General features: G+C 40.9%; 5 protein-coding genes across 5 annotated transcripts; 4 read left to right on the top strand and 1 right to left on the bottom strand.

Annotated features, from left to right (window-relative positions):
- Window positions 1-17026: 17026 nt before the first annotated feature.
- Window positions 17027-17995, top strand: LOC130024444 (taste receptor type 2 member 42-like). The gene has a single exon (XM_056115199.1). The coding sequence runs from the start codon at window positions 17027-17029 to the stop codon at window positions 17993-17995; it is 969 nt and encodes a 322-aa protein (XP_055971174.1).
- A 6276-nt stretch (window positions 17996-24271) lies between these two features.
- LOC130024435 (taste receptor type 2 member 7-like) lies at window positions 24272-25201 on the top strand. Its single transcript, XM_056115188.1, has one exon. The coding sequence runs from the start codon at window positions 24272-24274 to the stop codon at window positions 25199-25201; it is 930 nt and encodes a 309-aa protein (XP_055971163.1).
- Window positions 25202-29603: 4402 nt separating this feature from the next.
- Window positions 29604-31655, bottom strand: SMIM10L1 (small integral membrane protein 10 like 1). Its single transcript, XM_056116809.1, has one exon. The coding sequence runs from the start codon at window positions 31538-31540 to the stop codon at window positions 31334-31336; it is 207 nt and encodes a 68-aa protein (XP_055972784.1). The 5' UTR covers window positions 31541-31655; the 3' UTR covers window positions 29604-31333.
- Window positions 31656-42624: 10969 nt separating this feature from the next.
- LOC130024428 (taste receptor type 2 member 46-like) lies at window positions 42625-43545 on the top strand. The gene has a single exon (XM_056115173.1). It carries the CDS (start codon window positions 42625-42627, stop codon window positions 43543-43545), a length of 921 nt encoding a protein of 306 aa, XP_055971148.1.
- A 25497-nt stretch (window positions 43546-69042) lies between these two features.
- Window positions 69043-69966, top strand: LOC130024420 (taste receptor type 2 member 42-like). The gene has a single exon (XM_056115163.1). It carries the CDS (start codon window positions 69043-69045, stop codon window positions 69964-69966), a length of 924 nt encoding a protein of 307 aa, XP_055971138.1.
- The last annotated feature ends 2123 nt before the right edge of the window (window positions 69967-72089 follow it).

Below are 72089 nucleotides of genomic sequence, written 5' to 3'. Positions count from 1 at the left end.
GAAAACACTGCGAACACCCTGCAAAACGAAAACGAAAACCAAAGACTCACTTCACCAAATGCTCAAACGGCTCAAAAGATCTCTATGCCTCCTGGAGGGAGACACACTAGTGCATCCTCCAGGTAGTGCTGCCTTAGGCCTGAGCAATGCTGGTTTAGGGCTGGTTAAAATGTTGCCTTATTTGAGTAAAGGGGTGGGGGGGGGCTTGAGGTGGGGGGGGGGTGGGCGGGAGGGGTCACCCAGATGCTGACAGTGTTTAGGAACCCGAACATTACAGTTATTCCAGGCTTTTGCTGTTCTGAGGATAAGGTTTGGTAGAATGGGGACCTACCCAGTTCACGCCAAACACTGGGAATCAGAATTTACTTTTACTGAATGTGTTTTACAGAGTTTAAAAATGTTATGTTTTTAAATTGAACCATAGATTCACAGTTACAAGTTGTTCATTATTGGGTTTCAATGTTCCAACACCCATCCCTTCACCAGTATATATTTCCTAACAACCCCCCACCCCCATGGTGCTCTCTCTCTCTCTCATTTTGGACATCATAGTTTGCAATACAGGTACTGAAAGGTTAGCATGTCTATCCCTTTACCTACTTTCAAAATTCCATTCCTGTCTAGAATGATAATTTCTAGCTATTATTGTCATATGGTCCTGTCCCTATCCTAACTGCCCTTCACTCCACACACACTTGTGGCCAGCTTCCAACTGTGGGCCACTCTTCCTAGTCCCTGTTTTTCCTGGCCTTGGATATTAGTCTCATACTGTGTATATATATATATATATATATATATATATATATATATATCACAAATGAGTACAATTCTATGTCTGTTTCTCTAATTCTGACTCATTTCACTCAGCATGATATTCTCCATCTACATCCATTAATAACCAAATTCCATGGCTTTATTTTTTCTAATAGCTGCATAGTAAGTATTCCATTGCATAGATGTACCATAGTTTCTTTATCCGTCGTCTGTTCTTGGGCATTCGTGTTGTTTCCAGATTCTGGCTATTGTGAATTGTGCTGGAATGGACATAGGAGTGCAGATGGCATTTCTGCTGTGTGTTTTTGGACCCCCAGGGTATATTCCTAGAAATGGTATTGCTAGGTCAAATGGGAGTTCAATTTCTAGTGTTTTGAAGATTGTCTATAGTATTTTCCCAAAAGGGTGGAACAGTCGGCATTCCAACCACCAATGGAGAACAGTCTCTTCTTGCCACATCCATGCCAGTTCTTGTTCTTTTGGTTGTGTGTGAGTCTCTTTAATTCCGATAAAGATAATATGACAGTTTTACACATTATGAGGCTGAAGAATGTTGCTTTCAATGCATTAACTTGGTCTCATAGCAAGAACAGTGTGGGGCTGGAAAGAGACCACAGAGGTTCAAGTGCTTGCCTTGCGTACTGTTAACCTGGGTTCATCCCAGTGGCCTTGGCCCCACCTTGACCCCAGAATACAGAGCCCTGAGTTACTCCTGAGCACTTCAAGGTGTGAAGCCCAGAACCAAGAATGGGGGAGGGATGAGTGCTGATGGAAAGTTTTTAATTCTTTTTTGTTTTTTGTTTCACACCAGCAATGTTCAGGGGTTACTCCTGGCTCTGCACTTAGGAATTACTCCTGGTGGTGCTAAGAGGACCATATGGGATGCTGGGGATTGAACCCAGGTCACAGCGTGCAAGGAAAATTCCCTACCTGCTGTACTATCACTCCATCCTGAAAAGTTTCAACTTTAAAGAACATTGCTTTTTTTTTGTTTTGTTTTTGTTTTGAGGCTGTACCTGACTGTGCTCAGGCTGAGCTCATGGTTCTGTGCTCAGGGATTACTTCTGGTAAGGTTTGGGGAACCATATAGGTTGCCAGGGATTAAACCCAGGTTAGCTATGTGCAAGGCAAGTGCCCTACCTATTGTACTATTGCTCCGGCCCCTAAAGAATATTGCTTTTACTTTTGTTCATTTTTATTGAAATATATGTGGTTAATGTGAAAATCAACTGCATAGAATGAATATTTGGATTCCAATCTGTTTAGCTGTGATTTTTTCAGGTTTGTTTGATAAATCTGCCTTCAGAGAATGGATAGAAATATTTCTGCCAAGCTAATTGAAATCATTAAAACAAAACAAAACACAAAACAGTGCTGGAGTTGGAGCGGCAGTACAGCAGGCAGGGCACTTGCCTTGCATGTGGCCAGCCTGGGTTTGATCCCCGGAACCACATACTCTGAGTATGGCTAAGAGTGATCCCTGAGCACAGAACCAGGGGTAAGATACAAGCACTGTTGTCTGTGGCACCAAAACAAGGAACAAAAACTGTTTGCAAGAAATCCATGAGGATGTAAGCCGGGGTTTTCTAGGTCCAGAGCTAAAGTATAGAACGTAATATGAAGGCTTCTGTTGATATAAGTTTGGTTTTTTTTTTCCTTTTTTCTCAAAGACATTCTCAATTTGAGTTTGTTGTTTATACTGCATTTCCTTCCTTCCTTCCTTCCTTCCTTCCTTCCTTCCTTCCTTCCTTCCTTCCTTCCTTCTTTCTTTCTCTTTTTGGTCACACCCAGTGATGCTCAGGGGTTACTCCTGACTCTGCACTCAGGAATTACTCCTGGACCGTATGGGATGCTGGAGATCAAACCAGGGTCCACTGCGTGAAAGGCAAATGTCCAACCCACTGTACTATTGCTCTGGCCCCAATACCGCGTTTTTCTTGTATCTTGTAATTGTTCTTTTAAAAACTTTGATTGTGTCCTTGCTTTTGTTAGAAATTTCTTCTGATTACCAAACTGATGTAATGGAAGAATACAGTCGAGAGGCCTGGAGACTGGGCTTCCGTCCTTCAGAGTCCCGCAGCTTCCTGGCAGTTCCTGGTTCCTGTTCTCCCTTCCTCTGGAGAAGAACCGGAAGCCCAGTTCAGTGACTGCACGAGCGCCCAGCCCAGTGGCTGTGGCTCCGGTCACCAGAGCATCTACCAGAAATCATCGACGCGACCTGGAGGTCTTAGAGGGAAAGGAAAGCCTGCCTTTGGCTTGCTCCTTTTTAGTGTCTGTGATATGTCTAGAGGAGTAGATGGTCTTGGGCAGTCTAGGTGGGAGGAACACTCTGGAGCTGGCAGAGAAAGTATCTGCTGAAAATCTTTTGATCGAGTGATTGCTGGGGATCAAAGAGATGGTATGGGTCAAAGTGCTTTCCTCAGCACCACATATGATGTCCTGAGCTCTGCAAGTGGAGAACAGAGCCAGAAGTAAACCATGGACACTGCCAGTGATAGCTCACCTTACCCCCAGGACTTAATTTCTGTGGTCCTGCTACTCAATTTTTTTTTTTTTGCCTATATTGTGATGGCCCTTCCTTTTTTTCCTTTCTTCCTTTACATTTTTCACTTCTGGTCTTCAAATACTGTGACTTGGATCATCTTAATCCGCTGAACTCAGTGATAGACCACGATCTCTCAGTGAGTCAAATCTCTCTCTCTCTCTATCTTCCCCAAATGGAAATTACATCACAGTGCCTCAAATGTTCACATTTTCTTCAACCACACTTTAAGAAAATCCATATTCATTCCTGTGTCCTGAGTGTATTATCTCCTTTTAGTAGAGAAGTAGGAGACTCTCTACTTCTATTATATAGATTTACTTGGACCGTGCCTGGGAGCCCTCTTAGTTCGTTTGATTTTTTTGTTTTGTTTGTTTGTTTGGATGCACATGGGGTTACTCCTGGCTTTGCATTCAGGAATTACTCCTGGTGAAGGAATTACTCCTAGCGGTACTTGGGGGATCATATGGGATGCTGGGAATTGAACTCGGGTTGGCTGAGCGCAAAATCCAGCTCCCAGACGAGACCAGTGCAGTCTCCTGCCCCTGCGCCTGGCTGTTCCTTGCCGGGGTCCCTTGGAGGGGAGCGGGTTGAGCTTTCCTCCCCGCCCCGACCAGGGCTCCGGCAGCGGAAGACCTCCAGGACTAGCCACCACCATGCCGAGACCACTCTCCGCACACATGAAGGTACTGGCAGAGGGACAAAGCCACCCGGGTTCCGGGGCCGAGATCTTCAAGCCTACTCGAATTGGAGTCGAGCATCCTCCACCCAGATCCTCCAAATTCCAGTAGGCGGGGGTCACACCCACCACCTGGCCCCCTGGCGCAGTGTAATCCCATCAGCGGCCAAGACTCAGAGACTATAAAATCCAGCTCCTGGAACCACGCAGCCGCATTTGCGGCCGCGCGACATCTTATCAGGACATCTTTTTATGACATCTTATTATCTCATTCCTACTTTGGACAAACTTGCAGGCTATCGAATGTAGCCTGCCCACAGGGCAGAGTCTGGCAAACTCCCCATGGCGTACCAAATATGCCAAATACCAGTAACAATGATGGGTCTCATTCTCCTAAAGAGCCTTGAATATAATCTCAGGTCAAGGATGAAAGAGACGTTACTGGGGCCTGCTCGAGGCAATCGACGAATAACAGGATGATGAGTGAATCAATGAATGGCTGAGCGCAAGGCAAATGCCCTACTTGCTGTGCTATTGCTCCAGCCCCACCCTCTTAGTTTTATCATCCTTTTCCTCTGATGAAATATTGCCCATGTTTTCTTTCTTTCTTTTTTTTTAAAAGCAGAGTTTGCTTTATTTATCAAAAACATGGGGAACTCATAAAAAGACTTTCTGAATCTTTTCACTAAAGGTAAAGGTAAAGGTCCTCCCGTTGTTCATCGAGTGGGCCCAGTAACGTCTCCATTGGAGACTTTGTTGTTACTGTGTCTGGCATATCGAATACATCACGGGGAGCTTGCCAGGCTCTGCCATGCAGGCGAGATACTCTCGGTAGCTTGCCGGGCTCTCCGAGAGGGGCAGAGGAGTTGAACTCGGGTCAGCCATGTTGGCTGTGTGCAAGGCAAACGCCCTACCGCTGTGCTATTACTAAACTTTTTTAAAAAATTTTTTTATTTATTTATTGAATCACCATGAGAACAGTCACAAAGCCTTTCAGTTCAAGTCTCGGTCGGTCATACAATGATCAAACACCCATCCCTTCACCGGTGCACATTTTCCACCACTAAGAACCCCAGTATACCCACACTCCCACCCACCTCCCGCCTGTGTGGCAGATTTCCACTTTACACTCTCTCTATGTTGATCACATTCATTACGACAGAAGACCCAACATTGTTATTTGGAATTTTTCCCAACATTCAGACTTGCCAGAAGGACATCATTAGATAATTTGTTTTCTATTGCTGATTATGAAGAGCATATGATGTTGTGTGGCCACAATAGCAACCACGCAAATTTGGATTTCTGATATTTTAGTAATAAACCTAGAAGGATTACTGCCAGAAGCCCCTGGATTCCGAGATTGGTATGTGTGCCTCTGGGTTCATGGTTGGTCAGAAGCCAGAGGAAGAGTTTGAGGGTGGTAACCCGGAGCATTGTCATGGCAGGGAGCAGGGCCGATTCTACCCCCCATCCCATGAAGCCCCATGTGCCTCATCAATGCAGTCTTATACCTGTATTGCCCATGTTTTAAAATTCAATTTAAATGCCGCATCCAAGGTTGCCTTAGACGTCTGTTAGCCAGAAATATCTTCAGAGTCAGATAGTAATTCAGTTGTTTTTGTTTTTGTGTTCCCAGTACAGTGGGGAGGGCATCTGCATTGCATGGGACTGATCTGAATTCAATTTCCGGCATCCCATATGGTCCCCTGAGCACTGCCAGAGTTAATTGCAGAAGCCAGAAGTAAGCCCCGAGCATTGCTGGATGTGGCCCCCAAACAAAACAAACAAGAAACAAACAAAAAGCATTAAAGTAGGAAGAAGGTTAGGGGTTCAAACAGAAAGTTTGCTCAAAAGGTTACGAATGATGTCAAGAAATTATGTGCTTGTCCCTCTTCTTCAGGCTTACGTCACTCAACCTGATGTCTTCCAGTTCCAACCAGGTTGCAGCAGATTGCATGATTTCATCATTCTTTGCAGCCGCATGATTTCATCATTTCATTTCAGCTTTATCCAGGTTGATTTAAGCTGGGGATACGGCTCAGATCACATGCGTAGACTGGACTGCCATCAGATTCCTGGCATCCCTGATAGCCCCTGTCTCCCCTGAGCACTGAGAGGAATAGCCCCTGTAAATGGATTTATATGAAAAATTTTGGGTTATGTACTTTCACAATTTAACCTGTATTGTCATAGGTAACAGAACAGGGTTTTTTTTTTTTTGCTCTTTTTGGGGTCACACCTGGCGATGCACAAGGATTACTCCTGGCTCTGCACTCAGGAGTTACTCCTGATGGTGCTCAAGGGACCATATGGGATGCTGGGAATCGAACCCGGGTCGGCTGCGTGCAGGGCAAACGCCCTACCCGCTGTGCTACCTCTCCAGCCCCAGAACAGGGTTATTTTATTTTATTTTATTTTTTTTTGTTTTTGTTTTTTTTTCCTTTTTTTTTTCCCCCTTTATTTTATTTTTTTTTAAAGTTGTAGATTTACAATTTTTTGTGCTTTGGTTTCAATTATACAATGATCAGATACCCATCCCTCCACCAGTGCCCATTTTCCACCACCATGGATAATATCCCTCCCACCCACATCCCCCCATCCCCCCTGTCTCTGTGGCAGGGCAATCCCCTGTGTTCTCTCTCTCCTTTTGGGTGTTGTGGTCTGCAAAAGAGGCATTGAGTGGCAAACATGTTCAGTCCATAGTCTACTTTCGACATGCATCTCCCCTCCTGGGAGGATCCTCCAAACATCCTTTATTTGGTGCTCCCTTCTCTATCTGAACAGCCCTTTCCTCTAGGATACCCGGCTGGCCTCTAAGTTATGGAGTAATCCTCCTGGTGCTGATCTCAGCTATTCTTGGGTATTAATCTCATACTTTGTTACTTTATATCCCCCAGATGAATGCAATCTTTCTATGTCTATCCCTCTCTTTCTGACTCATTTCGCTTAGCATGATACTTTCCATATTGTACCACTTGTATGTAAATTTCATGACTTCATCTTTTCTAAGAGCTACATAGTACTCCATTGTGTAGATGTACCAAAGTTTCTTTAACCAGTCATCTGTTCTTGGGCATTCAGGTTTCTTCCAGTTTCTGGCTATTGTAAAGAGTGCTGCAATGAACAAACAAGTGCAGATGTCACTTCGACTATACATTTTTGCCTCTCTGGGATATATTCCCAGGAGTGGTATTGCTGGGTCAAATGGGAGCTCAATTTCTAATTTTTTGAGAATCGTCCATACTGTTTTCCAGAAGGGCTGAACCAGTGGACATTCCCACCAACAGTGAAGGAGTGTCCCTTTCTCGCCACAACCACGCCAGCATCGGTTGCTTTTGTTCTTTTGAATGTGGGCCAGTCTCTGAGGTGTGAGATGGTATCTCATTGTGGTTTTGATCTGCATCTCCCTGATGATTAATGATGTAGAGCATTTTCTCATGTGCTTTTTTGCCATTCGGATTTCTTCTTTGAGAAAGTTTCTGTTCATTTCATTGCCCCATTTTTGGATGGGGTTGGATGTTTTCTTCTTGTGGAGTTTAACCAGTATTTTGTATATCCTGGATATCAACCCCTTGTCAGATGTGTATTCGGTGAATATCCTTTCCCATTCTGTAGACTGTCTTTGTATTTTGGTCACTGTTTCTTTGGAGGTGCAGAAGCTTCTTAGTTTAAGATAGTCCCATTTATCTATCTCTGTTTTCACTTGCTCGGCCAGTGGCGTGGCATCTTTGAAGATACCATTAGCTTCAATGTCATGGAGGGTTTTGCGAACAGGGTTATTTTAAAGAGTACTGAACATAGGCTGGAGCGATAGCACAGCGGTAGGGCGTTCGCCTTACAAGCGGCCAACATGGCCGACCGGAGTTCGATTCCTCCGCCCCTCTCGGAGAGCCCGGCAAGCTACCGAGAGTATTCGATATGCCAAACACAGTAAAAACAAAGTCTCCAATGGAGAGGTTACTGGGCCCGCTCGAGCAAATTGACGATCAACGGGAGGGCCTTTACCTTACCTTTACCTTACTGAACATAGTGTATATAAAATTAACCTAGCCTGGGCATGACTCAGTGGTAGAATGTTTGCCATGTAAGTGTGAGGCCAGTGAGGCCTTGAGTTTGCAATCAAATGCTCACCTCTGAGCTATACCCTGATATTGGGGAACAGTTGTGCACCGGGTCCAGGCAGATGTGGGGCAAAGGATGACGGGATCAGAGAAACACCCTCTGGGAGCAGCTGATGGCTGTTCACTTAATTGCCAACTACACACATATTTTATAGAGGGTCTCGGCTTACAGGACGGCCCAATCACATAAAGTTTAGCATTACTGGCCTATTACATTTCCTACTCTGCTTTGCCCCGGCCCAATGCCATTCAAGGCTAGATGCTGCGGTTAGGATGACTTGCTAAGCGTACATGATAATTTCTGTGTCTTTGACACATGTGACTAGGAGGGTGAGTGAAGCTCAAGGCCGGACACCCCATGCTGACACCCTGTTCTTGCCAACTTTTGCCTAGACACTCCCTTCTGTGGGGCTTTGCTTCGGGACCACTTTGCAAGGTCAGGTCATTTTTTTTTTTTTTATTAGTTAAACACCATGAGGTACAGTTGTAGACTTACAAGTTTTTGTGCTTGGGTTTCAGTTATACAATGATCAAATGCCCATCCCTCCACCAGTGCTCATTTCCCACCACCATGGATCCCACAGAGGCAGGGTGGGATGGGGGGGCCTGGGGGGTGGGAGGGAATACCCATCCCTCCACCAGTGCCCTATTCTCCACCCCCATCAATCCCAGTATCCCTCCCACCCCCCCATCCCCCATCCCACCCTGCCTCTGTGTCAGGGCACTCCCTTTTGTTCTATATCTCCTTTTGGGTGCTGTGGTTTGCAGAAGAGGCATTGGGTGGCAATCATGTTCGGTCTATAGTCTACTTTCAGCATGCATCTCCCATCCTGGGCGGATCTTCCCAGAACCCTTTATTTGGTGCTCCCTTCTCTATCTGAGCTGCCTTTACCCCTAGAGTGTGCGGCTGGCCTCCAAGCCATGGAGTGAGCAAGGTCAGATTTTATCTGCTCCAGTGACTGTTGCCATGCTCCACACCCTGAGGCCCCCTGTTTGATCTGAGCAGCACCTCGTGTGCTAACTGTGATCCCAAAGGCTCCACCCCTGGGGCTCCCCAGTGACACAGTCAAGCGTGCAGTCTCTGTAGGAGTACAATTAAAAGTGTGAGACACGCCGAGGGCACTGTAGCCCAGTGGACACTCTCCCCAGCCCTCATCATTGTAACAACATGGAGGGCAGGGTGTTGGCAGAGCACTCAGGGCTGGGTGCTTGCCCAGCAATCCCTGCTACCAGGTCAGCCCTGATGGCCCCTAGCCCTGCTGAGGGTGGGGCAGTGTACTTTCCCTTGGCTCAAATAAAGCAGCTCATGCATGGATAACCTTTAGGGTCAGGGAGATAGCCAGTGGGCTGTGTACTTGCTTCGCCTGCAGGTGCCCTGAGTTCAATTAGTATTGCAGGGTCTTCTAAATATGGAGCAAACTCCCAACAAATCCCCCCCACCTCCAGAGAAGAGGCAAGAAAACTCCACATAAAATACAAAGAAATTCACAGTGAAGCACATCATCTTCAAATACCAGCAAGTGAGGATGAAAAAAAAGTATTGAAAGAAGCAAGAGAAACAGTGTAGAGAATAAGGGGACTGGAGTGATGGCACAGTGGGTAGAACATTTGCCGTGCACACGATAGACTTGGGTTTGATTCTTAACATCCCATATGGTCCCTTGAGCACCGCAGGGAGTAATTCCTGAGTGCATGAGCCAGGAGTAACCCGTGTGCATTGCTGGGTATGACCCAAAAAGAAAAAAAAGTGTAGAGAACAAGAAAAAAGATACTTCTAATAAAAGTTGAAACCATGAATTTCAGAGAAAAGCAGGCCAAGCCTTTCCAAGGGCAGGGAGAAGTGGTGGCAGGTGCTGGGGCCCCTTTAGGGGTGTTGGAGGCACAGTGAGTTAGTCATGTCATGTGATTTAAGTTAACAGGATTTCAACCATGGTCCTTCAGCTATCATCAAAGCAACACAGTGTAGAAAAAGAACAGTCAACCCTAATTTCCATACTTGTTGAATTTATCTTTCAGGAGTCTTAGACAATGAAACTTTGGATAAAAGATTTTGAGAAGTTGTCACCAGCAGACCTACTAGAAAAGAGGCTAAAGGAAATTTCTTCATCTACCGGAAATGATCAAATGCAAAACTGGCGCTGGATGCCTTGTTCTTTGTCAAATAAAGGCTTCCAGTATCCCTCCCATCCCCCATTCCCCCCATCTCACCTTGCCTCTTTGGGATCCGTGGTGGTGGGAAATGGGCACTGGTGGAGGGATGGGTATTTGATCATTGTATAATTGAAACCCAAGCACAAAAATTTGTAAGTCTACAACTGTACCTCATGATGTCTCACTAATAAAAAAAAAATAAAGACTTCATCACACCCCTCTGTGAGGTGCTCGTTTCTTTCACTTTCTTAACAGTTTGCTCTAAACTCGAACAAACAAAATCAACATCGGAACATCAGGAAGGGAGGAAATAAAGTAAAATAAAATAAAACCCAATAAAACCAAAGGTAAGCCGCAAACTCCCCTCCTATCACCCCAAGGGAAAGCACTCAGCTGGAATCCTCCAGGCGGCCAGTCCCCACTGCTCTGCTGGAATTAGAAATGAAATACCATTTATTGATTTATTTTTGCATTATGGACAGAAGGGCTGGAGCGATAGCACAGCGGTAGGGCATTTGCCTTGCACGCGGCTGACACTGCCGACATGGGTTCGATTCCTCCACCCTCTCGGAGAGCCCGGCAAGCTACGGAGAGTATCTCGCCTGCACGGCAAAGCCTGACAAGCTCCCCGTGATGTATTTGATATTCCAAACACAGTAACAACAAGTCTCACAATGGAGACGTTACTGGCCCGCTCGAGCAAATCCATGAACAATGGGAGGACAGTGCTACAGTGCGGTGCTATGGACAGAAGATTAATGAAGCCTATCTTGAGTTCTTTAACACTATTCCCCTTCCCCTGCACCCCAGTTTCATTTCTTAAATCCTTCCAATAGTCTCTCATGAACGTTCACACTGAAATTGAAAAATTCACAAGGAAGGGACAGGAGAGAGAGAGTTCAGTAGGGTTATGGCACGAGCCGTCTGCAGGCTCCTCTGTTCAGTTCATCTTGGGCACCACAAAGCTCTTTCCCTAAGCTCTGAGTCTCTAGTGGGCTTCTTTATGTAAATTAACACATCAATATCACCAAAGTTTGTAGCCATTTCTACAAATTTGTTGTTTATTTCACCAGTATTATTTCATAGGCATGTTTTCTATGGGGAAGGTGGGGAGGGAATTTGTCCAGTATTGACTGGCTTAGGAAATTTCAGTGCAAGGAATAATAAAATAGAACACACTCAGGCTTATAAGTTGTGATTGTTAACCAAGATAGAGAAACAACCCAAGCGCTTTGTGGAAATAACAGGTGAAACAGATAAGTCATATCTACATAATATGTAGAAAAAGACTCAAATACAAAAAGATAAAATGATGTCGTTTCTGATACCATGGATGAAACTTGAATTATACTAAGTAAGTGGAGTCAGAACAAGAAAGACAAATATAACATGATTTCACTCACATGTCAACTACCAAAAACCAAAGCAAATCAGCAGACAAAAACAAGTAAAAACACACCCTTGGATTGGGTAGCGGAGTAGTGGTTACTGGGAGATAGAACAGGGAAAGCTGGGAAGAAAGAGTGAAGGTTATTGGTGCTTTGGTGGTAAGCACGGCATAGCAACATATATTTGAAGAAGTGTGAGTTCCTACTTCTCAAAATATGCAGTGCTGTGGAGAGGAGACCAACAGACAAGTTCTCATCATCACTCATGATAGGAAAATGTAATTCAAAACATTGAGATATCTCTTGCCAATGAGAATGACACATATCAAAAAGTCCGTGAACAGCCAGGTTGGTGGGGTTGTGGTGAAAAAGGAATCTTCATGCATTGTATCTGGTTCATCCTCCATGGAGACCACCCTAAAACACAAAAACATTAATTTGAAAGGATATATGCACATCTTTGTTTGTAATTGTACTTGCACACGCACGTGCGCACGCGTGCACACACAAATACTATGAAGCTCCATGCAATTTGCAATTTGCAATTTGCTGTGACAGGATGAAACTAGAGACTATAATACTGAGTGAAGTAAGTGGAAAGGAAAGGGATAGAAACAGAATAATCTTTCTCATGTGTGGGACTTAAAGATACACAGCAAGGTGTTGTGTCCCTCTGGTCCACCTTGCTGTCGAGTGCCAAGCTGGTCCTAGGCGTTGAGGGTTCTGCACACTAAATGTGCAGACTTTTTTTTCTTTTTGGGTCACGCCTGGTGATGCACAGGGGTTACTCCTGGCTCTGCACTTAGGAATTATCCCTGGCAGTACTCGGGGGACCACATGGGATGCTGTGGATCGAACCCAGGTCGGTCATGTGCAAGGGAAGTGCCCTACCTGCTGTGCTATTGCTCCAGCCACCAATGTGAAGACTTTTCGAACATCTTCCTCCTGCCTGCAAACCAGAGGTGATGCATGGCAGCATCAGAGGATGGTCCAAATCTACTCCATTTTTGAAGTTACTGTTGAAAGTCTTTTGCTGGCTTCCTGCTAGGTGGCAGTGTGTAATAGGGAATGAAGTACACTGTAGCTACTGTCAGGGCTCATTTTGTATCCCTCAGTTAAAATATGAGTACACTTTCAAGTTTTATCTTACAAATATTTTTGGAAAAAAATTTAAAATTCAGGTTAAATTTCTGAAGTGAAGAGTAAGTCCTGAGCACAGCCAGGTGTGGCCCTAAAACAAAATAAAAGACAAGATGACAAGATGGTTTTCTTTGGGATCTGAGTTCACCATCTTCTCAGGCTGCTAGCTCCTGAATAAATCTGCTTTTCTCACATTAACTCTTGTCTCTTGAATGCTGGCCCTCAGGCACTGAGCAACTAAAATCGGCGAGTAAGATGCTCGCCAAAAGACCTCAAGTTCAAACTGAAGAAGTAAAGGGCTGGAGATCTAGTATGCAGGAAGGGCGCTTGCTTTGCATGTGGCAGACCCCCATTCGATCCCCAGAATTCCATATGGTTCTCTATACACTGCCAGGAGTAACCCCTGAGCATTCCAAGTGTGGCCCCAAAAGAATAAAAACAACAATAAAAAATAATGGAATGAGTCAGAAAGAGAGGGATAGACACAGAAAGATTGCATTCATCTGGGGAACATAAAGTAACAAAATAGGAGACTAACACCCAAGAATAGCCGAGATAAGTACCAGGAGGTTCACTCCATGACTTGAGGCCAGCTGCACACGCTAGGGGAGGGAGCAGCTCAGATAGAGAAGGGAGCACCAAATAAAGGGTGTTGGGAGGATCCTCCCAGGATAGGTGTTGCATACTGAAAGTAGACTATAGACAGAACATGATTGCCACTCAGTTCCTCTTTTGCAAACCACAGCACCCAAAAGGAGACAGAGAACAAAAGGGAATGCCCTGCCACAGGAGTGGGGTGGGATGGGGGGAGCGGGGGTGGGAGGGATACTGGGATCCATGGTGGTGGAAAATGGGCACTGGTGGAGGGATGGGTACTCAATTTGTAAGACTACAACAGTACCTCATGGTGTTTCACTAATAAAAAATTTTAAAAAAATGGAAGAAATAAGCCTCAGTCTTGAAAAATCATATTTTGTATATTTAAAAAGGAAAATAATAGCTAGGAAGGCAAGCAGTTCAATAGTGCTCTCTACAGGAAAAGCAACAAAATAAATGAGAAGGAATTCATGGGCAGCAACATGGCTACATACATTTCAAAAGAAGCACGACTTGTGTAATACGGAGAAATGTGAGTTAAAACCACTTGGAGAATGGGGCTGGAGTGATAGCACAGTGGGTAGGGCGTTTGCCTTGCACGCGGTTGACCCGGGTTCAATTCTCAGCATCCCATATGGTCCCCTGAGCACTACCAGGACCCAAAAAGAAAAAAAATCAAACCAAAACAAAATAAAACCACCCAGAGAAGGCACTTCACTAGAGATTTCACTATCACTATCACTATCACTGTCATCCCATTGTTCATCGATTTGCTCGAGCAGGTGCCAGTAACATCTCCATTTGTCCCTGTCACGTGCTAGTGTAGCCCGGTGGCACACTGCGTACTCTTTCAGGGTTAGGGGAATGAGGACCATCATTGTTATTGTTTTTGGCATATCGAGTACAACAAGGGTAGCTTGCCAGGCGCTGCCGACTAGAGATTTAAAAAAATAAATTTAGCTTTCTGGAAAGAAAGATGGCAGCCGCTTGGGAGCTTTGTGGAAAGCCAGGTATGAGTTGGTCGTGATGAGGCGACTAAAACCTCATGGGAAGGGGGGCGTTCCCGTCTCGTCCTTCATGCCCTACCGAGGTCACCAGTTGCCCCCCACGAGCGGCTCTCCCGCACGGCCATGACTCCAGAGCACAGAAACCAATCTCTTAATTATCTGACTCTCAGCAGAAATACTTCCAGGGTTAATAAGTAAAATAGCAGAAATCCAAAACCGCGTGGCCGCTATCATGGCCTTGTGACATCGCTTAATTTCTGAACCCAGCTGTAGAAAACAAATCATTTCACAATGCCTTTTCAGCATGTCTGATTTGGGGGTGTAAACTCTAAATAATAATGGTGAATCTTTTATCAAAACAATGAATCTAGTCAAAGTAGATAGAGTGTTAACTAGAATTCATCTGCCTCACAGGCATTGGGATGGTTAGGGGGGTGGGTTTTTATTGGGGTCCTTCGTGGTGAAAAATAAGTATTGGTAAAGGGAAATGTGTTTGATATTTGCATGATCGAGACTTAAACCTGAAAGCTTTGTAACTTTTCCCACAGTGATTCAATAAATAAATTAAAAAAAATTTAAAAAGAAGTTTGACATTACAATAGGGGATATTGTAGAACAACTGAACGATGCTGGTATGGGTCTCCACCAATGAGAGTGCTTAGAACTTTTCCTGAGAGCCATCTCCTAAATTTGGAGCTGTGTTGCCTTTCCTAGTCATCACCTACTCCACCCCGTTAACTTAGATGTTAACCAAGATAACTAACACATATATATTCTTATCAATATCCAGTTACTGGAGTCAGTAGGAATGCCTAGCACGTGAGTGGGATGAATTACTAACGACATGTTCTTGCAATGAACTACAATATACAATATAAAAATACTGCAGAGTCCTAGAGACAGCTCATCAGCCTTGAGAGTTCTGGGTTTGATCCAATTGTTTCCTGAGCACCATGAGGAGCAACTTCCGAGCACAGAGCCAGGAGTTGCCACAAGCAATATGTTAGATCCCCAAAAAAGACACACACAAAAATCAAAGAAATACAAAGGAATATCTAACAACATAGGTAAATCTCACAAAAAATTATGGAGCAAATTATAGAAGAAATATGTAGCATTTATATGCATTTGTAATTAATATAATATTAAAATTATTTTGGGATGGAGATAGAGCTCAGTGAGCTTATGATATACATGCAATAAGTCTGGTTCAGTCCTTGGTACTGCACGGTCCCCAAGCACTGCTGGCAACCTCCTTGCATGCAGTTGACCCAGGTTTGATCCTTGGCATTCCATATGGTCCCCTGAGCACTTTTGAGTGGTAAAGGTGTGGGTGGGAAACAGAGTTGGGGAGACATTGGTGGAGGGAAGAGGACACTGGTGAAGGAATTTGTGTTGAAACCTTGTATTCCTGAAACCCAATCATGAGTAACTATCTAATGCACACTGACTAAGTAAAATCAAATAAAAATATAAAAAAAAATCATTGTTTTTAGAATGTAAAACAGAATATGTTAATGTTTCCTTATTGACTTAAAGTGATTTTCTACCTATTTTCTGTTTAATAAGTCTAAATGAATGGAATTGTGCTTGTGGCCAAAACAAATACAACACATTTAAAGATAACTGGGTAGTGTATTTAACTGGACACAAATTACTGTGAGGAAAATTTAGATGAATTTATCTGACAGTGTATCATCAAAAAACTTTCTGAGATGTATTTTAAGGTTTTGTGTCAAGTCAAATATGACTTTCCAGTTTCCTCATCAAATCCTAAATATCTTCAAAATTCAAGGCAAATGTCATTCCTATTTTTTCCCCTACACAATGCTTATAGTTATCTTCTTTTGGGTGGCCACCCCAGCTGTGCTCAGGGTTTAATATCCTGCTTCTGCACTCAGAGATGACTTCGGGTGGGTTTAGGGGACCACATGGGGTGCTGGAGATTGAACAGATTCCTTTGTTTTTTTCACTAGTTTGTAGATTTCCTAATAATACTGATTTTTTTTCAAAGCAGGTACTCAACAAAGTATCTTCATTGGATAATAATGAAATTGTTTAGATGATTTCTAGAGTTTTCAATGAAACTAACCTATTTGAATGCAGATGGCATAGTATTTCAGATGATGAGGCAAGCACAAATCAGTGAAAAACAATCTGACCCATATTTGCATGCCAACAAATTTGACTTTAACCTGTTAATCATTGCGATGAGCGGAAAATTTTAGTAGATGCTAATGATAAATTTACACAAAAACTGTTTGGTTTAGAAATTAGTAGCTCTTTAAAAGAAGCAGTTGAGTTTCTTGAGCTATACAGCGTTTGTCAATAAATGTTAGCATACGTTAGGAAAGAGGTTACTTAGCAAATATTTCTGTGTTAAGATGAGAATTGCAGTCAAAGAAGAAAAAATTTCTTTTGCAGATAAGAGACTGTATTTGATGGTCTACTCAAAGCTCTACTGAAGACTGAAATTTGCAAGGAAAACAAAGAAGTATCAGAAATGGGGGCTTTGTACAAGTTTGATTTCAAGACAAGTGTCAGAAATAAAGAATGCTGTGCAAGTTTCCCTTCAAATTTATCACTGTGACCGACATTAGAAATCTGGATCTTTTCTTATTGAAATGCTCACTAGTTTGGAAACTATCTTCCTGACCCTAGCAATGATGGAATTCATAACTGGAATGTTGGGCAATGTTTTCATTGGACTGGTAAACTGCTATGGATGGGTCAAGACCCGAAAGATCTCTTTCTTTGACCTCATTCTCACTGGCTTGGCTGTCTCCAGAATCTGTCAACTATTGGTCTATTTGTTTGAGTCACTTGTAATGGGACCATTCCCAGAATTATATACCATTTATAAACTTGCAAAACCTTGCAGTTTGCTTTGGAGAATAACTAATCACTTGGCTACTTGGTTTGCTACCTGCCTCAGTGTTGTCTACTTCCTTAAGATTGCTCAGTACTCCCATCCCCTTTTCCTCTGGATCAAGTGGAGAACAAACAGAGTGGTTCTGGTGATGCTAGCGTTTTCTTTGCTTTTACTGATTTTTGACATTTTATTGCTAGAAACATTTAATGATGCCTTCCGGAATTCCTCTACAAGACATGCACACAATCTTACTTTGTTTTTCGATATAGGAAAGTCTTTGTATGTTCAATCCCTGATTTTTCTCAATTTGACCTATTGCATCCCTAGTATGGTAATCCTGATCTCCTTGTTATTTCTGTTTCTGTCCATGGTGAGACATACCAGAAATTTGCAACTCAACTCCTTGGGTCCAAGGGACACTAGCACAGAAGCTCATAAAAAGGCCATGAAAATGTTGATGTCTTTTCTCTTCCTTGCCATGGTTCATTCCATTTCTACACTCTTGTCAAACTGGATATTTCATATGTTTTGGAATAATAAGTTAAGCAAATTTCTCATGCTAGCAGTATATGTCTTTCCTTTAGGCCATTCATTTATTTTGATTCTGGGGAACAGCAAGCTAAGACAGACAGCCTTGAAGGGACTATGTCATCTTCAAAATTTCTTTATGACTACATCTGGGATACATAGGAAGATTTTCTGTAGTCTTTTTCAGAAATAAAGACTTAAAGAAGTGACATGGAGGATCAACTTTCACTTCTTTCTTACTGGGGTCCTTTAAGCAGTGTTGAGCAGAAAGTAAATTTCCTCCGTTTGCCTTGCACGCAGCCAACATGGCCGACCCGAGTTCGATTCCTCCGCCCCTCTCGGAGAGCCGGGCAAGCTACCAAGAGTGTCTCGCCCGTACGGCAGAGCCTGGCAAGCTCCCGGTGACGTATTCGATATGCCAGACACAGTAACAACAAAGTCTCCAATGGAGACGTTACTGGGCCCACTCGAGCAAATCGACGATCAACGGGAGGGCCTTTACTTTACTTTTACTTTACACTTGGTTAAAACACTGGTTACCAACTTAAAAATATTTTTTTCAAAGAGAACCTAATTTAATTGTATACAAAAAGGAGAGGGGCTAGAATGATAGCACAGAGGAAAGGGCATTTTCCTTGCATGCAGTCAAAATGGGTTGGATCCCCAGCATCCCACATGGTCCCCTGAGCACTGCTAGGAGTAATTCCTGAGTGTAGAGCCAGGAGTAACCCCTGAGCATCACTATGTGACCCAAATGGATTTAAAAAAAGATTAAATAATTGTAACTTGTGTGTACAGGAAAGACATCAATTTAGAAATGGAGATTAAACTGGGCTGGAGGGACGATACAGTGGATAGGGTACTTACCTTGCATGTGGCTCACCTGGGGGTGGGCTGGGGGGTGATGGGCGGGAACCTGGGGCTACTGGTGCCGGGAAATGTACACTGGTGGAGGGATGGGTGTTGGATATGATTGAAACCTAATCATGAACATCTTTGTAAGGGTCTATCTCACAGTGATTCAATAAAAAATTCAAATAAAAAAGTAAAAGATTATAATTATGTTTTGAGAATGATTATGTTTGTGTATATACTTTTTCTTTTTTTGGAATAGTGGTGGGGTTACCAGGGACCAGAGGGAGGAAGAAGTGGAGAATTAAGAGTGCTTTGTCTTGAAGTTTCAAGGAAACAAACCCAGGACCTCTTTTATGCAAAGCATCAGCTCTTCTCACAAAGCCACATCTTGGCCCTTTTGCATTTACATTTTGTTGTAATTTGATCACTACAATTCTGAGAGAAACAAAGAGAAGCAGGTCATTAGGGAAGGCACAGAAAATAAAGTTTATAGTGGAGCTCTACATATTTGGTGGAAATTTTAGACATGCCTATGTATGCATTATTGTTTTGACTCTTAACATTCTAAATTTAAACAAGGTACCTATAAATTATGAGTAAGGCTCAGGGTGGGAAAGTTTGCTATAAAATTTTAATATGATATGGCTTATCATACTGTAATGATGCTATATATACATTTATATATAATGGAATTCTTTAAAAATAAAATATTCCTTTGTATGGTTCACCCTTTGTGTATTTTTTTATTGTGTTAATGTATCTTTTATTGTGTTAAAGAAACAAAAATCTGAAGTTAAGCAATGATAATATGGGCTATGAGTTAATTTTGTTAAGGCTTCAGGGAAGTGACTGCTTAAGAGATCTGAGAATATTATTTGGTGGAAATTTTAGACATGCCTATGTATGCATTATTGTTTTGACTCTTAACATTCTAAATTTAAACAAGGTACCTATAAATTATGAATAAGGCTCAGGGTGGGAATCTGAGAATATTATTTTCCCTCTTCAAATGAATGAAGCGAAACCTTAAGCAGAGCTAGGCTATTGGTGTTTCTGAGCATCAGTACCCACAATGATGCTGAAGATGGCTTTAATGAGAAGGAAGAGGGTGTCAGGCCAGGAGATTACTCAAAGGTCTGGAGCACAGACTTAACCTGCAGAAGATCTGGTTTCAATACCTGGGTTTTGCACAGGAAGGAAAGAGAAAAGTGTAACTGTGTGTGTGTGTGTGTGTGTGTGTGTGTGTGTGTGCGTTTTATTAAGAAACTTGTAAAAAAAATGGAAGTAAGTTCTTCACATCCACTTTCTGCATAACAAGAGCCTTTTAGGAAGACTCAGAAGCATTCCCAGCCTTATCCAAGAAGAGCCATTCCCAATACACCATACAAGCGTTGCCAGGCCTATCCAATCTGGAGGAGGACCGATGCAATTAGTTCTGACCCTAGAACCAGAGCATTGGGAAAAGAGGAAAAAAATCATTCATTTGATGTTGATTATCTTTTCTTTGCCTACCAAATAAATGCTTATTTAAAAAAAATGTTCACTGCTTATTTCAACCCATTCCCCAATGTGAGAGGAACAGGTAACCTGCTTTCTGCTGCTGAAATCGTCTATCATGGATGCCCAGATCTAGATGTCTTCTTTAATCCTATTGAGTGTGGGTGTCACTTAGATTGTCTGTGGTCCACCTTCACCACCCCCCACCCGTGTGCCTGCACATAGCTTTGTTCATCTCTGAGCAAAAGGTAAGCTGCTTTCCTAATTTCTCAAGTAATTTATCTGTTGTCTCTCAGGAGGTGCTCCCTCCTGCAAGAGTTGGATTAGACCCCTTTCTTTCACTTTTTTATTTTGATTTTTGACGTATTTCGTTTTCTACATCATTACAGTCATTCCCAATTCTATCATTAACACACTGTGGCTAGAGCAGTGGGTTTTCAACAGTTAGTCTATAAGCCTTTGGTCTCGAATCATCAATATCCTACGTAGGAATTTAATACCAATCTTCCTAAAAACAAATTGAATAGTTCGGTGGATTTGAGGAATATATATAGGCAGACTGGTTTTTTTTTTTTGTCTCCTCGTAACTCAATAGAAATGAAGCCTTAGAAGACTAAGAAGACATTCAATTATCTGTATGTTAAGCCTGAGACTCTTCTCCTTACCAGTGTGGGGATGTGTTAGTGAGTTAAGACTGACCCTGTTGGCAGTTGGGGAAGTGGCCAGTGGTGAAGGACTAGATTTGCAAGTGTGAAACCTGGTTACCTAGTGTAGTATGTTCCCCCAAGCACCTCCAGTAGCATCAGCTGAATACTGATACAGGGAATAGCTCCAAGCAGTGTTGGGTATGACCCAAAAATGAAAATTGAGGGGGAAAAAAAAGGAATGTTTCTATCTTAGGTTTGTCATAAGAAAGAGCTGCTGGGGATACATTACCTTCTAAAAACTTTGAGAACAAAAAGAAAACAAAAAAAGCATTGTAACGCTTAGTTTTGAAAATTAAAGGACTCTTAAGTGAAACAAGAGTCTGCAATAAAGCATGACAGGATTGTCCATGGATTGCAGTGATTAAGCTACAAATAATGTACATGGGTGAAAGACGATCTCTAACCCTACAAGCTCTGGCCCTGGTCCCAGCAATTGCTTCTTGGTTTAGAATAGAGCCAAAGAATGATTGAAGGTCTCTTTTTCCCCACACGACACAAAAGTCAGTCCTTGGATCAATACAAAAGAAATCGTCGCTAAATTCAATGCTTGTTCCAAGTTGTGATTTCAAAAAAACCCAGGAGGCTATGTCTTTGCTTGCAGATTCATGGAAAAACTTGCTATTAATAGGCTAGAGTGTAAATCACCGGGAATGGAGCGTTGGTTGCTGACTCTTGAGAGCTGGAAGAGAGGAAAATGTGGGGGCGGGGGAGGGGCAAGGGGCACACGGAAATCTCTGGCCTTGTATTTCATGGGAGGCATAAGAAACTCACAAAATGAATTCAAGTCAAACAGTGAACGTGAAAGTATTAGTGAGAGGTTCTCACTTGGTCTTTGGTAGAGTCACTGCTACTTACATTTTACAAAGTTCATTACTCAATAACACCCCAGAGGACAGGGTTTTGAATTAGGTCAAAGTGGACTTGTGAATGCATCTTCTCACTATTTTTTTTTTCTTTTTTGGGTCACACCCGGCGATGCACAGGAGTTACTCCAGGCTCTGCACTCAGGAATTACTCCAGGTGGTGCTTGGGGGACCATATGGGATACTGGGAATCGAACCCAGACTGGCCGTATGCAAGGTAAATAAATGCCCTACCTGCTGTGCTATTGCTCCAGCCCCCTTCTCACTATTTCTTAGAGGAATTATTCTTTATTAGTTATTCTTTCAATGAATCACTATAAAAATCCATGTCTGTATTTTTTCTGATTCCCACTATTATCATAATTATAAATATTTTGGGGGGGGATGTGGTTTTGGGGCCATACCCAGAAGAGATCAGGGGTTGCTCTTGGTGGTTCTCAGGGGAGCGGCTGGGGCCTGGGATCAGGGTCGGCAGCATGCAAAGCAAGCACTAAGAAGGGTGAGCATTCTTTGCATGCAGGAGGCCCAGGTTCAATCTTCTGCATCATACAGTTCCCCCTACCTCTGGGAGTGACTCCCTGAGCAGTTAGCCTAGAGTATCCCTTATGCCCACTGAACACTGTTGGATATGGCCCTAAAACAAACAAAAATGTGTGGTAAACACAGACAACTCAACTCAGGAACCGAGAGAGATATGTAGCTGAACAAAATTGAACAAAAATGTGATTAATAGCTTGGAGTTCACTCATCGAACCCTTGTGATTTCTCTACTTATTATTATGTGCTTTAGATTAAGTTTCTTCTCCAGTGTAATGATGAGTTCACTGTCACTGTCCTCCTGTTGTTCATCGATTTGCTCAAGCGGGCCTAGTAACATTGTGAGACTTGTTACTGTGGTGTTTAGCACATCAAATACGTCATGGGTAGCTTGCGAGGCTTTGCCGTGTGGGGGAGATTCTCTCGGTAGCTTGCTGGGATCTCCGAGAGGGGCGGAGGAATCGAACTTGGGTCAGTCGTGATGAACTCAAGTGGTCAAAATGACCCATGGGCCACCTGCTTTGTCAAAACTGACTAGATAGTTCTGTGTGCCATCCCTGGAGATTTTTATGACTTAATTGGTCTGGAACACAATCTAATGGAACTGAGAATTGCTTAATGTCTGCTTTTCATGCCCCCAAATCTCAGGCAACAGTTTTTCTACCCACCAAGAAGGTCCTTCAGGAATCCATTGTTCTTTGAGAATGCATTTCCTATTCACCCAATTTTAACTGTAGTTGACAAATAACCTGTTTGGCAGCGGTGTTCAAATGTGATGCTATTAGCTAGGAATGCCGGGAAAACCTGACCTTACTACCTGATTAAATTTTTTTCTTAGAATTTTTTCTTTGGGTTGACAAGCGCGTTTTCAGAATCCAATAGGTAGTAACTTACTGAAAGCAAAGCTGAAAATTCCATAGTAGGCCAGAGAGACATTACAGCAGGTAAGGCATTTGCCTTGCATGCGACCAATGCAATTAGATCCCCAGCACTGCATATGGTCCCCCCAAACCATTCCAGGGGTGATCCCTAAGCATAAAGCTAGTGTGGCCCTAAAATTATATATGCACATATCTATATATTCAGAATAGTATCTAAGAGAGAGACAGAGATATGATTTTGGTATTCTTTTATATCATCCTCTGATTTTTTCCCCCATTTCTTCAAGAAATCCCCCAAAGCTTCAAGATACAAGCCATTTGTTACTATCCTCTTGAAACTAGAATTAACTATTGGCCAGAGATCTTGTCTAATGTAGGTGATGCAACTGGACTTCGGTCAAACTTTTGCCTCATTCAGTAGTAAGACTTTTATTTATTGCTTTCTTCACTATTCTGTGAGCAATTTGTGTGGTTTCCCTTTAGCACACGTATTTCATCTGAAGAATATCTGAACATTGGGTTTTGTTAAATAGAAATAATGAATAACGCCTGCAGTATAGAGGCCACTGACTAAACTTAAGAAACTTAAAAGGGGAGGGGAGAAAGCTCAACACGTTGGACTGCAAGCAGGAAGCCTGAATGGTCCCCAGAGAACCATGACCCCTGAGCACTGAGTAGGGTGCAGCTCCCCTGCCCTATCTCCCCCCCGCCCCAAATAAAACAAAAATACCTGAATCCAAGCAGTATTGCGTTTCTAGTGGACAGCAAAGTACAACCCAGTGGAAAGAAATCAACTTTACATTTGCATATTTACATACCCAGCAGATCCACTACCAGAGTCAGCTATGGGCAGGCACGGTCACTTTCTAATTTGGAAATCAGTAACTGATTGAAAGCAACCGTAAAGTTTCTCATTTAGGCCTTTGGAACTTGGTCTCTGCACATTTTTTTCAGGCCCACAGCTGTAAACAGTTCGAGAGGGAGAAAGTTCTCTTGTGAAGATATCTGGCGTGGTATCTGAGATTCCCTGAATGTTTTTAATTTAAAAGTGAGAAACATCCAACGGAAATTTTTCTACATTTCCCCAGCAAACACGTCAGTGAAACTAGCGTGGATTCTTTCTACAGAAATGCCATCTGGAATTGAAAACGTTTTTCTGATAGTGACAATGGGAGAATTCATAGTCGGACAGGTAGGGAACGCGTTCATTGTACTGGTGAACTGCATTGACTGGGGGAAGGGCCGGAAGCTCTCCACTGTGGACTATCTCCTCACCAGCTTGGCCATCTCCAGGATCAATCTTCTTTGGATACTGCTACTTGAGTCATTTGTACTGGTGTTATGGCCACATCTATACACTAGTGACAAAGTAACAGCACTCTTTAGTATTTCTTGGGCCCTGAACAATCACTTTTCTGTCTGGATTGCAACCTGTCTGAGTGTTTTCTACTTTTTAAGAATAGCCAATCTCTCCCACCCCTCCTTCCACTGGCTGAGGCAGAGAATTAGCCGAGTGCTACTTATGCTTCTCCTTGGGTCTTCACTCTTACTCTCTTTCAACTTTGCGTTGTCAGATACGTTTACGGCTTTCTGGACTAACTGGCACAGGACACATCAAGAAAACTCAAGCTGGCCCTCAGATATGACGATAACTCTGTACGTTAACAGCTTGGTGGCTTTTAACTTCATCTACCTGATCCCCCTGCTTCTCTCGCTGGGCTCCCTGGTGCTTCTGTTTGTCTCCTTGAAGAGACACACCAGGAACCTGCATCTGAGCGCCAGCTGCTCAGACGCCAGCACCGAGGCCCACAAAAAGGCGATGCATATGGTGATGTCCTTCCTCCTCCTGTTCCTGGTTCACTTGACTACCACCATATTAGTCGGTTGGGCTTTCTTCATACCATACAAATATGAAGCTCACCTGGCCTTCTCCTTAATAATGACTCTGTTTCCTTCGGGCCACTCACTGATCCTGATTATGGGCCACAGCAAACTGCGACAGACCACCTTGTGGCTTCTGGGGCATCTTGAATGCAGCCTGAGAAAGAAAACAGGGTGAAACCTGCTCCTCGCAGCCCTTTGGCAGAATTTTCTCTCTCTCGGGAGAAATGAGTTAATGAGACCATGAAGACCCATTTTAACTTCTCTCTCTTTACCTAACTGCATTCTTTTAAATATTATTGAGCATCTTTTAGATAATATCAAGCACCACAGGCTTTCTTTAGAAGGTCTATGAACTGACAAGTCTACCCACATTTTAAACATTGGAATTTTTAAAATGCAAATGAACTGTTATTCTAACTAGGTGGTACCCAGAAAATATTTGGGACTTCTCAAGAAGGGAAGACATAGAATACTACATGTATTATTTTTATGTGTTTTGGAAAATATTTTTTACATTCATCGGTGAGAAGATGAGATTATTCAGAGATAAAATTTTCTTCCAAGCAAGAGCAGGTGGACTTCTTGTATAGAGTATTAAGTTAAAACAGGTCAAAAATTGAATATGGGTCTGGAGAGAAAGTATAAAGACAGGGTGCTTGCCTTGCATGTGGCTGACCCAGTCTGGCTCCCAGACACCTCAAAGGGTTGCCAGAGCCCTGCCAAAAGTGATCCCTGAGTCAGTCCTGAGCAGAGCCAGGGGTGGCCCAATCTCCCCAAAATAGAATAAAAATGTTGGAAGCAGAAAGTTTACAGCAGACATAATTTTAAAAAGATGTCTTTTTTTTCAGCCTCCTCACCAATGCTGGGGTCATGCATTATGGGGGATTGAGCCTGGGCCCCACAAACACCAGGAAGGTGCTTCATTCTTGACTTATCTCCCCAGTCCCAAGAAATAAAAAATTTTAAAACAAAATCCCTATTTATCTCTAGGAATCCAAGAAAGTCTATCACTATCTGTGTAAACTAAGATTAAAAAAAAAAACCATAAAACAACTGACTGCACTTATAAAAAGAAACTGAACAATTATCCTGAAGTGCAAAACCACTTATATTTATAAGGATAAAAATCACTGTGACGATTTATGTGGTGTGTGCACATGCAAAGACTATATGAACATTTGTGTCCTTTGTTGGGGAAGATCACACAATCAACTCACCAGGAATAAGGAAGTAGGGAAGCTGACGAGAGTTCCACTTAAATGGATGTGCTTTAGGCATGTTTGTGTGTGTGCATGTGTGTATATACATATAATATAGGTAAAGGTAAAGGCCCTCCCGTTGATCGTCGATTTGCTCGAGCGGGCCCAGTAACGTCTCCATTGGAGACTTTGTTGTTACTGTGTGTGGCATATCGAATACTCTCGGTAGCTTGCCGGGCTCTCCGAGAGGGGCGGAGGAATCGAACTCGGGTCGGCCATGTTGGCCGCGTGTAAGGCGAACGCCCTACCCGCTGTGCTATCGCTGGAGCGATAGCACAGCGGTAGGGTTGGGCTGGAGCGATAGCACAGCGGTAGGGCGTTCACCTTACACGCGGCCAACATGGCCGACCCGAGTTCGATTCCTCCGCCCCTCTCGGAGAGCCCGGCAAGCTACCGAGAGTATTCGATATGCCACACACAGTAACAACAAAGTCTCCAATGGAGACGTTACTGGGCCCGCTCGAGCAAATCGACGATCAACGGGAGGGCCTTTACCTTTACCTTATGGTTGGCACTTAAATCACTGAAATCAAAGTAGCTGAAAATGCAAATAACACTGATGCTAGCAGGTGATAATATCGTCCTAATCTCATTACAAATTTCAGTAAGCTTAAAATGTAATTTTTATAAACTAAAAAGCTATTAATAATGAGCAAACATTTGATAGGGACTGACTCAATTCTTCAATGGTAGAAAAAAAAAAGAAAAACTAGAAAATCAATGTTGAAAATATGGGATCTGTAAATTAATTTTGATGAAGCATAGTTTGGTCTGATGCTGGAAAGAATGTAAGAATCTTTAGGATTTTGTAAATTGTACTCTTGATCCAGGTTAACTGGGCTATGAATCCACTGGTTTCCATAAAATAAAAATGATGCTAATTATATATGTATATATACTTCTTTAGCCCCAGAACACATTCCCAGCTGGAGAATTTTTTTTTAGGGGGGAATTGGGTGAGGTGAGGGTGCTGTTTGGGTCATACTCTGCGATGCTCTGGGGTTACTCCTGGCTCTGCACTCAGAATCACTCCTGGCAGTGCACAGGGGACCATATGGGATGGATGTCAGGGACTGAACCAGGGTCGGCAGTGTGCAAGGCAAGATTCCTACCTGTTGTACTATCACTCTGGCCCTGAGATTTACATTTTTAGACTGCATTTGTTTGCTGGATACCATGTATGAAAATTTCACTGTCACTGCTATTATTTTGCCTTAGGAAAGGCAGTACTTGAAATCATAGTGGCTATATGTAAATTTAGATATTAGGACATTTTGGTTTAGTATGTTTTTCGGTTAAAAAACAGCCAACAAGTATATATATATGCTGCTCTTGCTCTGAGTGGGATTTAGTAGTAAATACCTCATTAGGATTATTCATTATCTCATTACTTCCTGTTGGGTAACATTGGGTTGTCCTTGCTCCTCCCGAAAAGAGCTTACGTTTACTGAGTCACTCCCACAACTGGCCTGAGGATTTAGTCTGGGATATATAGCAGATGTCCATAGGAAGAGCCAACCTTTAAGCTTAATATGTCTCCTACTGTGTTCATACAAAATGACTAGAAATATTATTGTTTAAATGGATTACTAGCTGAGGAAAGGAGAAAGCAATACACCCTGGATGGAATCCTGCCCTTGAGCAGATCTCCTAGTAATTTGGAGCACTGAACCCTCAGATGAGATTTTGTCCTTGAGTTAATCTCCTAGAACTTCCCCTGAAGGAGTGGCTTTACCTGTTTGTTGTTATGACAACGTTCAACCCCACCTATGTGTACCCCCATCTTTCATGATTGCTATATAACTATATTGTAAAGGCTAAGAGGGGTAGAGGATTTTCAGGTCTAGAGACTAGGATGATGGGACTATGATGACTGGACTACGACCAAAACTACGACAATTGTGCTGTAAAGGGAGAGATTGGACTGTGCTGGGGAGGAGAGAGAAATTGTGCTACCAACCAGCCTGGGGTCAGTCCCTGTTTCTCCATTCCCTTGGTCCTTCGTCCGTCATCCATTGGTCAGCCAGGGGAATGGTTCTCGGCCACTGAACGGCTCACACCCTTTGCGTGCCACAACACATTTCCTTGGAAACTCACACTTCCCATGTGCTTAATGATGAAGGAATTAGAACGTTGAAGGCTCTTAACCTGATAAAAGAAGTGTGCGCATGCACACCACACACACACACACACACACACACACACACACACACACACTACTCAAAGCCTGGGTTACAGGGTTGGTATGATTGCAAACATTTGCTTTTTCTTCATATTAAAATAGAATTTTGAGATGAAACTCTTTAGGTGTGGCCTAAAGATCACATAAATACATAAAGGTACTATGATCTGGTCAGGAGAATCTGGGGAAAATTTGATGGAAGAAAATGACATGCTGTTTCATTTTAAAACAAAGGCAAATAAGAAAGGAAGTAGAAAAGGTAGAAATACAACATGTAAAGTAACTGTATGTGTCATGCTAAGCCAGTGAAGTCAGAGGGAGAAAATACTAGATGATATCATTCAGAGTAAGTAAGAGAGCAAGGTAATAATAAAGGATGTCCATGGAAAATAAGTGCAAACTCTGACCACAGAACCTCAGGGGAGGTGGGTAAAAGGGCAGGATCTTCCTAAGTGTGGGTGAGGGGCACTGACATGGTAACCCTAAAACACAAACAGTTAAGGTTAAGGCTTGTACACGGACTTTACCTCAGTAAATGAAAATATCATCTAAATTTGCTTGAGTAGTGGCCCAACTAGAGATTAACTAATGACAATCCTCATATTAAAACTGAGCAAGCAGTTAAGGAGTCATTAAAGAAACCCAGCGGTAAGTCAGAAAAGGATATGCTTAAAGTGTGGGAATCACGATTATCCAAAGTCAGACACGGTGCTGGGGGGAACATGCTTTTCCCACCCTCAGATGTATTTGTTTGTGGACACGTTTAGTGGTCTAGAGGGGCCACAAAAGCCCCCTTATATTCCATACTGGGCAGAGGTGAAAATAGTGTAAGCAGTGGAGGCCCAGGTTGAAAATGAAGTTTGAAGGGAGCCAGAGCTGGAAAAAGGTTGAGAAACCCTGGTCTGAACACTGCAAATAGCTCCATTTGGACTTTGGCAAATCCTGCCCATTTCATGAGGAATATCTCACTGAAATCTTCCTGTCCTGTCTTTCCCACCTTACTAGGTCAGGGTCCTACACAGCTCCTTCCAAACCAAAACACCTCCACTTAAGAGACCCCCTTGGAGTTTCACTCCCATGAAAATGAAGTATCATTTAACAGGCACAATTCACTGTTTATCCAGCAAGCAGTGTTTTTAATTTTCAGGCCAAGCAGAGCAGGTGGGTATTTTTGTTGTCATCTGATAGGAAAACAGGGATTTATGCAGAATGAATGGACTCAGATATCCAACGGACACAGTTCTTAAGAGAACTGCCTGATTTAAAATTTGATGCTATTTAACGTTGCAGGCTCTTAACCAAGGGAGTACGCTTCAATGACCACTTTTACAATTGAAATTAATTTTTTAATCAAGTACACATAGTTAAGACATCAAATAATACTGTTAGTGAAAACACAGCAGTGCTCCCCGCCTTTTCTACCTGTCCCGGATTTTATTTTTCAGTGACAATCTCTTGGCTGGGATGCTCTTCTGAATAACTTATTTATATATATGTAACTGACCTTTCTGTATTTCTAGAATCTGACTGGTTCTAGCTAAAGGGGATTGCTTTTTCTCCATTACACACATCTCTCCCTTCACTGCCCCCAAGGTTACATAATAATTTTGTTATAACTCTATTCAGTGTTTACATAATGATGAGTGACTTTGGCTACCACTATTCACATATTCAGGTATGCAATGCAATTCTGGGAAAACGTTTCTCTTTCCCGGGGTCCATAAATGCTCAACTTTATCTCCGGACTCTCAAAAACAACTAAAATTCGCTGGTCTCGGCATTTAAATACACCAGGTACTCAATTCCCCCTTTTTTGGGAGGCGCGGGATATGGGGGAGATATTTCACCTTAAAGCTGCTTCTACTGACATTTCTTGCTGACTTCCAATTTTCGTTTCTAAATACAGTTATGTAATTTTAGCAATTTTACAGCGCGACCCCTCGGAGTGCTCCCCTTTAAAAAAGCACACCCGACTTCTAATTTTCCCACTCTGTAAGGGTAGCACTGCATTCAATTTACCTTGATTCTCCTCCTAAACATCGCGACTTGGTAAAACAAACGGTCCTTTTCACACGAGCAAGGCTAACATTTGCGTTTTTTTTTTTTTTTGATTTCAAAGATGAAAACCATAAACAGCATTGACACTGGTATGATCATCTACAGGTGATGCACGAAAGAGCCACGCTTCGCGTTTGCCAGGGTTCCCTTCTCTTTTGGCTCCAAGATCTAGTCCATGTGCTTACAAATCCCAAACTTCTGGCCTCCTTTTCTGTTGGAAGGATGCAGTTCCTGTACGGTCAGTCCATCTTGCAAGTTCCTGCCGGCTCAGGGCTTTCTCCGGAGGGCTGAGGACATGCACACGGTGCAATCCCGGAGCCTGCAGCTCTTCATTCATTTCCTTTCCAAGGTCCCTGCTTGCTCACCGTCCAATCGCCCCGAAATTCATCCTTTTCTTCTGCTTGGCCGATGAGCGTCATGGAGGAAAAACACACACACACACCATTGAACGCCTCGTCCCGTCGGTCCTAACGTTTTAGGTTTCGGCAGAGGCAGCGCGTGTCCGAGGCTCATCTCCCGGGTCTTCACTTCCAACTCTCCAGCCTCCCCAGAACGTGCGCGCGGGCTCGGGCGAGTCACGGAGCGGCTCTCGGCGACTGGGAACGAAGAGCGCAGGCGCGGGGGAGAAGGGACTCGGGCCGAGTGCGGCGCGCGCACGCGCGTGCGTGTGTGTGCGCGTGCGCGCGCGATCCGGAGCTCTCGCGAGACCGCGGTGACAACCGCCTTCCCCGCCGCCGCCGCCGAGTCTCCGGGGAGTCGGCCATGATGCCGGCCCGCCGCCGCCGCCGCCGCCGCCCCCGTGGCGGTGCTAAAAGTGTACCTGCAAGCGGATGTTGAGGATGACGGAGCCCGCGATGTAGAAGTACGGGAAATTCATGCGCAGCTGCCAGGCCAGCTCGAAGAAGGCGAGCAGGGTGCGGGAGAGCCCCTTGCAGAAGACGCCGTAGGAGCTGGGCGCGGCGAGCGGGCCCGGGGCCCGGAGGGCCAGCGAGCAGGGCGCCGCGGCGGGGGCCATGGGGCCGCAGTGGGGGGGCTTGCGCGGCGGCGACGGCGGCGGCGGGGGGCTCCGGCTGTCGCTGCGGCCGCCCGGGCTTCCTCCGCGGCGGCGCGCGCGCTCCGCCCCTTCCTGTCCGCTGCCCGGGCCGCGCCGCGCCGCACACGTGGTCGGGGGCAGCCGCCACCTGCCCCGCCGGCGGGACCCGGCTGCAGGGTCCCCTGGGGGACCACGGCACAGCACGGCAGGCCAGGCTCAGAATGCTCCCGCACAGCTTGCAGGAACACAAACAAACAAACAAACAAACAAAATGCGTTTGTAGGAAACGCAGCTGGGCAATCTTAGCCAGGCACCCTTGGCCCTTTTGTTTGGCATCAGCCCCAGAATGCGTGCCAGATGATTTTTTTTTTTTTTTTTTTTTTTTTTTTTGTTAAGATTAGCAAATCTGGGCCTCAAGGTCCTGTATCCGGGAACAGCGCCTATGTAAAGGATCACAGCCTCAGATACCGGGTTTCAAGTCACACACTTTGTAAGCCCGTGCATCTAATTTTATTGACTTGGCAGGCCATAGTATTAAATTGCCACCCATGCAAAAATCATGACTAATGTTAATATGAGACTGACACCCAAGGATTGTAGAGACAGGGCCAGGAATATTGCTTCATGGTCGGTAGCTTGACTCATGAGCTGGGGGAGAAGGCAGCTGGGATAGAGAAGGGATCACTAAGTCAGTGATGGCTGGTGGGTTAGTTTGGGATGGGAGGTGGGTGCTGAAAGTAGAGAACGGACCAAACGTGTTGGCCTCTCGGTATCTATTGCAAACCATAATGCCCAAAAGTAGAGTGTGGGGGAGATTGTCTGCCATAGAGTCAGTGGGAGGACTGTGTGCGTGTGTGTGTGTGAGAATACTGGGGACATTGATGGTGGAAAATCTGCACTGGTGGAACCGCAAACTGAAAGCTTTGTAAATGTAGCTCTCAGTGATTCAATTAAAGAAAATAATGACAAATCTACATCAGGAATGGGAGCTTGTATTATTTCTGCTGGGAGATTGTGTGAAACCTGTAATTAGGTCTAAGGTTTGGGAGATGAAGGTCTGTTTCCATATCCTAAATACCTTTGGGGGATCTCAAGGAATTCTCATGGCTAGTCATATACCTTTTTTTTTTCTTTTGTTTTTTGGATCACACCTGGTACACAGGGGTTACTTCTGGCTCATGCACTCAGAAACTACTCCTGGCGGTACTTGGGGGACTATATGGAATGCTGGCAATAGAACCCACCTTGGCTACATGCAAGGCAAACATCCTACCTGCTGTGCTATCGCTCTAAGTCCCCATTTTTGGATTTAAATGATGTACATTTTCATGACCTCTATTCTCTCAGTTTTACTGGCAAGGACTATATTTTTCTTCATAGATATGTGCCACCTCCATGGAATATTTAGATTGTGATTTCATAACCTTGACATTTCAGCCTCCTGCAGAAAAGCATTGTCCAACTATCTCAGCCTGCCCTGAATGAATATTATTTTTAAAAAAAATAATAAAAGCTGCTTTATTTGATGAATGATCAAACCGGAAATTTCTCCTGCACAGCTCCATGGTGGCTGACTCCTAGAAAGATGACTTTCTAAAGAGGGTTGATCTAGATCTACAGAGAGCACATTAACACCAAACAGCAGTGAGGAGAACAATTAACAAAAATACATGTAGCACAAATTTTAAAGGTGAAATAAGAAATGTAAAGGTAGATACAAATATTCAGTACAAATATTAAACTATGAATATCTCCATCTTTACCAGAACCTGTTCCCAAAAACACATTCATGTCCATTATTGCATCTGATTCTTCCAATATCTTTCCAGTTCCTTCAATCTGATCCTTCTGAGGTGGGTGAGGCGGGTCTGATGCCTTCCAGTTCGAGACGAAGGTATGAAGGCTTTGCCAAGTTAAAAGGTCTGCCCCAAACCACGTTCTTTAATTAGTGGTCACGCAGAAACTTAATACTTCCTGATCTCTGTTGGAAAAGTGTCGGACAGTGTTTAATCTTCAGGTTAGCTCAAGGAGGGCCCCAGTGGCTTTCCCCCTTACCACCTGGGTGGGTGGTCTTGGGCTGCTTGCCCGAGTTGGATGGTCTTGGGCTGCTTGCCCAGCCTGGGCGGCCCGTGCCATGGGGCAGACGGAGGAAACGAGGACCAAGCCAGTTGTTTGATTAGTTGCCGTTTATTCTATTCTTCCCACACGCCTGTTCCAGTCTTTCTGAGCCCCCCATTCTAGTCTCTGCCCCTCATTCCATTCCCATCTTCTCTTGTCTCTCCTCCCGCTCTTTTCCCCGCACTCTATCCTGCTGCTCCATTCTCTCTCTCTCTCTCTCTCTCTCTCTCTCTCTCTCTCTCTCTCTCTCTCTCTCATCTTCCCAAACTCTCTTGTCTCTCCCCAACTCTCCAGCATTGGGGGCAGACACTACACCCAGTCCAGTAGCAACATCAACATAAGAAAGCCCTTCCTGACTGCCCATCAGGCTCAAGGGCAGAAACACACCTATGGGTATTCCTCTATTCCTCTTCTCCTTAATCCTATAACTTAATTAACATCTTCATTCTACTTCTTAATATTAGTTATTTTGTATGGACACAATAAGACATACATTGAGCTTGTAGGGTGGTTCTCCTGGGAACATCTCGCCACGGACTCAGACTAGAGTGTTCAGTCCGAATTAATCATTCCTAACCCTAGCAGGGTCCGAATCTAGTTATTATTTTTTGGATCATGACAGAATTTGTCCATGACCATGCTCTTAACTTGTAGTTAAGCATTATGGCACTTTGGCCAGGCCTATTTTGATGCCAGGGTAGCACATAGCTCACCGCTTGCCCTGGGTCCATCTAGTCCCTCGTTGTGAATACTAATTTTTCGAAGCACATTTAAGTATCCTAGAGGTCTTGTGTCTTTCTACACCGACTTACACAATAAGACTGGTGCAAGTAACCTATTGTGAAATTTGTAGAAATTGTGTGTTCCTAGCCAGATTTTTTTTTGTTTTGTTTTCTTTTGGGTCACACCCAGCGATGCTCAGGGGTTACTCCTGGCTCTGCACTCAGTAGCTACTCCTGGCGGTGCTCAGGGGACCATATGGGATACTGGGAATCGAACCTGGGTCAGCTGCGTGCAAGGCAAACTCCCTACCTGCTGTGCTATCGCTCCAGCCCAGCCAGACTTTTTTCTTTGGTTTCTTTTTCTGTACCAATACAGAAAGGACTAGAAAGCCCTGTATTATGACAACTTCTAAAATATGGCAATGAGACTGAATAAAGTGTCTCACATTAATGAGAGCAAGAAGATTCATAGTTTCAGTGCATGCAAGTACAAGGCATCCTACTTGCGAGTGAAAGAATAATAGAGATATACACGGCCACTGAAGTTGAATCCATGGGTGCTATATTTCCAACTACGCTTATTCTCTTCAGTCTTTCATCTGCTGTACCAGAAAACCCCAGATTCAACCTTTGTGAACGTCATGAAAACATCATTTTAAGCCTCTGAAGGAAGCTATAGCCATCAAATCAACATGACTAGATTGATTTCCTAAGTAGGAAGGAGCAGGCAAAGGGACAGTTATAGATACTCCAGTTGTGAACCACCAATGTTCTAGAGTTGAGGAAATGTAAACATTAATGAGTTACATTTTCATGGTGTAAAAATGTAACAATATATGAAAGAAATTACTTTTTGAATTTTTAAAAATTTTTTTGTGAGGCAAATCTGATTTACACATAACTGACCCTGTAATTCCGGTAGGAATAGACCAAAACAAGTGCATCAAACAATATTTAAAGAATGCTAATAGAAATATTCAGAGCCTGAGAGTTTACTTAGTATGAGAGAGCTCAAAAGATTGAGCTTTTTATTCAAGAGACCAGGCTTCAGTTCAATTTCAGGCATATCATGGTTTCCTGATCACTGCCAGGAGCAAATCTCAGGTTGGCACTAAAAGTAGTCCCTGAACACTGTCAAGTATGTCTGAAGAGCCAAAAGCTAAAAATCAAAAACAAAAACCCAAACCAAACGAACTCACTCAAAATAGTGCAAGTGTAGACTAAGAATGGAAGAATGTTTTAGTAAATTCAATGGAATAGTGTAGATAAATGAACCAAACGTAACATCACTGTCATTGGCACTGTCCTCCCGTTGTTCATCAATTTGTTCGAGTGGGCCCAGTAACATTGTGAGACTTGTTAGTATGTAAGGCATATCGAATACGTCATGGGTAGCTTGCCAGGCTTTGCCATGCAAGTGAGATGCTCTTGGTAACTTGCTGGGCTCTCCAAGAGGGGTGGAGGAATCGAACTCGGGTCGGCCATGTTGGCTGCAAATGCCCTACCCGCTGTGCTATCACTCCAGCCTAAATGCAACATATGGGTGCATTAATTTGCATAAATCTGAGTTGAATAGACAAACGAAGGATTGCACATATATATGCATATATATAAATTTCAAAGGGCAATTTTAGAGATATATTTTGAGAATTTAGAGATAGATTCTGATGGTAAAACACAAAGAAAAGTCAATATAAAGTATGAATATTGGGCCGGAGCAATAGAACAGTGGAAAGGGCATTTGCCTTGTATGTGTATGCCTTGACCCAGGTTCAATTCTACAGCATCCTCAATCACTGCCAGGAGTAATTCCTGAGTGTAGAGCCAAGACTAACCCCTGAGCATCGTCGGGTGTGACACAAAAAGCAAAATAAATAAATCCTAAAAAAGAAAAGGATGAATATAGGTCACCTCAAGCGAAGTTGAAAAAACAGTAGTGGTAGGAGTAGTGATTTGAAAAGTGACAAGTGGAACTGGGCCATTTGCAGTGTATCATTTTTCAACCTGCATGGTAGTTACATGGGAGTTTGTTTTGTAATAGTTGCATTTGACCTTTGTTATGACTTTCTAATTATCCGTTATAATTTAAAATATATTTTGTAAAAGTAATTACATATTAAGATGTCTGGCAGGAAATCCACTATATACACATTCAAATCTAAGAGAGTTGAAGGAAAACATGTTCATTTTCAACATGTAGAAATTTGAGTTTATGTTACCCAGATAGCTATAAACATGTGCTTTCACATCAGATTATTTATCTTCAATGAGTAAAAGTTTGCCACGATGATGCTTGTGGCATCAGGAATTAAAGTGGCAACTACATGCTTGCAAGGAAGGAGTTCTAAACCACCGAGCTATTCCTCTGGAACCCTTTCAATTCTCTTAAAATTTTTTTCTTTTATTCTTGAATTCCAGTTACACTGAGTGTTTTTATACTGTTAGATTAACAGGGTACCTGTATCAATAAGCTTTAGTTGAAAAAAATCAACTCACTCCAAGAGCAATATTAAATTACAGTAGACATTTATATGTCTTACATGCCACATGTAGACAGAATTTAATTTTTCTACACTGAATTTTGCATATTGAATATGCCAAAACCAGTAAATACAATGGGTCTCATTCCCCTGACCCTGAAAGAGCCACCAATATGGCAGCGTTAAGAAGGATGAGAAAGGAGAGGCTGATAAAATCTCAAGGCTGAACTAGGCTGCCAAAATGAAGAAAGACAAAAATGACTGTACTTTCAATGCACGCACGCTAGCATTGAATGCATCCATCTAGGACCTGATGGTACAAGCATGAAAGATCAAGTATGACATCATTGGTCTGACTGAGATGAGAAGGCATCAATCATATCATGCCGTTTTCGACACTGGAGAAAAACTGTTCCTCGGAACATGTGACAAAAGAGGCTTCAGTGGTGTTGGTGTCCTTGTCAACATTAACTTGGCCATAAGCATTGATTTCATTCGAATGCCTAACAACCCAAATTAGGCAGTTACACTTGAATAGATGTGGCTCACTGCCAGCAGTTTCTATCTTTGTTGTCTACGCACCAATATTCAATTATGATGAAGGAAAAATTGAGAAGTTCTACATGGACTGAAGTTCTAAAAAGAAGACCACACCTTCTACAAGATGATTGTTGGTGATTTTAATGCCAAGATAGGACCAAGAAGATCAGCCGAAGGACTCCACATCGGGACCCATGGCCTAGAATGGAATGAACAGGGTGAGAGACTGTTTGAGTTCATCATGTCGACCAAGACCATCCATAGTAACTCACAGTTCTAGAAGGCCGAATCTAAACGTTGGACTTGGGAGTCTTCCAGTGGATGGTTCCACAATGAAATTGACCACATCATATTCAATTGATGGTTTTGCCTGACCGATGTCGCTGTTGTCCCAAAATTCCAAATGGGATCAGACCACTGTCTTCTTCATGCAAAATTCTGCTTCGCGGAGCAGGGAGAAAGGGCTGCAAAGTTTAAGAAGAGAACTCCCAGAACGACCACCAACTGGGAGCTCTTTGGCACTTTTGCGGCAACATGGGAAGATGCCATCGTTGACAACATTGATGAGGAGTATGATCTACTGGTTCAGCACCTCCATGATTGTGCAAGGAATGCCGAGAGAGATAGCCACAAAAAAATGCCTGTGTTTGAAAGCTCTTGAGCTTATTCGCCAACGTAGCTTGGCACAAGCCTCAGGCAACTGCAAGCAAACGTCCGAGCTCACAAAACAGTGCTGAGAAGTGATCAAGGAAGACCTCAAAGAGAAAAGAGCAGCAGTGCTGGTAGATGTGGCAGAAGCTGGGAAAAGCATTCGCAACACCTGCCTGTCCTTTGCCAACTACAAGACCAAGATGACTGCCCACCGACGTCTTGATGGATCTATCACATCTTCCAGAAGGGCAATGGAGAAGATTATCCATGACTTCTACTTGGATCTCTTTGATAGCCACGTCCACCTGCCCACATACCAAGTTTCGCAGGATGAATATGTCGTTTCTAACGTTCTCCCTTCCAAAATCTGACATGCCATTTCATCAGTAAAGAAGTGAACAGCACCAGGCCCAGACAAGGTCAGACCTGAACACCTGAAGAATCTGCCATCAGTACTCATCAATACACTGGCTCGGCCTTTCACATGCTACCTGTCTGAATGCAAGGTTTCATCACAGTGGAAAACCAGCAGGACTGTACTACTGTACAAGAAGGGAGACATCCACGACATTGGCAACTATCACCCGATCTGTCTATTGTCTGTTCACTCAAGTTATCCTGAGTAGGATTGGCAGAACACTAGATGAAGGACAACCATGCGGGCAAGCTGCGTTCTGAAAAGAATCAGCACCATCGACCATGTCCACACGATAACCAAACTCACTGAGTTTTCTCGGGAGTTCAAGATGCTGCTCTGTCTAATGTTCATTGATTTAAGGAAGGCCTTTGATTCTGTTGAGATGGAAGCAATCATCGAAGCCCTAGCCAAACAAGGCATTCAAACTCAATACATCAGGTATGATGAGCTGTATTACAGATTCACTACCAGGATCACCATTCTACAAAGAAGTGATCATTGATGTCAAGAGGGGTTTGGCAGGGTGATGCCATTTCACTGAAACTCTTCAGTGCCACCCTCAAGAATGTCATGCGACAACTGGAATGGGAAGGAATGGGAGTGAAGTTAGATGGTTGGCAACTAAACCACCTCCGCTTTGTTGATGATATCGTTCTAATAACATTAGCTGAGAGGCACAAATGCTGTCCGACTTTGACCGTGAGTGTGAAAAGGTCAAACTACAGCTGAATCTCACGAAGACAATGTTTATGAGAAAGTCTTGTTTCTGATGTTCTATTCGCTCTCAACGGAACGACCATCTCCCAATGTAACAGTTCTGTGTACCTAGGTTGAGAAGTCAACATGACGAATGACCTGGCACCTGAGTTGTGCAGGAGGAAGAGAGTGGTTTGAACTCCTTCAAGAGCATCAAAAAATAGCTAAGAGGATGAAGAACCTCTGGCTCTGGGCACATCTCTTTGATTCCACTATTCTTCCTGCATTAACATACGCCTCAGAGACCCAGGCCTTATGAAAGCAGGATGAGAACGCTATTCGGGTCTCCCAAAAAGGAATTGAAAGAGCTTTGCTTGGAATATCACGCTTCACTCAAATGAGAGAAAGAATCTGGAGTTCCGACCTCCATCAACGGTCAAGAATCAGGGATGCTGTCTCATTTGCCAAAGCGCCGAAAATCAGATGGGCTGGACACGTAATGAGATTTGGAGACGACCGCTGGACTAGAGCCATTACTGACTGGATTTCACAGGACGTCTAAAGATCATGTGGCTGCCCACCTACAAGATGGTCAGACTTCTTTGTCAAGATCCTGAATGATCTGTTTGAGGCTCTTGGCATTCCAGAATGAGCAGATGCCATCGGGCTACACTAGCATGTGACAGGGACAAATGGAGATGTTACTGGCACCCGCTCGAGCGAATTGATGACTAACGGGATGTCAAGTGATCAAGTGACACTGAATTTGGTTGGAAGGTTCTGATGTTAAATGGTCTATTTTATGGATCTGAGAAAGAGAGTTGTGCTGCTGTAGCAAGGGACTCCTTCTTCTCCTGGTCCTAGTGCTCTAGTTTGGGCTTGGTCTTAGTATTGCAGAAAAGCAAGCGTGGTACACAGCCCCAATATGGAAGACTTTTTCAAATCTCCATTTGAAAGTCTACTCATCTCTCAAACAAGTTAAACTATAAAATTCAGAGTCAAGGGGCTGGAGCAATAGTAAAGCAGTAAAGGTGCTTGTCTTACATGTGGCTGACCCGGGTTTAATCCAAGGCAACCCATATAGCCCCTGGGTATCTTAAGGTATGATCCTTGAGCACAGAAGCAGGAGTAAGCCATGAACACCACCGAATATGACTCAAAAACCAAAAGGAAAAAAAAGAGTCAAGACCAAGGTACTCACCCTATATGGCAGTGCGTGAGTTCAAATGTTGGATCATTTCGTAGCCAAGAATTGCTGGCCCACTGCCACAGACCAACAAAGGTATGAGTCACAGGCTGACTGGTAATAACTGTCTGTTCAAGTCTCACAGCGTTAGTTATATAGAAATCATGCAGGGTGGGGATATACATAGGTGTGGTTGAATATGATCATAAAAATAAACAGATATAAAGCTCTTTCTTCGTGGAAGTTCTTCTAGGAGATTAACTCAAGGACAAAAATCTCATCTGGGGGTTTAGCACTAGGAGGAGATTCGTTCAAGGTTAGGATTCCATCTAGGGTGTATTGTTTTCTCCTTTCCTCAATTTAAACAATCATTAAACAATATTTAAACAATCATTAAATTTACTTATTAATATTTCTAGTCATTTTGTATGAACATAGTAAGAGATATATTAAGCTTAAAGTTTGGCTCTTCCTGGGGACATCTTGATATATATATCCCAGTCTATAGTCCTTAGGTGAGGTTACTCTTTCCTAACTCCAGCAGGGTTCTTATTGAATTAGTTCTTTCTGGGTCATGACAGAATTTGTTCCATGATTGTGTGCTTAACTTATATGGTGCTTAGCCTGTCTCTTTTAGATGCCAGAGTAGTTTACAACTTGCCATGGATTCATTCTTTTTTTTTTTTTTTTTTTTTGCTTTTTGGGTCACACCCAACGATGCACAGGGGTTACTTCTGGTTCATGCACTCAGGTATTACTCCTGGCGGCGCTCGGGGGACCATATGGGTTGCGGGAACTGAACCTGGGTTGGCTGTGTGCAAAGAAAACGTCCTACCCGCTGTGCTATCACTCCAGCCCCCTGGATTCATTCTTGTCCTTCACTGGGACTCCCCTTTTGGGGTGTTAGGAACTAAGAGCAACTGAGGCTTAAGTCAGGTACATGTGACATGCCCAGGAGTAACTATTTTTCGGAATCAGTTAACTCCCAAGTTACAAAACCAGGACATTAACTATCTTCTTGGGTCTATACACAAAGGACATTGCTCTAAAGTAAACTATGCAAAGGACATAAAGGAAAGGGAAAAACAATATTTCACTTACATATGCAAAATCCAGAGCCCTCAGAAGAATTTGACTTTACAAGATACAGGATCTGATTTGGGGATATAAGTGGGAATATAGGGAGAGAAGAATACAAAGGAGAGGTTAAAGATAAAAATAAATAGAGGATTGGGAGTGCCTGATGGAATTGGGTGTGCCTCGGGAGCACTGTGATGGTCGCAACTCAATAAGCCTAAGCGCCCTGCTGGAGGAGCAAGGACAACCCGATGTATCCAACAGTAGAGGATACAGCAATAATGCAAGTCACTTGTTACAGATACTAGGAGAAGCATAGACTTGCAGAAAATTGCAGGAGTTACAGGAATAACTATAAAATACCTAGATATTGCAATTAACTATCATTTAATATTGTTTTTTGGTTCACATCTGGTCATGTTCAGGGACTATGTGCTCAGGAGTCACTTCCAGCAATACTTGTGGGATCAAACTGGAGTTTCCTGCATTCACTCATCTCATGGATGTACATCTCTGGCCCAATAGTACATGAATTTATCCAGGATATTTGCGTGTGTGTCTGCATTTATGAGCTTGTTCACAGTCAAGGTACAAATATACATTATTAACAACCAGATTATGGAATATTGTTTCTCGTGGGAGTCCCAAGTAAATCTTGGATGATTTTGATTAAAAAGAAAAGGTTTGAATTTTTTCTACATAAATATGGCATTAAAAATAACTCATAGTGAGGGGCTCAATGATGAAAAACTCCATCTAATAGTTTGTGTATTCACTGTTTTATGTAAAGTGTTTGCAAATTTTACTAGAACAATGTGGTTGAGGAAGCACAAATCATGGAAAGGTTAAACGAGTAAAACTTCAGGACAGGTGCCCTTGTTTGCATGTTAGCAAACGAGAATTCACACTAGCACTAATTCTGCAGTACCCTAGCCCATAACAAGGACTTGCAGTGTATGAATAGGAGTTAGTTGACCTCAGGGGAGTTACCAATTTGTTTTATTCATTTATTTTTTGGTAAGGTGTATTAGAACCCATCTATTAGTATACCTAGTGCTAATGGTTACAGAAATTGAAAGAGACAAGAAATCTTTACTGGACACTTAGAAATCAACTGCTCATAGAACTCAAGATCAGAAAACCAGTATCAGTGATTTTAAATTTGCCTTCTCCTAGAGATGATAACTTCACTATGGTACATTCTCACTGTCCTAATAATTGTACTGTTTGTTCTAGGAAGTTTTGCCAATGGCTTCATAGTGCTGGTGAACTGCACAGGCTGGATCAAGAGACGAAAGATCTCCTTAGTAGATCAGATTGTCACAGCACTGGCGATCTTTAGAATTAGTTTTCTCTGGATAATATTAATAAATTGGTACTCCATTACAATAAATCCAGCTTTAAGTAATTTAATGGTATTTCGAATTATCATTCATATTTCATGGACAGTGAACACCCATTTTAACGCCTGGCTTGCTACCAGCCTCAGCATACTTTACTTGCTGAAGATAGCTAATTTTTCTAGCCCTCTGTTTTTTTACCTAAAGCGGAGAGTTAAAAATGTCCTTCTTGTAATACTGTTGGGGAGTTTGGTCTTTTTAGCTTCTCAGCTTGTATCAGTAAGCAACCACGAGATTGTGCTGTCTCATGAAAAGAAAGGAAACATGACTTGGAAGACTGAAGAGAGGCACTTTATACTGGTTTTAAATTCAGCAGTGTTCATGCTAGCAAACCTCATCCCCTTCACCATGTCCTTGGCATCTCTTGTGCTGTTAATCTATTCCCTGTGGAAACATCTCAAGAAGATGCAGTTCAGTGGCCAAGGATGCCAAGATCCCAGCTTCACTGTCCACATCAGAGCCATGCAGACCGTGGTCTCCTTTCTCCTGCTCTTTGCCGTTTACTTCTTTGATATAATGATCTCAATTTTCAATTTTAATAAGCTGATGAACAAACTGGTCCTCATGTTTTGCAATGCTCTGTTAATCCTGTACCCGTCAAGTCACTCACTCATCCTGATCTGGGGAAACAAGGAGCTGACACGGGCCTTCCTGACATTTTTGTGGCAGCTGAGATCCAGGCTCCGAGAAAGGGAGTAAGCTGGAGTCGAGTGTGTCTTCAGGCAGAAAACAAACTATAGCATCCATCAAGTTTTATACTCCTCCTGATTTTTCTAATGGGTCTATGTTTTTTATTGCTGCTAATTTTGGCCACATCTGATTGTGCTTAGTGCTTACCCCGGCTCTGTCATTGGGATAATTTCTAATAGTGCTGTGCATTGAACCAGGTTCTGCATGGCAACTGTCTTAAACTCTGCACTATTGCTTGAACCCTCTAATGGGTAGATAATTGAGTTACTTTCAAAGATACAGCTAAAATATATCTCCTTCCTAATCTTATTATGAGAACTTGAGTGTGTTTATTTTTTTAAAAGGAAACAAGACTGTATGATTAACATACCATTAACCAATTTTTTTTTGTTAAGCAACCTAATGTTACAAACTTATAGCTACATTTTGTATATATGTATTTTGCATATATATGAAAAAGCACCAAAGACTATTAGATAATACTAGTTGACAAAAAAACTTAGAAAGATATTAAGTTTTACAATAGAGATAAATATTGATCATGACCAAAAATGGGAATGTCTAATTAGCTCATTTAGTTCTTGTCAGCTTTGCAGTGAATAGAAGTCTTCAACTGTGGGTAACACTATTGTATTCTTTGATAACAAGCCCGGCTTTATAGCCTTTTGCTGCAACAAAGGTGTTTGCCACTATTTGCAATTGAATCGGTTATCTGATTTACCACCTATCTAATTGTTTCTCCTTGCTTAAAATAGCCAGTTTCTCCCATTCCTTTTCTGACCAAAGTAGAGGATAAGCAGTGGTTCTTATATATGCCCGGTTTCTTGTTGTTGTTTGTTTAACCCGTCAATGCACAATACTATTGGTGAATTTATGGACAAATACTTACGGAGATAAGGAGAGATTAAAGTGAAGAAATGATGATGAGTTTTTGCACTTGCATGGAAGTAAAATCTTCGATGTGTATAGTTTCATCCTTCTTAGCTTGATTGTTGTTCTTCTCTGTCTTCTGTTCCTGACATTACTTCTTTTAGTCCAGTCCTTGGTGAGACACACTAGGAATTTGACCTTGAGGAACTTTGGCACAGAGACCATCAAAAACTAGTGAATATGGTGAAGCCTTCCTCCTCTCATCATTAATTTCTGTTCAACAGCCAGTGGGATCTTCCTTAAGGGACAGAGAGGTACAGGATCTTGTGGCTCATCAGCTTGTGTTCAATGACCTTTGCCTCAGGGCACTTCTTTTTTATGGTAATTTTGGGAAAGAGGGAGCTAAGACAGAATGTGTCAAGTCTATTGTGGCACCTCAAATTTCCTGGAAGAAAAGTAAAACTGGGACTGGAGTGATAGCACAGCGGGTAGGGCCTTTGCCTTGCACACGGCTGACCTGGATTTGATTCCCAGCATCCCATATGCATGGTCCCTTAAGCACTGCCAGGAGTAATTCCTGAGTGCTTGAGCCAGGAGTAACCCTTGTGCATCTCCGGGTGTGACCCAAAAAGAAAAAGAAAAAAAAAACCAAGAAAAGTAAAACTTTTAATTTTACGGATTTTGAAATAGCATTTTGCATTCTGTGAGAAAATGCTTTACTAGAAGATGGTTTTATTTCCAATTTTACCATTTTCCCCCTTATTGGGACAGTTTACGTATTGCTTGCATTAGTGAGATTTTCCTTATGTCTTTAAGTAAACATAGTTTCTTAAAATAAGGTAACTTGGGGGCTGGAGTGATAGCACAGCAGGTCGGGCGTTTGCCTTGTACGTGGCCGATCCGGGTTCGATTCCCAGCATCCATATAGTCCCCGAGCACTGCCAGGAGTAATTCCTGAGTGCAGAGCAAGGAGTAACCCCTGAGCATCGCCAGGTGTGACCCCCAAAAAGCAAAAAAAAAAAAAGTAATTGTTTATGTAATAGAACTAGCTCTACTGAGTTTGCAGTTATAAAAGAGTATTTAAGAAGCAGAGAAGAAGAGTTTAAAAGCTATATAGTGACATAGTAATAAAAATGCAATAATACTAAATTTATATGAAATTACTAATGTATAATTTTGAGACAGATATAATTGGAAATTTTTGAGACATATAAATAGAAAAGTAAGATTTTATTATTACTTAAGCTTTATGAACTTTATATAAATAAAAGTGTAAATGTTGATATAGACTACTAAATTTGGAATAACAAAAATAGGAACTTTCACATACTGTATTGAGTTATGTATTGTAAGTAACATTTTATAATAGAATGACATTATGTGATTAAAGTGAAGAAATTTTTCTCAAGACCTTTAATTGTATCCCTACTACTCAACATAATTGTAATATTCTTTGTACATGTATACCAGAATATATTTGTAGAATGTTCATATAACCATTTTCCTTTATAGCTGAAATTAAGAAGTCATCAAAATATGTGTCAGTGATAAAGTGAATAAATAAACAATGGCATTTCCACACAATAAAATAATGTTCAACAGTAAAATAAACAATTAGATAAATTTATTCTGTGTAATAAGTACATTTATTTATTTATATGTAATGCTATTTTGTCTACTGTAATAAAACAACCAATTATCACAATATGTAGAAATGCAAATAAACAGGTGGGATAATTTTGCTTGTAAATGATGCTATGGAAATCTGTTAAGAATAGTGTATGCTGGGTACCAGAGAGGTAGTACAGCAGGTAAAGCCCTTGCCTTATTTATGGCTGACCTGGGGTCAATCCCTGGTATCCCATATAGTCCCCTGAACCTGCTGTAAGTGAACCCTGAGCTCAGAGCCAAAAGTAAACACAGCTTGGTGTGGCCCCAAATCAACCCCCCCCAACAAAAAACAAACAAAAAGACCACCCCCTCCCATAAAAACCCCAATAATTTATTTTTTTGTGTATATTCAATGATTTGCATGTTTTTATTTACATAGGTTAAAATCATTTAGCAATACATCACTACAAATTGACTTCTGTTTATTTATTTTCTGATAATTTCACTTGAAATTTCTTTAAGTTTTGTTGGAGCAATTTTTAAAAAAAAATTTTATTAGTGAAACACCATGAGGTACAGTTGTAGACTTACAAATTTTTGTGCTTGGGTTTCAGTTATACAATGATCGAGTACCCATCCCTCCACCAGTGCCCATTCTCCACCACCACTAATCCCAGTATCCCTCCCCCACCAACCCCCATCCCACCCTGCCTCTGTGGCAGGGCATTCCCTTTTGTTCTCTCTCTCCTTTAAAACCCCAGTAATTTATGTTTATTATATGGAGTAATGGCACATGACAAAATAAAAAGGCAAAAAACAACCCAAAGTAGTGTTACTTTGAGGCCAATTTTGACATGATTTTTTGAACAAAGCAAAGGAGAAACAGGAAGAAAATTATCAAAAATGCTGAAAATAAGTTTAAATTGATTTTGATTAAGTTAATCTTAGTGAAGGTGCCATTTCAAGCCAACCACAATGTTGAGATGACCAAAAACATGGAGAAGATTGGTAGTGTTCTCCCTTGTCCACGAAGTACCAATTAGAAAACTGCATAAAATTACAGTTATTATTGAATTTCTGCTGTTTTATTCAACCACCACTATCAACAACTTCATTATTATAATGTGTCTCATTGAATGATTTACATGATTTTTTAAATTGAAAATATTTACACAATTACTTGGACAATAGTTAAGTAATTTATTAAAAATAATTTTGAATAACTGATTTTATCAGACAATATGAGTATATTTAGAAATTAAGAGATTTTAATTTTAAATGTATTACTTCAAAAAATTATTTAAATGATCTTAAATTCATAGAATTAAGGTACAGAACCATATTTGTAACATTAGTAAAAGTAAAGGGACGACTGACAGAATAATTCATGAACTAAAATGATGTCTCCTGCCCCTGCGCCTGGCTGTCCTCACTGGGGACCCTTGGAGGGGAGCGGGTTGAGTTTCCCTCCCTGCTCCGAGCAGAGCCCCGGCAGCCAAAGATGTCCAGAACCAGCATGCTGAGATCACTCTCCACACACATGAAGGTACCGGCAGAGGAACAAAGGCATGCGGGTTCTGGCGCTGAGATTTCCAAGCCTGCTCGGATTGGGACTGGGCCTTCTCCACCCAGAGCCCCCATCTTCCAGTAGGTAGGCGTCACACTCACCAGCTGCCACCGGTGCCTGGTGCTCCCATCAACAGCCAAGACACAGAGACTATAAAAACCAGCTCCCGTGAATGCTAACATATTAACATTAGTAAAAGTAAAGGGATGACTGACAGAATAATTCATGAAATAAAATGATATCCTTGATTGATACATTACCATTTGCTTATTTGAATTACATTTTGGATGAAGTTTTGTTTCTTGGGCTGGAGCAATAACAAAGCGGTAGGGCGTTTGCCTTGTGCGCGGCTGGCCCTGCCTAGCCGGTTCAATTCCTCTGCCCCTCTCAGAGAGCCCAGCAAGCTAGCGAGAGTATCTCGCCCTCACGACAAAGCCTGGCAAGCTACCCATGATGTATTCAATATACCAAACACAGTAACAAGTCTCACAACGGAGCTGTTACTGGGCCCGCTCGAGCAAATCGATGAACAACGGGAGGACAGTGCTGTGCTGTACAGTGTTTGTTTCTTGGCTCTCCCTATGATGAGAGCCTGTGTCAGTTACAGAGTCTTAGATAGTTTCCCATCCAAGGAAAGCTAAGTACCTTTCAAGAGCTCAGAGCTATGAGTATTGTAGTAAGTTTCCCATAGTTGCTAATACATGTCTGCAGATCAAAGGCAGTGTCTAATACTAACACTGGTTTAGTTTAATTTATTAAAACTGATAAGTTCAAGATGAATAACTTAATAGAGAGCCAGAGGAGTTAGGGTGCTTGTTTTGTATGTGGCCAACACTGGTTTGAAGATCAGAACCACACTGTCCCCTAAGCATAGCAACCTAGCCAGGACACAGTGATGCCATAGGGCCCAAGGAGCATTGTGTCCTTAGACTCTTGTGTTAAACCCACAGACTGCGTGTAGGAGAACCACTGGAAGGGGCCCCAGACTTTTGGAGCACACTTTGGGAGACAGCTCTCTCCCGAAATTCAACAAATACTTTTAACAACTGATTAGACACTATGGAAAAGAAAATAAGTGAATAGGAAAAGGTAGTCCTAGAAAGAAGCCTAAGGAGGAAAAGAAGTGGAAAATTCAGGCTAGACAGTAAATATTAAGAAGATCACAGTTAGAAAGCTCAACACACTCCAAGAGTTCTGTTAAGACAGAAGTTGAAGTGGGGAAGAAGTTATGTCCTGAAAGTTTTCTCAAAAGTGACAAAACATTTTAATCTATCAATTCAAATAATTGTAAAAACTCAGAGAAGACAATTTAAACAATTTAACTTTTTAAATACTGCAGAAATAAAAGTCAAAGAGAAAATCTCAGTGGGTGGAGATGAAAGGCAGATGATATTAAAAGGAAAGATTTTATGGGGAAGGGAAAGTATTAAACAAGATTTTGGGTCTTTTTATTTCTTATTCACATTAAAATACTCTTAAATCTCTTAATAAACCTTTTCTAGTTCGAAGTCTTTAAATTAAAGGTGCTGATCCAGTCCAGATTGGGCATTCTGTCTGACTTCCACCGTGGACCCATGGATAAACCTTAGGGGAGCTTCTTACGGGAGCTCCACGTGTGGCACAAACCTTTGATCCCTTATAGCAGAAAGTATTCGATAATTTCTTTGCCCCTTTTCTCCTGCTGCAGTTGGAGCCCTCTTTTAAATAGGCGGGAATGATAGGGACAAAGAGGAATAAGCAGGGGAAGGTGAGGAATATGGCCCTAAGAAAAGGAATTAACAGTAGGGAATGTCACAAGGGTGAACCTAGACATGCTGAAACCATGTGTGAAGTATTATTTCATTACCTCTATTTTTCTTTAATTTATATAATTAATTTATATAATTTCAGCGCATATGTTGCCCAAGGGCTGGAGCGACAGCACAGCGGTAGGGCGGTTGCCTTGCACACGGCCTACTCGGCCAACCCAGTTTCGATTCCTCTGATTCCTCTGTCCCTCTCGGAGAGCCCAGCAAGCTATGGAGAGTATCTTGCCCGCACGGCAAAGCCTGGCAAGCTTCCCGTGGCGTTTTCAATATTCCAAAACACAGTAACAAGTCTCACAATGGAGATGTTACTGGGCCTGCTCAAGCAACTCGATGAAAAATGGGAGGACAGTGCTACAGTGCATGTTGCCCAAGCCTGTGTGCTGCTTGCACCCATGTGGCCAAGGACACGTGGTGCCTGAGCACATGTGTGGCCCACATCTCCTCTTGTTGTTACTGTTTTGGGCCCTTACGAAAGGGAAACTTAAACATAGATGTAGAAAGATACCCATAGAGATGTGTACTTTTATGCTTTCCTATCTAACACTGGGATGTATGTAGGGGCTCTCTCCACCCTTGGAGAAGCTGTGTTTTCTTGTTGGGTGCGTTACTCTGTCTCTCTTACTCTCCACTCTCCCACTTCTCTCTTCCTCCTTCCCTCCAAAATACCCCAAATAAAATCTGTTTACTTCAAAAAAAATTATTTAATTTTACTACAGTTCTACTGAGTTAAAATTAACAAAATAAAATTTTGAGGGGACATATCACAGCCAGCTGTGCTGCATATTTACTCCTGAATTTGTGCTCAGGGGTCACTCGTGGCCATGCTTTGGGGACCATATGTGAATGTGGGGATTGAACTCACGCTGGTTGTGTACAAGGCAAAGGATTCACATACTGTACTGTACTCTCTCTCTGGTCTTGCATTTTTAAATATTTAAAGAACATGTTAAAGAATGGGTGGAGTTATAGAATAGCAGGTATTTGGCTGACCCAGGTTCGATTCCTCTGCCCCTCTCAAAGAGCCTGGCAAGCTAACCAGGTCTATCAAGCTAACCAGAGAGTATCCCGTCTGCATGGCAGAGCCTGGCAGGCTCCCCATGGCATATTTGACATGCCAAAAACAGTAACAACAAGTCTCACAATGAAGACGTTACTGGTGCTCACTCGAACAAATCAATGAACAACAGGAGGACAGTGCTACAGTGCTACATTGACAATTAAAGAACAATATGAGTATATTACAAAATAATTTTCACAGAAGACAGGTTCATAAACACATCCAATTTCTCACAAAATTGACATTGTTGGAAGGGGTCTAGGCTGCACCTGGAAGTACTGGGGGCTATTCTAGCTCTCTGCTTAGGGGTCTTTCCTGGTAGTCTGAAGGGCATCATGGAGTACAGAGGATCAAACCCAGGTTACCTGCATGAGAAATATGTTCAGTCAGTTGGATCATCTCTCCAGGTCTTAATTTTACCTTTTCTTTTTTTTTTCTTTTTGGGTCACACCCAGCGATGCTCAGGGGTTATTCCTGGCTCTGCACTCAGGAATTACTCCTGGTGGTGCTTGGGGGACCATATGGGATGCCAGGATCGAACCCAGGTTGGCTGCGTGCAAGGCAAACGCCCTACCCACTATGCTATTGCTCCGGCCACAATTTTACCTTTTCTTAATGCTGGAGCGATAGCACAGCAGGTAGGGCATTTGCCTTACAAGCGGCCAACATGGCCGACCCGAGTTCGATTCCTCCGCCCCTCTCGGAGAGCCCAGCAAGCTACTGAGAGTATTCGATATGCCAGACACAGTAACAACAAAGTCTCCAATGGAGACGTTACTGGGCCCTCTCGAGCAAATCGACGATCAACGGGAGGGCCTTTACCTTTACCTTTCTTAATAAAAAGGATAAAATTCTGAAGAGGCAATCTTATCAAAAAATCAGTTATATAACATGTATCAGCTATGTCAAATACAGTCATCATACTATTCATTCTATTTTTAGGACTTACCCATAACTGGACGTTTGTACCTATGAAAGCTTTCCCCATTTCCACCATCCCCAACACTTTGCAACAATTCTTTTTGTGAGTTTTTCTATTATTTAAGATCCCAGATATAAATGATTTGGGTATACTTTCTTGTGTTCCCCCATTCTGATTTATTTCATCTAGAATGGTCCCTGCAGGCTCCATTAATGTAACTATAGATCACAAATCACCTTCATTTTAATGGATGAATAATTTCCATCTTTTCAATATATACATTTTATTTCTTCATCCTTGCATGGACATAGCTTGTTTCCATTCTTTAATTACAGTGAATATCATCCTTGCATGGACATAGCTTGTTTCCATTCTTTAATTGCAGTGAATAACATCAATTTATGTGGAAATCCATTTATCACTGTGATTCTTTGGAAAGATATCTATTCAGGAATTTTACCCAATTTTTTTTTTATGTAGGAGTACTGCTATTTATTCAGCCACTGATTAGCTGATTGAATTGTGCATGAACTCCACCTTACTTTTTTCCATTTTTTATAATTTATTTATTGAATCACCATGAGAGCAGTTATAAAGCTTTCGGGTCTAAGTCTTGGTCATACAATGAAACACCCGTATCTTCACCAGTGCCCATTCTCCACCCCCAACAACTCCAGTATACCCCCATCCCACACCCTCCCCCTACCTGTGGGGCAGATGATTTCCACATTACTCTCTCTCTACTTTGATCACATTCAATATTTTGACACCAGACCCACCATTATTATTTGAGATTTTTACCCTAACACTCAGACCTGCGGAAAAGGCAACATTAGACAATTTGTTTTCTATTGCTGGTTATGAATAACACGTGATGTCACGTGGCTGCAGTAGTGGCCATGCAATTTTGAAATTTTGAAATTTTAACACTTAAATCTGGAGGGATTTCTGTCAAAACCTGCTGGGTTCCGAGATTTGTTCCTGAGTCTCTGACTGTCCAGTAGCCTCTGAAGGATGACAGCCACCAAGCTGCCAGGCGGAAGCAGGCGGAGGGACAACATCCTTTCCCCCCTGGGGTGGTCCAGCGACAGTAACATACTGCGTGGTCCAGAGGCATTTCTGCCAAAACCTGCTGGGTTTCGAGATTTGTTTCTGAGTCTCTGGGATAATGGCCCTTAAGCAGCTTGATCAGGAGCCAGAGCCAGAGAGGCCATTTGTGGGCGATGACTTGGGGTCTCGTTGGTGTGGGGAGGACTGGACTGGCTTCACCCCCATCCCGTGAAGCCCTGTGTGTCTCGTCACTGCGGGCCCAAACCTGACTGTCCAGTGGCCTCTGGAGGATGGCGGCCACCGGGCCGCAGGGGGAACAGTCCAAGACACGAAATCTATTCCCACCTGGGTTGGCCCAGCACCGGTAACCTACTGCAGGGACTGGACGCATTTCTGCCAAAAGCTGCTGGGTTTAGAGATTTGTTTTTGAGTCTCTGGGATCATGGTCATTAAGCAGTTCAATCAGGAACCAGAGAGGCCATGCCTCGAGTTATAAGCTGAGCTGGAGATGGTTTGTGGGTGTGGTTCCCACATACCTAACTTTTGGCCGTTTACTTTCTTGGTAAATTTTGCCCTAAGTTTTTGGGTCTGGCCAAAGGCACAGCTGCAATTTTGGGGTATCTGGAAGTCTGAAGGTGCCATCAGGCTTCAGATGCACTTGCCTCACAGGTACAGATTGACCTGCTAGCAGCACCATACCCCCTTACCCAATTTTTAACAAGATTATTTTTGTTGTTGTGTGAAAAAGTATGACGAAGTAAGACAAAAGGTAGTTTTGTCTTCTCCTTCTGTAATGAAACTGAGAGTATATACTGCCATTTTTTAAAAAGGATTTTTTTTAATTGATTCACTCTGAGATAGACCCTTACAAAGCTGTTCATAATTAGGTTTCAGTCACACAGTATTCGAACACCCATCCCTCCACCAGTGTACATTTCCCAGCACCAGTGTCCCCAAGTTCTCTCCCATCACCCCCCCCAACCTGCCTCTATGACAAGCACTTTTCTTCTCTCTCTTTCTCCCTCTCTCTCTCTCCCTCTGTCGCTCTGTCTCTGTCTCTCTCTCTCTGTCTCTCTGTCTCTGTCTCTCCCTCCTTTTAGACATTATGGTTTTCAATACAGAGACCAAAAGATTATCATGTATACCCCTTTACCTACTTTTAACACTCAGCTCTTGTCCAGTATACCACCATTTACCCCCCTTTCTCTGCTTGATGTGGTCTGGGGGCCATCTGCAAGCTCCAATAGATGGTGCCAATCTTTTAATCACCTTGCTCAACATTTTGTGAACCTACTTATGTAAAACAGCTCCTTTGAGAATTTCTAGTTAGATATACAGACACTCCTTTGCATATCTTCTCTATCTCTAGCTGATATATATGTTTCAGGACTCTGTCATTGAAAATCAACACATCTGTATTCTACCTTAAATTCACCATAGATTTCTTGTGGTCTTATGCAGAGTTAGGTAGTAGTTGAGTAAAAACCAAGAATTTTGCCCTATGAGGCCCTGTTGACTACATTGATGATCTTCTAAGGCTGAGGTCAGAGGGAAGATAGTGGAGGGGGTCACAAATTTGAAGTATCTGTGGGATGCAGGATATTGTGTGTAAAAAAACATACCACAGTTATAAAAACTCAATATTCAGAAGATGTAGCTAGGAGAGAAGCTGACAGATTCAGCTATTTGTATATGTTGTGAAGTAACAGTCTAACTTCATCTTTACAAATGTGGCTAATTCCTTTGATGAGTCATTTGAAATACATTGACTACAAATGAGTTAATATGGATGCAAAACTATATTTCATTTGTATACATATCTTCATGAAAGTACTTTTATCATCTTGATTAATATGGTCAAGTAGTAAACTTTAAACATAGAAATTTTAATAATCTAACATTTTAATTAGTTGTTTGCTATTATGGAAGCATGCATTTTCATGCTTTTATATCTTGAGGATTTAATTTATAAAATAAGAATCTTCCAGGATTTGATATACATTGAAGACAATATATGTATTATCTCTTTACCTATGTAAATGTTTTGAATTTCACTTTAATATTTCTAGTCATTCATTATCCTTCTGTGTGGAAACAAGAAGCTGAAACAGACATTTCCGTCATTTCTGTAGTAACTGAGAAAGGAAGGAAGTGGGTATCTTTCTACATCTGCATTCAAATGTAATTTAGCTGAGTCAATTTTCCTTTTCTCACATCTTATGGTAAATTAAATTTTTTTTTTGTAACTTAGCTTCCTAACCCTGATTGACTAAGAAGAAAATGTCCTTCTTCAATCTCCTACATGACATTTCTAAGAGAATGTTCTCTCAGGTTAAGTATGAAATCTCAAACAGCAAGATGAAATGAATAAATATTCAATGGAGCCCGCTCTGGATTAGACAGGCAAAATGAAAAGTGCCTTATACAAATAGTATGCAAACTTACCCAAAGAGGATAATGTTATTTCCTGCATTCAAGTGATGCACTGAGAAAGAAAATAGTTAAAAAAGTACTAGAGCTGGAAGGATAGAACCTGGGCAGAAAGGATAGAAAATGGGAAGAATCTGGGTTTGATGCCTAGCAACACTTTGTCCTTCAGGTACTCTGGAAGTGACCTCAGAGCATAGGGATGGAAATAAGTCCCATATACATAACTGAATGTTCTCCAAACTGAAAACCAAAACCAAACCAATGAACCAACCAACCAACCAAACAAAAGAGAATGCAAAATCAGAGATATTTTAAACAGAGAATCTGAGTTTTCCTTGCTGGCATCTGGCAATAACATCCTTGGCAAAGAACCAATCTACTAAAAACTAAAACAATAAATTCTAAGATAGAGGCTGATTTTAACATTCATTTATGTAAAAGTCATTGCCAAAAATGATGAGAAGCTGATTTACAGAAAATACTCAGACCCAGGTGTAATAAGAAACCTAGAATCATTGGCAGCAATCACAGATTTCTTTTCAAGTCTGCAAGAAATACTGATAATAATCCTGATCATTTTGATAAAGTATTACAACTAAACATTAATAGCCCCAAAGAGAAATCCCATGAAAGGGCTGAGATGAGTGACATGCTATAGTTATTACTAATTTGTTGCTAAGTTTGAAAGGAAAGAAAGGGAAACAAACTTAGGTAATCTTCCTGACACTGATTTTTCATTCAGGATTCTAAAAGACTTTAATTGCTCCCATAAGGTTTTTGTGTATTTGTGCAAATATGTTCATGTGTATAAAGTTTATGAACAATAAACAACAATAGCTATCAGTTATCAAGAAGTAGCCTCTAGGGAATTTTTGTCTTCCTGGGACTCCATAGAAAATCTAGGATGGTAGTAAGAGCAAAATCTTGGATTCATTTCATATAGATCTGATTTGAAAAATACAGGTGACGAGGATTCCTGTTATGCCCAAAATTCATTTATAATATAGACTCACTGTAAGTTCTATGGTGTGTGTAAATGTTGCTAAAGACTGGCACCCCATTATGCCCATTTCCTACTCAGGAAGCAGAACTTCTCTATGGCTCCCTTCATCTGGGAGTGCACATACCCACTTCTATGTGTGTGCAAGGTTCCCCCTTTTCATTATGGCATACTCCAATCTGTGGTCATATGTGCCCCAACTTTGGATGCATAATTTTTCCTTCCTTAAGGGCACTGCATCCTCCATTTGTCTAACGTCCTTATTTAGAGTATGGGTTTCCTTTACCATGGCTTTTCATCTCTCTGGAGAATTTCACATTTTCTTGAGAATCAGTGTCCTCATTCTATAAAGCTATTTAACTTTGCTTTAAAAAGAATGAATCGGTTATGGGAAGATGAAACAAAGGGAAGCTGGAAGTCACTCTGTCCTTATTTGCATGCTGGCAAATGAGAACTCAGTGTTCAGTCTACCATCATTTATGAAATACCTTAGGACAAGGACTGATTATTCATTAAAAGGAGTCCACTTGAACTAATAGGAATTTATTTTTCTGTAAAGATAGCATTGAATCTCATGATCAGCATATACACCACTGCTTTCCTGCGTGACATTGGACAGAACTGAAAAGGATCAGAAATTTAAGTCAAAAATTGGCTATTCATAGAAATTAAGGTAAAAAGAGGCAACATTAATGGTTTTAGAAGTGGCTTTTTTTTTAAGAAAAAAAGACATGGCAATTTTGAGCCTTATTTCCTTTCTAGTATTGTCAGAATTTGTTCTGGGGAATCTTGCCAATGGCTTCATAGTGCTGGTAAACTGCAATGACTGGGTCAAGAGACAAAAGATCTCCTTAGTGGATCAAATGCTCACAGCTCTGGCTGTCTCCAGAATTAGTTTGCTGTGGGTAGTTCTAATCTATTGGCATGTAACTATGTTTAATCCAGCTTTATTTTATTTTAAAAAAATAATTTTCATTCATATTGCCTGGACAACGAGCACCCATTTTAACATCTGGTTTACGGCAAGTCTGAGTATATTTTATTTACTGAAGATAGTCAACTTCTCTAGCTTTCTATTTCTTTACCTAAAGCAGAGGGTTAAAACTGTACTTCTCAAAATACTGTTGGGGAGTTTAATCTTTTTGATTATGCAACTTGCATCTTTAAGTATTCATGAGAATATGATAATAAATGAAAATGAAGGAAACGTGACTTGGAAGGCTGAATTCAGACGTATTGTCAAGGCTTCACATTGGACTATACATCTACTAGTTAAATTAATACCCTTTACCATGTCTCTGACATCTTTTGTGCTGCTTATCTTTTCTCTGTGGAAACATCTCAAGAAGGTACAGCTCAGAGGCCAAGGATGCCAAGATGCCAGCACGCAAATCCATGTCAGAGCCTTGAAAACCTTGTTCACCTTTCTCTTTCTTTATGTAATTTACTTTCTTGAAGTAATCTTCTCAATTTGGAATATTAATAAGCTCCTGAACAAACCGGTGCACATGATTTACACTGCTCTCTTCATCCTCTATCCTTCAGGTCACTCGATTTTTCTGATTTGGGGAAACAAGAAGTTGAAACAGGCTTTTTTGTCATTTCTGTGGAAGCTTAGGTTTCCGCTGAGAGGAAGCGAGTAAACAGTCATGCATGTTTTCATACAGAAAACAAACTCATGGAATGATTTAACTATGACACTTTCTTTCTAGTTTTATTGCAATTTTTTAAATGTATTTATAAAAAAAAAGGGCAGACACAAGAAAGATTAACATATTGCTTATCATTTTTTCCCCCTCAGGCAAGTCATTTTTCAGGAATGCATTATGAATCTTTTTTTATATGTGTTATGTGTAGTCCTGAGAGCTATTAGACAATACAAGTGGGTGAAAAACTTAACCAAGATGGTTTTATAATTGAGATGATGAATGACCAACAATGCTTGCAACCTGTGTTCTATGCTGATGTGTGCTCATATGGAGTTTGGAAAGTAGTTTCTTCTAATTTTTAACTGGATAAGCATCTTTAAAAGTAAGATTTTGTGCAAATTATTTAGCATGAAGGAACCAGCAGAGGAACACAGGAATGCGGGTCCCCGATTGAGCTCTCCAAACCTGCTCAGATCGGGACTGGGCCTCCTCCACCCAGATCCCCATCTTCCAGTAGGTAGGTGTAGTACCCACCAACTGCCCCCGGCGCCAGGTAATTCCATCAACAGCCAAGACACAGAGACTATAAAACCCAGCTCCTGGAAGCACACGGCTGCATTCGCAGCCACATGATATCTTATTATCTAGTTCTTACTTTGGAGAACCTGGTAGGCTCCCGAAAGCAACCTGCCTGCACAGAAGAGTCTGGCAAACTCCCCGTGGTGTACTCAATATGCCAAAAACCATGGGTCTCATTCTCCTGACTCTGAAAGGGCCTTGAATATGGCACTTTCTAAAATCTCAAGGGCTAGAATGAAGGAGACGTTATTGGTGCCTGCTTGAGGCAATCAATGAACAACAGGATAATTGTGATCATGATTTAGCTTTCCCTTGGCAACTTATGGATTTTTGAATGGCCAATATTTTTCTCTATATCTCTACTTAAAACTTACTTTAGCATATATACTACAGTTTCTTTATCCAATCATCTGTTCATGAGCACTTGGGTTGTTTTTAGATCTTTCCTATTGTGAATGATGCTGCAATGAGCATGGGGGGTGCAAATGTCTTTTTGAAGTTTATTTATTTATTTTTTTTTATGGGAAGCCTTGTGGGTAGATGCCAAGAAATGGAACAGAATATTACTCAGCTATAAGAAAAGGCAAAATCATGCAATTTTCCATTACGTGGATGGAACTCGAGGCTATCATGCTGAATGAAGTCAGGAGGAAAGGGGACAGATGCAGAGTGATTTCTCTCATATGTGGGATATGAAGAAGTATAAAAATTGGACAACAAATGACAAAGGCAACAGAATTGGAGAGTTGGTTTACAGAGCTGAACTTAACTGGTGAGGGGAGGGGGCTCATGGGAGTGGGGTCCTTGAGACATTGGTAGAGGGAAGTGGACACTCTGGTGTGGGTGTGGTATTAGAATGATGTACACATGAAACGATCATTAACAGTATTGTAAACCATGATGCTTCAATAAAATGAGAAAAAAATCATTGTGATACCAGAGAGATAGTTAAGGTGCATATCTTGCAGGTAGCTGACCCAGGTTCAGTTCCTGGCACTGCTGGGAGTGATACTTGAGCACAGAACCAGGGTGGAACTTCTAGCGTCACAAAAGGTAGCCTGAAACAAAGAAAGAAAAGAAGGAAGGAAAGAAGGAAGGAAGAAAGGAAAGAAGAAAAGAGAAAAGAAAAGAAAAGAAAGGAAAAGAAAGGAAAAGAATGTGGGATATGGAAGTTGGGTGCCACGCAGGGACTTTTCAATTCTAATAGCCTGTTAGTTATTGTAAAGCAAAGGGTCCCCACTTTATTTAATTCATGTCGTACATTTATTTCATTTTGAGAATTTCTACATGTTTTTATACCAGTTTTCACTTATTCATAAAATTTTATCTATGTAAAAGTGAAGAATTTTAATTTCTCTGTATTTACAATGGATCATGTCAAGCTATATTAACTATGCTTTACTGTAAATATATAGATGGTTATAAGGTTACACAATAAGGTTAAGGTTAAGGTTCTAAGGTTAAGGTTAGGCCTCAAAAGTAATTATAAAATCAGAGAATTTTTGTCATTTAAGTCCATTTTTTCTCTTGCTCAGTAAAAAAAAATTAATTTTATGAACACTTCAGGATATGCAATCTAATGAACACACATAACATAGACCCTTCATGTATTTTTACTCAAGTTAGCAGAAAAATTATAGAAATTTATCTTTTGTTTATAGGTAGAGTTCATGAGTTTTGCGGGCTTTCCCCGACTCCTCTGTCAATGGGGTCATTGGTTTAGTGCAAGAACAGGAGGATGAGATGCTGCCCAGAAAATGCAGCTAGTAATCAAACTGGATCAGCTAGGCATGTGTCTTAACTGTAGTATCTCCTGACCCTAGGAACACATTTTATTTTTAAATACTTTTTTTAGTGAGAGACAAAGTTATTCATGATTGACTTTCAGTCATATATTGTTCCAACACCTGTCCCTTCACCAGTGTATGTTCCCACCACCAGTATTCCCATTTTATTTGCCATGCTTTCCCCACCTTTATGGCAGGAACCTCTCTCTCTCTCTCTCTCTCTCTCTCTCTCTCTCTCTCTCTCTCTCTCTTCTTTTGGGCATTATGGTTTGCAATACAAGTACTGAAAAGTTATCAGGTATATCCCTTTACCAACTTTCAACACTCAGAACACTTATTTCCTGTGCAAAGTGATCGTTTCCAACTATTATTGTCATATGGTCTCTTCTCTATCTTAACTGCCCTTCGGCCCACATATACTGTGGCAAGCTTCCAACCACGGACCAGTTCTCCTGGTCCCTTCGAAATACATTTTAAAATCCTGAGCTTGCTGTTAAGATAAAACAAACAAATCCCCGAGAGACTCTGTAAGAGAGTAACAAATTACCTAAAATTAATTATATCTCTAGCTCAGTCACCTTTGCTTTTTTCTGCTTTTTGGGTCACAACCAGCGATGCACAGAGGTGTCACTCCTGGCTCTGCACTCAGGAATTACTCCTGACGGTGCTGGGAGGACTATATGGGATGCTGGGAATCGAACCCGGGTCAGGCAACGTGCAAGGCAAGGACCCTACCCACTGTGCTATCGCTCCAGCCCTGCTCAGTCACATTTCAAGGTAAACATAACGTTCAGTGCATTGACAAATATTCAGATAAAATATGTATAAACTGCGAAAGTGAATTCAACTGAGCCATTATGATATTAATAATATAAAATAATGTTTTACCCTAAACAAATTAGACATGTATAAAATAAGGTAAATACTGTGCTTATTTTCTGCTTCAAGTAGATAACAGAAAGTTTGAAATTTATTTATTTAATTTAATTGAATCACGGTAAGCTACAGTTACAGTTTTCATCTTTGAGTTTCAGTCATACAATGATTATACCCCACCACTAGTGTACTTTTTCTACCACCAATATTTCCAGTTTTCCTTCCTCTCCCCCCTCAAATTTATTTATTTATTTATTTGTTTATTTATTTAATTTTGGAATTGAGGCCATACCTACTAATGCTCAGGAGTTATTTCTGGCTCTGTACTCAGGAATTACTTCAAACTTGGTCAATCATAGCAAGGCAAGTGCCTTAACCTGCTATTCTATCATGCTAGCCCCCAAAGTTTAAACTTTAAAGGCCCATGAATGCACAATTTTCCTGGCATATACCCTCTACAATCAAACTTTCCCCCCCTTTTTTTTCTATTTATTTTGCAAATTGAAAAATAATTCAAAATCACACATAATGTTCCCCCTTGTAACATAGCTGCACATGCTTTTGTTTTTAATGTCTCACATAGTTTCTATATTGTTCTGTGAAAGTTATAGCTATTTTTCTAGAAGTTCCTATGTTAAAACTTGTGTCATTTTGAAAAACATTACACTAAGTTTAAATGAAATATCATTAAATTGTGTCTAAAATTATATTTAACCAACAAAATTATTTGAGAGGTAGAAGATACGATTAATATGAAAATGAATTATGTTAATTTTCTTCTCATGGTTTCTATTTAAAATCTGTTTGCATAATGCATGGCTTGGAATATGATTGAACTGGTAGCACAAAATGTCTCTTATATTTGCATGCTGACACACTTAACTTCATCCTTTTAGTCATTAGCACAGGTAAAATATAGCAGTTGGGGGACTAAGGATGTTGCTAAGGCTACATGACATCGTTATTCTGGAAATTATAATAGTTTACGATTATAGAAAGATACAGATGTCTTGACAGAACTTTAGTTTAACATTGGAATTATAGTTCAAAGAAAATGGAATAATTTTCTAAAGAAGATTCCACATCTAGATCAATGGTATGATATTGGCGACAGTGCAACTGATTAATTAGAAGCTTTCAGTGAGACACAACATCAAAAATATTTTCCCAGAAATGTCACAAGGAATGAAAGCATTTTTTCTGTCAGTGACAACTGGGGAATTCCTTTTAGGAATGCTGGGAAATGGATTAATTGCACTGGTCAACTGCATGGATTGGGTGAAGAATGGAAAGATCTCATCAGCTGATTTCATCCTTTTCAATTTGGCAATGGCCAGAATCATTCAACTGTGGGTAACACTATTGGATTCCTTTATGTGGGTATTTCCTCAAAAGTATCACAATGGAAAGCTACTATTGGTATTTACTGTTCTTTGGACACTAAGTAATCACCTTACCACCTGGTTTGCCACTTGCTTAAGCATTTTTTACTTTCTTAAAATAGCCACTTTCTCCCACTCCCTCTTCATCTGGCTGAAGTGGAGAGTGAAGAGAGTGGTTCTTATGATTTTCCTGGGCTCTTTCTTCATACTGTCTGTTGACCTGGCGGAGAAGGATACTGTTAGTGAGCTGTGGATAAATACTTATAGTGTACCTGAAAGAAATGGGACTCTGCATCCACATGCGAGTATGAGTTTATGTCTGGATTACATTATTTTTTCCTTGATCTTTGTTACCCCATTTCTCCTGTCCCTGACTTCTTTGCTTCTTTTATTCCTTTCTTTGTTGAGACACACTAAGAATTGGCAGCTAAACTCTCCAAACCCCAGGGACTCATGCACAGAGGCCCATAAAAGAGCCATGAAGATGATAGCCGCTTTCCTTCTCCTCTTCCTGATTTACTTTCTTTCCATTGTATCAGCCAATTGGATCTTCTTGACGGGAGAAATGTTTCAGGCCAATTTGGTGGCCACGATGCTTTCAACTATCTTTCTCTTAGGTCACTCATTTGTTATAATTTTGGGAAACAGAAAGCTCACGCGGATTCTCCTGAGACTGCTGTGTTATCTTAAACTCTCTGGAAGAAAACCCAAATATCTCATTTCATAGATTTTGAAAAAGAATTTTGTATTCTGCGTGGAAATGTTTTGATAGAAGACTTTATAAATTCACTTTAAAGTCAACATTTCTTTCATTGGGACCTATTTTTTCGTTTGTTTGTATTTTGTGCTACACCTGGTGATGCTCAGGATCCTAGCTCTGTGCTCAAGGATCACTCCTGGTGTTACTGGGGGGGGGGGGGGTGGCGGGGACCATATGTGGTTTCACCACATATAAGGCAACACCTTAACTTCTGTACTATATCTCTGATCCTCATTGGGACCTTTTGTGTGTTAGTAAACAGCACTGAGATTTTTCCTTACAATATGACTTTAGTCATTTTCTCAAAATACGGTGACATGTTTGTACCATGGAAATATCTTTGCTATGTCAAAACTTGTGGCAATATAGGAATGTGTAATGAACAAAAAGGAAATGTTTTTTTAAAATTTTTATTAGTGAAACACCGTGAGGTATAGTTGTAGATTTACAATTTTTTGTGCTTGGGTTTCGATTATACAATGATCAAATACCCATCCCTCCACCAGTGCCCATTTTCCACCACCATGGATAATATCCCTCCCACCCCCATCTCCCCCATCCCACCCTGCCTCTGTGGCAGGGCATTCCCAAAAAGGAAATGTTTTAAAGCAATTTCATGCTATAGTAATAAACAATGACAAGTGAATATAAAATTGTAGAATTTTTCTGAACTAAATATTTAAAAAATTGAATAGGAAAATGGTTATAAATATTAAGTTGAAGTTAAGTATAATAATATTCATATACGTAAAATTTGTAAATATTTTCTGATAATTCTATTTTTGGAAAAGCTATGAAACAATGAGAATTTTTATGTATTATAGAGGATTATACGTTGCTAAAATGACTTTTCATAACAACACGGTATAACATGATTCAAGTAAAGAATGGTATTCCAAGATCCAAGATCCTTAGTTGTTTTCTCATTGTATATAAAAGAATACATATAGTATATAAATACATATAGGGCTGGAGCGATAGCACAGTGGGTAGGGTGTTTGCCTTGCACGCGGCTGACCCAGGTTCGATTCCTCTGTCCCTCTCAAGCTACCGAAAGTATCCTGCCTGCAGGGCAGAGCTTGGCAAGCTCCTCATGGCGTCTTCAATATGCCGAAAACAGTGACAACAAGTCTCACAATGGAGACATTACTGGTGCCCACTCGAGCAAATCGATGGAGCAACGGGATGACAGTGACAGTGATACAGTGATGCATGTGTATGCATATATATGTTTATATAATCATTGTTCTTAAGGGATTGAGAAATCATCAAAATGTTCATGAGTAATAAAATAATTATGAATTATTGTCATAATATGAATCAATGTATGAATCAAAGTATTGAATGTGATAATATGAATCAAAATAATGAGTCAATTATGGCTGTCAACACAATGAAATAGCATATTATTTTATTGTATAAATAGTATTTTATTATATAAATAATATATTAGATGTAACATTGTATGTTAGATAACATATTAGATGCAATAATATATTGCATTCAACAATGAAAAGAATATAACAGAACCATAGATTGTTTTTTAATTATTATTTTATTTTAATGAATCACCATGAGATGCAGTTACAGACTTACAAACTTTTGTGTTTACGTTTCAGTCATACAATGATTGAGTACCCATCCGTCCACTAATGCCCATTCTCCACCACCAGTGTTCTCAGCATCCCTCTCACATTTCCCCCATTCCCCCCCACCCCCTGCCTCTGTGGCAGGTGAATTCCCTGTTTACTCTCTCTCTTTCTCTCTCTCTCTCTCTCTCTCTCTCTCTCTCTCTCTCTCTCTCTCTCCTTTAGGGTGTTGTGGTCTGCAATGCAGGTATTAAGTAGTCATCATGTTCTGTCTATAGTCTACTCTCAGTAGATTGTTTGTTTTTTTGGGCCACATCTGGCTGTGCTCACGGCTTACTTCCTGTCTGCACTCAGGCACTGTGCTCAGGAATCAGTCTGAGGAGGAATTGGGGACCAGTATCAAACCCAGTTCAGTTGTGTGCAAGGCCAAGAGCCTTTCCCTCTGTATTGTCGCTCTGGCCCCAGATCTATAGAATGTTTTGCATGACGTTTGGGTATGTTTGTACATGTGTAATGCTATTTGACTACTTTAATAAAATAACCACTTGGTCACAGGACCTTAAAAATGCAAATAAGCAGATGTGAGAATTTTGCTTACAACTATGAATACCAAAATAATGATTGCATAATTCTATTTAGCAGATTTACACTAAAATAAAGAGCAAGAAAACCAAACCAAGCATATTTTGTCTTTTCTATTTTGGGTTTTGATTTTTGGGTCATACCAGTGATACTTAATGGATACTCCAGGCTTGCTACTTGGTAATCTGTCCTGGTGGTCCTTACGAGACCATGCTGTGCTGAAGCCTGAGCCCAGGCCTCCTAAATGCATGCACACTAGCATATCTCCCAGGCCCAACTCACATTAGAGAGTTATGAATAAGTTTTTTCTAAGCCTGCTAGCAAGGATAGAGAGATAAACGTAGATAATCTTTCTTAAACTGATTTTGTGCCTGGTAACTAAAAGATGCTACTTGCTTCCATAATGGCGAGATTTGTCTAAATATGTTTGTGTGCAATTGTCTAAATAAGATTTGTCTAAATAAGTTTGTAGACAATTATGTTATAATAGGTATTAGTTTTTAGGGGGTATTGATCTTCTTGGGACTCCCTAGAAAATCTAGGATGTTTTCGAGAGCAAAATCTTGGATTCCTTTCCAATAAATCTTATATTAAAATTAGAAATGGAGTGATGAGATTAAAAATTAAAAATTCTGGTGAAAATTCACTTGATTATATAGACTGTGTTCTATATGTTTCTAATGTCTGAGTTGAGGAGCACATGTTATAAAAGATTAAACAAAGAAGAGAATGGAAATATTTACTGTCCTTATTTGCCTGCTGACAAATGGAAGTTCAGCGTCCACTCAAATGTCAATGAAATATGGGATATGAAATACCCCAGTCTGTGGAAAGAATGCACAGTACAATAAAAGAAGTCTATTTGAGCTGGTAGGAAATATTAAATTTTTTTTTTTTTGGTTAAAACAGCATTGCTTCCATTGTGAGCATACTTTGTTGCTTTCCTTGTGACATCGGTGAGAGAATTGAAGGAAAAAACACAAGTATTCCATACCTATTCCAAGATCAACTTCACATACACAAGGTCAAGAAACCAACACTCAAGATTTAGATGGTGCTCTTCCATCCTACAAGATTTAGATGGTGCTTGTCCCATCCCTGCCCAGACAAGATGAATTTACTAGGGTTCATTCTTCCCATCCTAGTAATAGCACAATTTGTTCTAGGAAGTTTTCCAATGCCTTCACAGTGCTGGTGAACTGCATAGATTGGACAAAGATACAAAAGATCTCCTCAGTGGATCAAATGCTCACATTTCAGTCTTTAGATCTGGTTTTCCTTAGGTAATATTAATACACTGACATAAAACTGTCTTTAATTCAGTCTTTAATTCAACTTCAATTTAATTTAATGACACAGTTTGAATGCTTTTGGGATTACTGGTTATATTTCTTGGACATCAACCACTCATTTTCGCATCTAACTTATCACCAGCCTCAGTATAAATATACTGAGAATTAAAGGTGTAGTTCTCATCATACTTCTGAAGATTGGTCTGTTTGGTTTCTTGACTTGCAGAGGATATGCTGATGAAAGAAAATGAAGGAATATCACTGGTAGACCAGAAAAATTGTACAGTTTCTAATTATACTATACATTTGGTAGTTAACTGCGTATTTTTTTACCCTGTCCCTGGTATTTCTTTTCTCCCCACCTCCCCAGCTCCTTTTGGGTAAAACAAGATAACTTTTATTGAAACCTATTTAGAAAAATATGAGGGGAGAATGAGATGTTCAAGAGACAATAGGGGCTTCTCCAAAGTGAAAATAAGCAAGCAAAGAAACAGAGACAAGCAAGCAAGATGATGTGCCCAAGGGAGAGCATGGGCTAGAAGAGCCCAATATTTCTTGTGATGCTGATCATTCCCTTGTGGAAACTTTCTAAGAAGATGTAGCTCAGTAGCGAGAATGCCAAGATCCTAAGACCAAGGTCCATATCACAGCCGTACAAGACAGTGACCTCCCTTCTCATATGATTTGTCATTTACTTCCTTGAAATAACCATCTCATTTTGGAATTTTAATAGGCTGCTAACAGACTGGTTCTTATACTTCGCAATACTCTTTTAATTTTTTTAAAAAATCACCCATTCATCTAGGTTTGGGGAAGTAAGTGGCTGAGACAGGACTTTCTCTGTTTGGCAGCTGAAGTGTTGTCTGGGAAAAAGGAAGATGGAACACAGAATATTTTTCAGAGTTCGCACATGGCAGACATACCTGTAAGGAAGACTGGGAGCTACAGCTTCTTGACAGCCCAGAAATCAGAAAAGAAGAGGAACTTGAGCCCTGGAAGTTGGATGGCCTGAGAAACTTTTCAATCCTGATAGTCTGTGATTGTGAAATAGAAGCTGTTATTTTTAATTAACTCATACTGTAGCGAGTTTATCTCACTTTGAGAATTTCAACGTAAGTATAAAGGGCTACTCCACTCCTCTAATACTTAGCCTTGCTTACCATACACAAAGCCATTTCAGAAAAGCAAAGCTGTTGCCAGTAACTTTCTGTTGAACCAGATAACCCCCATTTATGGGAATCAGCCGAAAACGCAGAACTACTCTCATCCATTTATGGGGACCAGTCGAAAAAGCAGAATTAACCCTGCATGAAGTCGGCGGAGATAACAACCGAACCAATCAAGGAAAAGATCACTAGGGAGTGGCACAAGATGGTTAGGAAAGCCTCTTGTGTTTTTAGAGTATAAAAGGACCCTGGAAACAAGGGGGGGGAGTGGCTCTCCTACTGGAAGAGATGGCCCTGACCTCTCAGCCTTCTCAGGTTTTTCAGCTTTCTGAACTCAATGCTTGTTTGACCTGTGCCAAATAAAATTTTAAAACACAGAGCTCATTAGCTCATTGATTTGTGCGATCTTTAGGACATCCAACCCTAACAGTAAATTTGTATCAAGTTCTTTTTTCTATTCCTTCACAAACTGTAAAGAAATCCAATTCACATTTAATGTTCCTATATTCATAATCGTAATTGGTTCCTCACTATAGAATCTTTTTACCTGCCCCATATGCATTTCATGTTTTGCTCTTAATTTTTATTGCAGCTTTTGTATTATCATGCTGAAGCTGTAGTTATTTATTCTAAGACTTGGATGTGAATTTTGGTAAACATTTTGGATTTGGATTTGGATTGGGATTGACAGTGGTGGCACAGTAGCACTGTCCTCCCGTTGTTCATCGATTTTCATTGATTTTTCTCGAGCGGGCACCAGTATCGTCTCCATCAGGAGATTTGTTGTTACGGTTTTGGGCATATTGAATATGTCACAGGTAGCTTGCCAAGCTTTGCTGTGCGGGCAGAACACTCAGTAACTTGCAAGAATCAAACCCAGGTCAGCCACATGCAAGGCAAACACCCTACCCGCTATGCTATTGCTCTGGCCTGGTAAACATTTTATTATATTTAAATTATTAAATTTCATTAACTTTTTATAACCATATTTAGTCAACAAAATTACTTGAGAAGTAGAAGGACATTTTTGAAGAGAAAAATGAATTATGTTAACTCTCTTATCAAGAGATCTATTCAAAATATAAAATATTTGCATTATGTTTGGCTAAGGATATGAAGCACAGAATACATTTCTCTTATATTTACCTATTGACATATTTGACCTTACCCTTTTTAGTGATTAGCAACAGCAGAAATTTGCAGTTGGTGGAGTAAGGTTGTTGACAAGGGTAAGTGAACATTATTGAAATTTATTCTGGAAATTAAAAGAGTTGATGTTAATAAAAACATATGGATGCTTTGTATCTCTTAATAGAACAATTTGATTTCATGCTGGAATTACAGTTCAGTGAGAATGAACTATCTTTTTAATGAAGGTTTCTGAAACTATATCACCTTGTTGAAGTTTGGTTATACTTTCAGCAATTTTGAAGATAACATTGGCTGAAAGCATCAGGATTGGTTGACATCTCACAGCTGACTAAATAAAGCTGTCAGTGGCATGTAATGTTGGAAACATTTTCATGAAAATGTCAACATCAGTGAAAGTTTTTTGGGTACTGACAATAGGAGAATTTATTTTAGGAACACTGGGAAATGGATTCATTGCACTGGTCAACTGCATGAAATGGGTCAAGAATGGGAAGTTCACATCAGTTGACTTTCTCCTTACCAGTTTGGCAATGACCAGAATTGTTCAACTGTGGATCACACTACCAGATTCTTTTATAGTAGGTTTTTTTCCACATCTGTATGCCACTGGAGAACTAGCAAGGGCATTTACTGTTCTTTGGACTCTAAATCATCACCTTGCCACCTGGTTTGCCACTTGCTTAAGCATTTTCTACTTTCTTAAAATAGCCAATTTCTCCAACTCTCTTTTCATCTGGCTGAAGTGGAGAATGAACAGCGTGGTTCTTGTGCTTTTCCTGGGCTCTTTCTTCTTACTGTTTGTCAACCTGTTGATACAGGATAGTTTTATTGAGCATTGGAAGGGTACTTACAGAGTCTACGAAAGAAACATGACTTTGAATGACATAACTGAAACTTTTCAACGGCATAGCCTTGTTATTAGTTTAATCTATGTTATTCCTTTTCTCTTGTCCTTGACTTCTTTGGTTCTTTTATTTTTGTCCTTGGTGAGGCACACCAAGAATTTGCAGTTGAAGTCCCTGAACTCTAAGGACTCCTACACAGAAGCTCATAGAAGAGCCATGACATCAGTGGCAGCCTTCCTCCTTCTCCTCATCATTTACTTTACTGTCTGTCTAACTGCCAATTGGATTTTGTTTGAGATACAGAGGTATCAGGCCATAATGATCATCATGATGTTTTCAATGACCTTTCCTTCAGTCCATTCATTTATCATAATTTTGGGAAACAGGAAGTTAAGACAAAGTGCCCTGAGAATACTTGGGCATCTTAAATTATCTGGAAGGAAAACAAGACCTTAACTTCCACAGATTTTGAATGAATGTTTTGTATTCTATTGGAAAATACTATAATAGAAGACTTTGTAAGTTAATTTCAATTTCAACATTTGTTTCATTGGGACTTTTTATGAGTTACTAAACAGCACTGAGGTTTCCCTTACAATATGCCTTTAACTACTAATTTTTTTTCCAAATTAGTTGACATGTTTGTGTAATAGAAATATCCTTTTGTCTTTCTGATATATAAATTCCTGAGGTAATGAGAATATTTAAGAAATAGAAGCATTGCAAGCTTTGTTAATGGTATAGTAATAAACAATGAGACATGTGCATAATATTGTAGTCATTTCTTGAGCTAGTCATAATCTCAGTATAAAAACAGTAACATTGTGATCAAACATTAAGTGTAAGTTGCATTTACTAATGCTTTATATTAGTAAAAAAGTACACACACTTTTACTGATATTACTAATTTTTGGAAAGAATATGCAGGAGCAGTAGTTTTTACATAATGTATCATGATTATATAGTCATAAAATAACTTTTGGCAGCAGCATGGCATTATGTGGTTGACATAAGTAATTTATCCAACGTCCTTAACTGTACTACCAACTGTACTATATTATTCAATGTAATTGAATATTTTTGTCGATGTGTGTCAGAACATATATGTGAAATTGTTTATATAATCATTATTCTTTATAGTTAAAATTGAAATGTCATAGAAATGAGCATCAGCAATAAAAATGAAATCAGTTATGCTCTATCAATACAATGGAATATTTAAATTGTATAATAAAAATAAACAGATCTATAGAGTTTATTTTTGTAGACTATTTAGATGTTTGTGTACATGTAGTGCTATATTAACTTAATTATAAAATAAATAGTTAGTAGCAATAGCTGAAAATGCAAATGAACAGGCTGAGGTATTTTGTTTGCAAATTATCCTGTGAAAGCATTAAAGAAATTGCTATCATTGTTATAATCCATATAATAACAATATGGGTCACACGTACTTATTCAGAGGAAAAGGCAAGTGAAGTGTGGTGCTGTTAATTCTGGGATATGTTTTGGATAGAAGCCAAAAAAAGAAAAAAGGTAGGAAGGAAATTATCAGAAATAAGTAACTTGATGAAGTAATAGACAAAAGTGGTCTTTTGTGAGACTGAAAAAGATGTAAGAAAGGAGGAGGTGGTAGTGTTCTATGACAATGCACTATGCCTATTAGAAAACGTATAAAGTCAATCTATCAGTAGAGTTCTCTCATTTTAGCTGCAGTCACTACATCATCCTCAATCATCCTCATCATCGTTATCACCATCATCCCTTTTTCATCACTTATGTATTATTTGATGATTTATATTTTAAATTTTTACAATAATAATTTGCATAATTTATATATTACATTTTAAAAAAAATTAACTGAGATTCTGTGTCTTTTGTGAGTTTTCTGTTTTCTTTTTAACTGAGACATACAAGAGCAGGATATTTATTTCAGGCATATAACAATTTGATACTTTTTTTTATTGTGCAGAGAACCCCAAAATGAATCTAGTTAACATCTCTCACCATATAATTATATTTTCTTATCCAATGAGAATTTTAAGATTTACTCCCAGAAACATTCAAATACTCAATACATTATTGTTCCCATGCTATACACATTACAAACAATGATTGAAAATTTATAAATGAAAATTTGTATTTTTTTTATAATCCTTTTCATCCATTCAGTCACCCAACAAACCCCTACCTTTGGCAATGATTGCCTTGTTTCTGTGAACTCAGGCTTTATTATGTTTTGTTTTCAGATTTCATATATGAATAAAAATATGTTTTTTTGTCTTTCTTTGACTTACTTCACACTGAATGCCATCAAAGTTCTTTTTTTTTGTTTTTGTTTGTTTGTTTGCTTATTTGTATATTTATTTTTAAATTTTTATTAGTGAAACACCATGAGGTACAGTTGTAGACTTACAAATTTTTGTGCTTGGGTTTCAATTATACAATGATCAAGTACCCATTCCTCCACCAGTGCCCATTTTCTACCACCACGGATCCCAGGATCCCTCCCACCCCCCCATCCCCCCATTCCACCCTGCCTCTGTGGCAGGGCATTCCCTTTTGTTCTCTAGATTCTG

Source organism: Sorex fumeus, unplaced genomic scaffold (assembly GCF_029834395.1).
Source record: "Sorex fumeus unplaced genomic scaffold, SorFum_2.1 ptg000003l, whole genome shotgun sequence".
NCBI lineage: Eukaryota > Metazoa > Chordata > Mammalia > Eulipotyphla > Soricidae > Sorex > Sorex fumeus.
Note: the sequence above shows the minus strand (reverse complement) of the source record. Positions and strands in the feature narration are given on the sequence as shown.

What these genes read in the sequence shown, in the direction of transcription:
- LOC130024444 (XM_056115199.1), top strand. Translation starts at nt 17,027, where the DNA reads ATGCTCACTAGTTTGGAAACTATCTTCCTGACCCTAGCAATGATGGAA.
- LOC130024435 (XM_056115188.1), top strand. Translation starts at nt 24,272, where the DNA reads ATGCCATCTGGAATTGAAAACGTTTTTCTGATAGTGACAATGGGAGAA.
- SMIM10L1 (XM_056116809.1), bottom strand. Translation starts at nt 31,540, where the DNA reads ATGGCCCCCGCCGCGGCGCCCTGCTCGCTGGCCCTCCGGGCCCCGGGC.
- LOC130024428 (XM_056115173.1), top strand. Translation starts at nt 42,625, where the DNA reads ATGATAACTTCACTATGGTACATTCTCACTGTCCTAATAATTGTACTG.
- LOC130024420 (XM_056115163.1), top strand. Translation starts at nt 69,043, where the DNA reads ATGTCAACATCAGTGAAAGTTTTTTGGGTACTGACAATAGGAGAATTT.